The sequence below is a fragment of the Trachinotus anak genome, unplaced genomic scaffold (assembly GCF_046630095.1).
Source record: "Trachinotus anak isolate AG129_WGS33_773 ecotype Australia unplaced genomic scaffold, CSIRO_AGI_Tana_v1 ptg000005l, whole genome shotgun sequence".
In the NCBI taxonomy this organism is placed as follows: domain Eukaryota; kingdom Metazoa; phylum Chordata; class Actinopteri; order Carangiformes; family Carangidae; genus Trachinotus; species Trachinotus anak.
Genome location: NW_027273856.1, coordinates 1,835,463 through 1,889,549, shown reverse-complemented (window position 1 = coordinate 1,889,549; position 54,087 = coordinate 1,835,463). Strand labels below are relative to the sequence as shown.

The window sequence follows — 54,087 nt, the reverse complement described above, 5'->3', positions numbered from 1 at the left end:
AGGACACATGGATCTGGGACAACGGCCGAGGGAGAGCTGGGATATGAGAGTCCCTGTCTCCCATACCTGAACAGGTAGATGTGATGATGAACCTATGGGGCAGAGGCAGGAGAGGCCTGCTGTCACTTTGTCATCACTCACTCACTTTGCTTGCTTTCTGTCCGTGCTGCTGCACTGTGGCTCCTGCTGTGAGGTGACACCCTCAGTGCCAGGCCATACCTGCGCCTTCCTGTTTCTTTTTTTATGCCTTGTTCTGTTTTGGGACCACACAAACCTACTATCATAACTTGAAAGATAACAGTGTGATGTTTTCTTTAAGTAATTTGAAGCTCAGCTATGCACAAACCTGCTGGATCAACGTGAGTACGCTTGGCTTGATTCTTCCAGTCTGTCTTCAGTGTGAAGAGCCATGTTGATTTTTTCACCCCGGCATTTCTGGATGATCAACCTCTCTCTGAATTTATGAATGAGCTGTGGAAATCATCAAGACATCCATGTTTGAACATGGGTCCAGGAAGGAAGGCAAGATGTTGGCATAGCTGTTGAGTTGAAAGCCCTGCTATGCCATCAAATTGTCATCTTTCTCTCCCCTTCGCTGCAAAACCCCTCAAGATATTTTCAAGTTCTCCATAGATATAATTGTGCTTGTTTATACTGAGAAGTGTTCCAGAAAGTTTATTGTCTTTCGTGCTTTGGTTTCACTTTTGCTTGAATATTGGTCATTTTAAATCATTTCCTTGCATGTTTATGTTAAATCCACAGTTCAATACTCTGCCTGTGTGTCCGAAACAAGTGTAGTGTTTGTTACTGGGGCTGTGGGCTAAAGCCCTACAGAGTTAAAATTAAACTAAATACTAACTTGGTATTTTAAAAAGTAAGCGGCCTAAAACATGCATGGTTTAGTAGGTGTGTGCCTTTTTAAAAAAATCATTTCTTAAGATTTGGCTAAATTCAGTTACGGTAATTACAGTTGAATGTCAGAGGAATTATATCATGATGACATGACACCGTCATCATGTTATAAAATGGTCTAAATGAATAGTTCTGAAGAATTGTACATTCACCAATATATGCTGCTGAGTTTTTGTTTTACACGTGCGTGCCACCTTGTTGCCTGATGCAATGCAAAACATTGGCTGTAACACACATGTACACACAGCATAGGCATGTGACATTGTGATATATCAATATGATTATTGATAGTGTTCTTCTTCATTTTAGCCATATTGCCACTCCTATTTTTTTCACAGAATCTTATTTCAGTGCACAAATGTCATATGTTTCTATTAGCATAAAAATGCTCTGTAGCTAACGTCTTATCCAGTGGTGGAAAATAACTGAGTACAATTACTCAACTACTATATTAACTATATTATTACTAATTTTGAGGTACTGAGGTAGTGTATTTCCATTTCATGCTACTTTTTACTCCTCTACATGTCAGAGAGAAATGTTTTCTTTTTAATAGGCCTACACTGCATTAACCTGACATTACATTTTTTTCTTTTTTTCTTGTTTGTACTTTCAATGCTTGAAGTTTAGGATAGTGATTATGTACTTTCATTTTTATGCTTTAGGATTTACATTTCCTTTTTTTTTTTTTGCTTGTTTGTTTGTTTGTTTGTTTGTGTGTGTGTGTGTGTGTGTGTGTGTGTGTGTGTGTGTGTTTGGTGCAACTTTTATTTAAGTTCAGGATATATCCCTTTCCCCTGTAATATGGAATATAGCCACCAATAAATTTGCTTCAAAAGCTTGAAATGAAAGTTCTGTTGTGTGAAATTATTTCCAAAGGCTTATATATTGTATGTGTATACTGTGTGTAGTCTATAGATATGTGGATTTAAAATAAAATGCATTGTGTGTTTATTAATTTTAACATTTTACTCATAAAGCATTTTTTTTCATGAAACAGAACCGTTTCAAAATATAGGCTAAGCTAATTAATTGTGTGTATGCCTCTATATTAGTCTTTTAGTCAAAATCACAATGTATTTAAATGTATTTCATGTGGAATTTATTTATTCATTTATGTCATTGGTTGAAAAAATACTAATAAATAAAAACTACCAATATACCAATACATCATCTTAATACTATGTTCACGTAAGGTTTTTTCAGCAATATAATAATGATTTGAATAGAAATGTAATTTACTATTCTCTAAAATAAATATAAATGTAATATTTTTCATAATAGGATTTTTAATTGTATTTCAAGTTGACGGTTAACTCTTCCGTGAGACCGTAGACTGTTTATGTGCGACGCGACCGACTTGAACACGACGTCGGTCACATGATCAGCGCTCGGCGGTCATGTGACCGTGTGACGCGGTGCGGTCGCTGACCCTCCTCCCGCTCCCCGCTGCCTGACTTCACGCCCGGCGGCGGCGCGGACTCTGTCTTCTGCCGATTTGAAACTCGACACGTCTGGAGGGAAAGGTAAGAGGGCACACTGAAACACGTCCCCTGACGCCGCGCTCTGCGCCCACAGCGTTAGCTTAGCTGCTAGCAGCGCCGCTCACAAGGTAAACAACGTGAGGGCATCCAGCTGAAACCGTGCTCCCTGCTCACTGCGCTCAGCGGCCTGTGATTTCCCACTGCTGTGGCTGGAAAGTTTCACGCTGGTGTAACCCGACGTTTCCTTCTCGTCCCTTCGATGCTGTGCTGTGAAGTCGTGGCTGGAGACACTCGCCTAAGACTTGGCAGGTGACAGAGGAAGGAGCAACATTGTATGTGAGTGAATTTATCCAGGAGAGGGCCTCGCTGAGGTTCACAGTGTCCTGGTCAAGATAGACTTACAGACTTACTAAACATCCATGTGCAGTGAATTAGATCAAATACATAGCTGTAGATTATTTTGGACACTGGATGCACTTTGATGCTGTCTTTATGTGCAGTGAACCCAACCTACACCTGTATAACTGTTATTTCCACACACCTGTTGACATGACTGCATCACATCATTTCTGCAGATTTGTCAGCTGCACTCTCACGCTGCCGTACTCCTGTCCCACCACATCTCAGAGGTGCTGGACTCAGATCTGGTGACTGGGATTAAATATGTGCCAAAGGTGTTTGAAAATTGAACACAAGGTGAACAGGATTGTCTGTGTTTGACAGAGATGAACAGTGAAAACTTCACCCTGAGTGAGAAGATCGTGTCGCCCTCCTACATTCGACAGGGCTCTCAGGCGCGTCGTAGCCATGAGCAGCTCATCAGACACTTACTGGAGCAGGTAAAGTCAACTGCTGACGTCAGGTTTCCTCATGGTCGCTGCAGACACATGCACATTTCTCATTATGTGTGTGTTGCAGGGAAAGTGTCCAGAGGAAGGATGGAGTGAGAGCACCATAGAGCTCTTCCTGAATGAGCTGGCTGTGATGGACAGCAATAACTTCCTTGGCAACTGTGGAGTCGGGGAGAGGGAAGGCCGGGTGGCGTCCAGCCTTGTGGCACGACGACATTACAGGTTCAAGTTTGATATCAGCTTAATTATATTTGGCTTAAAAATATGTGTTTAAACCTGACAAACATTTGCTGTTGTAAATCTATATTTTAGTACTTTATAAGCCATCCCACATTAGAGCTCGGCAAGCACTGAATTTAGAGATTGATATTTGAGATACATTAACAATTATTAAAATATTATATTTTGTTATGAAAGAAATGTAACCAAAATTGAAGTTTACAAAAAAAAAAAAAGATTAACTCAAGGGCCACTTACTAGCATTTTCTTGAGTTGTCACTGTGTCTGAGGATGGAGTTTGCTGTTTCCACATCTGAGATAGCGAAGATGTCATCACTGAAGTTCTTTATTTACTGAAGGTGACTTTATAGCTGTGTTTCAGTTCAGGGGCTGCATCCTTTGAAGGATGTGGTCAACGAAGTGTCGACCGCGAAAGCCAAACTGAAATGATCCCTGGCTGCTGTTTCATTTGAGAAGTCCGCCATATTCTCGTTTTGAAAAGCGATTCCATAGTGATTCATCACCAGCATGCGATGAATCTTTGGATAAGCTGGGCCACAAATGATCCACTCGTTTAATTTAATTGAATCCTTTGTTGCCTGGGAAAAGAAGAACGCACTTGTTGGCTGCATCAGAAGGAGCTGTGGGAGAGTCTTGTCATGTCGCTGCAACATAATCGGTCTTCAATTGCATACTTTGAAGGACGCAGCCCCTGAACTGAGCCATTTCCATGACAACTGAACAAACTCCAACCTGCTGAAAGCTCCAGAAAAAAAAGCTAGTAAGTTGACCTTTGTAGTTGGATGGAAAAAAAAGCTTGTCAAATCACAGTGGAGGACACACTATACACAGGAATGGTGTTTCGGTGCTCCCTCAAATATTAAAGTGGTAAGCACTGATTGTTTAATGGTCCCTGTTGTGACATTCAGCTGTTTTTATGTAGGTTGATCCATGGTATAGGTCGGTCAGGTGACATCGCTGCTATTCAGCCCAAAGCTGCAGGGTCCAGTCTGCTTAACAAGCTGACCAACTCAGTCGTGCTGGACATCCTAAAGCTTGCAGGTGTGTATGTCTTATCAGCCAAACAAAGAGTGTTAAACTGTGCGAGAACATTTCATATCAGTGCTAAATGTGAACTGTGGAAGAAAGATTAGAAATCCTGAAGCACTGCAGTGATTTAATATTGCACTTCCAGAGAGTTGGAGAATTTAAAAGAGACAAAAAATTAAAGATTAAAAGAAAAAATAATACAGGATCCTACATTTCCCACAAAATTGTTCATTAGACCCTTCCTGTCTCCTAAAGACTGCGTCTTTCAAACCTCACATCCATCTCCAGTTTTGAAATGTGTGGTGTAAATCGGGGAAAAACAAATAAGCATGTTGTGTTTCTTCTGGGTCACAGGTGTGCGGAGTGTGGCGAGCTGCTTTGTAGTTCCCATGGCAACAGGAATGAGCTTGACTCTGTGCTTCCTGACCCTTCGCCATCGCAGGCCCAAGGCCCGCTACATCATTTGGCCTCGCATCGACCAGAAGTCCTGTTTCAAAGCCATGATCACAGCAGGTGATATGACTTTAATACCCAGTGTCACGTTGCCCTTATGTCCTGTTCACACACTAGATTGATGTTTGAAATATGGCAGCAGATAGAAATTCAGTATCGTTGGGAGAATTAAAAAAAAAAAAAAAAAAATCTGAAATGGTGAAAACACACCTGGAGGCCTTCGCTGTCTCTTGCTCATGTTTGACTGTTTCATCAGGCTTTGAACCGGTGGTGGTGGAGAATGTTCTTGAAGGTGATGAGCTGCGGACGGACTTAGAGGCAGTCGAGCGCAAGATAGAGGAGCTCGGAGCTGAAAACATCCTGTGTGTTCATTCAACAACGTCCTGCTTTGCCCCGCGAGTCCCTGACAGGTCATTTAAGCTTTCATTCATGCTCTTAAGCTCTTCTAGATGTCACAATAGACAGGAAATGATTTTAGATGACTCACAGGTGTCCTTTCTTTTCAAAGAATGTAAGCTTTTTAATTTGGCCATTTCTAAAAGTCCATTATCTTCTCTTGCAGGCTTGAGGAGCTGGCCACTCTGTGTGCCAAATATAACGTTCCACACATAGTAAACAATGCATACGGCGTACAGTCGTCCAAATGCATGCACCTCATACAACAGGTATGTACCACTCATCCCCAATCCATCTCTCTCTGTCTTTTTGAAGCAGTAGAGTACCTGTGCTTGTTGTCACATGTAAGCTTATACAGCAGGTTGAACTGGAGCTCACCTCTGAATACAGATAGCTCATGCATAAGCACCTTCACTGTCATCAAATGCACTTTACTCACTGGCGACAGGTCAGTGAAATCTTTGTCCAACTCTCTCTGACCAGGGGGCTCGTGTTGGAAGAATCGATGCCTTTGTGCAGAGCTTGGACAAGAACTTTATGGTTCCAGTAGGTGGCGCCATAATCGCAGGTTTTGATGAGTCCTTCATACAGGAGATAAGTAAGATGTACCCAGGTGAGCGGATGTGTTTTTGTTTTTTTTTGCTTGGTTTTTTGTCTATATATAGATTTTATATATAAAATCTGTCTTTACTGGTGTATCACTGGGCTTCACTGTGTTTAGGGCACTGATTTATCTTTATTTGACAATGTTAAATTTTTAATCAGTAAAATGTGATAATTTTGAAGGTATAAACCCAAGTAATTAAGTTAATTGAGAACAATTAAGTATGATAACAGTATTATCAATACTGAAATATTATTTCTCACCTATTATAATTTTTTTTAATTTTCTATACTGCTCAGTATTACTGCATCAGTGTTTAATTTTGTCTTAACACAAAGCACCTGTGCTGTTGTATAGATTATAGTCTAAAATGAGGAAAATTAGGACGTAAAGATGAAGCTGGCAATATTCTGTATTTCAGTTACTGTCAAAACATCTCATGAAAAAGTAGCTGCCAGTACTCTCTGACTTCCCGTCTGTTGCTCTCGGCACCAAAGCCCAATAAACTACAGTGCTCATTATTGGTCTTATTGGAGGAACATGTCACACAGTGCAGCACTGTAGTTCTATGATATGATTTAATATGTTTTTGGACAACAGTGGGGCTCAGTGGCACAAAGGAATACACTATATCAGACTTAGGCTTTGATGACCATGCCAAAAAATAAAGAATAGCATCAGAATTGTCCTCCAAATCAAGACCTGGAGAAGTATCTGCTCAAAGAGTAAGAGTTAACAAAACTCAGAATCTGATGCCAGCTTTTCATTCTTGACTTGAGTATTGAAATTCAATATCCACACCTAATTTTCACCCATGACTACACAGTTAATTTATCTTATTTTTTTAATTATTATTTATTATTTAAAATCTATAATTGGGTTTTACACATCACAGACTCAGCCTAGTTTTATGTAACTGCTTCAAAAAGTCACTTCTTGGCCTCCTGTGTCCAGGTCGAGCTTCAGCCTCACCCTCCCTTGACGTCCTCATCACCCTTCTCACTCTGGGAGCCAGCGGCTATAAGAAACTCCTGTCAGAAAGAAAGGTGAGAACATGCACACATCACTTCATAAGGCTATATATAGTCAGACACATACTTGACGTAGTGTGTGATATCTGCTGGATGCTCACAGATGGTCTGATTAGAACAACGCTGCGGCAGTGTCAGTCATGCATTAGAATCGTTCTGTGTGTGCTGTGTCAACACCTTTCCCCCTGAAGATGGCAGAGCACAGCTTATATAAGTTGGATTGAATTGCAGGATCACATGTTATGACTATGTGTGTGTGTGTGTGTGTGTGTATATGGAGCTTTGCTTCACCTGCAGTCTGCCTCAAGAGCAGTGAGACTTTCAGCTTGAACAAGCAGTGAGCTTTGTAGAGGGAGGAGTATGCTATAGCAAGATAAAATTGATCCAGAAGTTTCAGAAAACAGCCCCTGGTGGCTCCCTGCTTTAAAGCAGAGTTGCTCACAATGCAGCATCCCCCTCTTTAAATGGGAGGCACTGCACCATTCTCACACCTCCAAGCTGCGGTGCCATAATTGTACTCTAAATGTACTGGACTGTATCTGATTCTAGTGAAGCTCAGACTCAAAAATAAGTGACTTTTCTTTTTAAGAAGCTGGAGAAGATACTTTTTTACAAATAAACTAAAATGGAAACGTATAGGAATCACAAATTTGCCTCTACCTGCAGTGCTCATATCTAAAAATGACACTCTTACGAGACGGCATACAATACCCAAAATGCTGTGAGTGTAAAATTGATTCCAAAGCAGAAATATACATGTAGGAAAGTCCTCTGGCCTCTCACATGACCCGACGGCATCAAGGCTTATTGATTTCTCCTGGTCCACATTATGCATAATTAATGTAAAGGACCTGTTTTTCCATGGTGTGTTGGGAAGTGAGTGATTTCCTCACGGCCCTCCTGGGGTCAAAAGCTTTAAATAATTCAAACATTTCATCTGCGGAGGTTCATTTACACCCTCATGGAAGCATTTTCAAAAATGTCTAGATGTTGAAAGGAGCCAGCAGATGATGTGTGTTTTTTGGTACACACACCCACTTATTGTCTGCAGAGCCGTAGCCATGCACACTCTCCACCACAAGCGCCCCTCCTCTAAGGATAATAAGGTCGTCCATTGTTATTAGAGAACAACGGACACTTAGAGACACTTGACATCATTGAAAGGCTGTCTGTGTTTGATTCGTGACAGAGAAAATATTTTCCTTCTTGATGCTTTCAAATTAGGAAAGTATGAGTCAGCAGAGTACGCTGACACACACACACGCACCCAGTGTTGCAGAGAGTAGATCCTTTTAATGTGCGACGCTTCACTGGGGAATCTGGCGCCAGTAGCCAGCAACAAAAACACTGCAATTTGTTGTTGTACAGCTTCCCCCTCCCAGCCAGGTCTGTGTTCATAACTCCATCGTCTTTGTTCAGCCTTCCACACACTGCTTTGATACTCTGAGCTAAACACACTTTGTCAGCATATTTCAAACGTGTGGATGCTAAAATCTTTGGTTAAAAGCATGTGTTCATCCTCTCCTGCCTCTCTAATTGATCCTGGAGGTGGATGTGTGATGTGAGCACAGATCCTGGCCACAGATGCAGAGGAAGTTGAAACAGCTTTTGCTGAAGTTTTGGAGGGAAACACACGCACAGGCAGGCAGGGGAAGGGAGGGGGTTTGGACACGGACCGGCCCGCTTGTGGGCAGATTTGCTTTATTAGCGATAAAACCAAGGCTGCCGCTGCTAAAATAAGGCTGTGACAGTGTGTGAAAGGAGCATTGTGCTACTATTTATAGTTCTTTTGTATGGCCCTTGCCCCCTCTTGTTCTGTCTCCTCATGTTTTTTTTTTCTGTCTGCTTGGCTTGCAGGAGATTTATTTGTTCCTGGCTCAGGAGCTGAAGAGTCTGGCCTCTGCACACGGGGAGCGATTGCTTCACACCCCGCATAACCCCATTTCCCTGGGTAAGCTCACTGCACTGGTTACACTCGATAGTTTGTCCATAGATGTAGATTTATTGTGGGTTTCTTTGAGTAGCGAAGGCTATATTACTTTAAATGCACAGTATGTAATTTTCTGCTGCTAGGGTCAAAACAATAAAAGATGAAATTTAGTGACATCATGAAGTAGTGTGGGATCATGGGAATTGTTGTCTGCACCACCATTCCTATCACTGTCAGCTTCTCCTGCTTAGGTTTCCTTCAGTGTTGATCATACCAGGAGCTGAATTATCTGTCTACTCCTCTGAAACAAATGGACCATGTGATTAAAACCTATAAAAACACAGAATAAAGCTGTTTCACCTTAAAAATCTTTGTCTGATGCTGCTTAGTGGACACAGGATGTCTTGGAGAGGCTGTGAGCTGAACGTTTGCTCAGCTTGTTTCTCTGATAACTTAAAAGCTAAAATCCTTCATCTGGGTAAAATACATAGTTTAAAAACGACCGAGATTTAAAAAGTGTATCAAAATGTGGCTTCAAACTGGATAAAAGTCAATGGCAGACAACCACACAGGCAACCACGCTTGCAACCACGATGCTGACACATGTCCTAAGTGGATATGATGCAATTGACAGACGATGAAATGAAACAGACTGTTACCCTGGTTAAAATGAATGGAATGGTGGAAAAGCTACATATTATACCTATTTAGTGGAATAACTGTGTGTGTGTTGGGTGTGGCATTGCTTTCTTCTAGCCATGTCTCTGGATGGTCTCCAGGCTGAGAGCGACAAGGCAGTGACTCAGCTGGGCTCCATGTTGTTCACCCGCCAAGTGTCAGGAGCCAGGTATGGAAACTTTAAAAGGGCATAGCCGCGATCTACATTCAGGGGTGTAGAGGTGTGTGTGTGCGTATGCGTGTGTGTTGAGGGCAGGGACGAAGCTTGGAAAGACTCGTACTGAGATGATGTATCACTAAAGTCCAAATCAGGTTTTTTAGAAGGGGATGAGCCGTGTGTTGCCAAATAAAATGGTCAGTGGAAATCAGCAATCAGGCAGATGGATCTGCTGAATATGGTGGAGCAGGAACTACTTTAGATGATTAGACAGCCCATCCTATCAGGGCTGCCTCCTAATTTAACAGGATTTTTCCATTAGAGCGATGTTGCCTCCACAACAGGCACAAACTCTAATGCAGCACTGACAGCCATGTTCCATCGCTCCCAGCTAGTGTTTTGTTCTTAGCAGTAGGGAGGAGGATTTATCAATTCTTCACTGTTACCTTCTGCTTCAGTCACTCATGGCTGCATAAAGTCAGAATTTCAAGTTGGCGGTGATTTGTTTCTCTGTTTTTCCCTTCAGTAGTTTTTGACCAAGCGAAGGAGCCCATCTAAATATTTTAAATATCCAGAATAAATGATTTATTTGGGTCATTCTGTCATGATTGTTTGGTGTTGTTCAGATTTGAGTGCACTCATGGCTCAATTGCATAATAAAAGCATCAAAGAAATAGCCTCCGCACCTCCACCTCCCTCTTGCTTTCTTCCAAATGAGCAGTTTTCCAAGGTCGGCGAGTAGCGCCTGCTCGAGTCTTTTATCCTTGTATCTCAGCAGCATATGAAATGAGAGTCACTGACTTCTAAAGTTTATGCTTCAATGACTCACATTAATCTTTATATTTACACTCTCATTAAGTTAAGTATCCTCAGTGCTAGCTGTGAATACTGTGAGAGGGAGCTGGCTTTTCCTCACATCAGCTGTAAGATATTCTCTTATCCAGAAAAACAGATTAACAGAGATCTCCATCTGTACCAGAATAGTCTCTCACAAAGTCCTAATAGCTAGCCAGTAATTGATTTCACATTAAAGTGAGTCTAAACTTTGCTGACAGTGGTGAAACCCTGCCAGATTTCAGAGGCAGAGGTATTGCAGAGTTTGACGCTTTGGAACCAACTACACTTTAAAAGTTTACTAGTTTTCACCTTAAATCCACCTCTGAAACGCTTCAGAGTCGCAGTATGTTGATAATGCAGCACTGCCTCGGGTCTCTTGTCTCTGCTTCTTAAAAACTGGCACGTTTAAGAAGGAATTTACTTTGCTGAATGAAGCCTTCCTTCCTTTCCTTGCTTCCTCCCTAGAAGCTAACTTTCTTTGTAAGGATCTTAGAAACTTTGACTTTGACTTAATTAATATATGGTTTTAATGTCTTTGGCAAAACTGTCACATGCTAAATGTCAGTGGTTATCTGGCCAGATCAGATGCCACCAAGGCAGCCAAGAAGGAGCTACATGAAAGAAACTGGCTCCTTAAAGCTGCTGTCATCAGTAATTAATACTGACTAATACTTGACTGTGTCTTTGAGGTCATTGTTTGGGGTTTTTTTCGGCCCACAACTGTTTTGGTTCACTCTCGCTGCTCCTACTCTGTCTGTTTTTCTAGCAGCTATTTTCAGCAAAAAAAAATAAAATAAAATAAATAAATCAGATAAAACAACTGTGCGCTACGTGGCCTGCCCCAAACAACAGACACACAAAGTCAGCTGGTGAACACAGTGGAGCATTTAGCAGCTAAAGAGCCAGATATGTTAAGTAGTTTGATAGTTTGCTAAGAAGTTACCATATCAACTTAAAAGATGATGATGTGTCGGTGATGTGTTGATGTGTTGTTTTCGAGGCCCATAAGTTGCAAAAAAAATCAGTTACTGTAGGTTTAATTTTACACATTCAATATATAGTATCTGTAATACAATATACATTGTATTGCAACATTTACAGTAGCATCTTCTGCGTAAATGAGAACAGATCATCTATGAGAAGTCTGGTTACCGTAAACTGCTATGAACAGCCAGAGTCGTGGGTGATGGGGGCTGCTTATACTGAAAGTGATTTTTTGAGTTAAACAGTAAGTTTGCTAATGCTTAGTTTTGCATTGTTATATGAATAAATAATAAAAATGTTATGGTCTTTTGATTTCCCAGGTGAATATTCCTTCAACCACATCTTTTCATTCATTGAATAACCATACTTATTTGTCAAGTGACTTGCAAGGTTGTAAAAAAAAAAAAAGAAAAAAGTAAATTCCAGTTCTAAAAATAATGAATTCTTGTTGTTTCCTGACAGGTTGAATAATTAACAAACTACATCAGTCTTGTTTTTCATCCATGTTTCTAGGGTAATACCACTGGGCAAGGAGCAGACCATAAGCAGCCACACATTCCGTGGCTTTATGTCGCACTCTGAGGCATACCCCTGCCCCTACCTCAACGCTGCCTCAGCTGTGGGCATCGCTCGAGAAGATGTTACACTGTGCATCAAACGGCTCGATAAGTGCCTCAAGACTCTGAAGAAAGAGTTAAATGTGGCTAAAAGTAGTTCCCCAGTGCCTCCATCGAGCCAGGAGGACACCGCAGGAGAATGACGACTAAAATAAGAACATTTCAACAGCCAAAAGTACACAAAGAGATTTCTTCTTAGTTTGAGCCCTCTGCTGCCTGCGCTTCCTTCTTACCTGACTTGAACTGGGTGTGTGTGTTTTGAATGGCCCTTGCTGATGGATTATCAATCCAGATGCTGTATTAAGGTCAAAGACACGAGCTCACCTCCGACAGCTGGCAGTGAAACTGTGTGCAGGTGTTCATTACAAACAAAAATGACACAAACTGATGTCACTGATTAATTCCCTCCTCTGTGAAGGTGTGCTCATCAGCAGATATTGTGAGGATGTAATCTGCACACAAATGCATCTCGGGAGCATACGGTTATGTGCCACTGAACTAAAGTTAGACAAAAGCATCTGCAAAGATGTCAGAAATGCTTTAATTTATATTTAATTTATATTTTGGACTAGATTATTAGATAATCTTTGGAATAGATTATGGATCTATCATTTAAAATGGTCTTTACTTCATGTGTGTCATGAGTCTAAATTAAAGCCATCTAAAGCCTCCACATTACAGTTATTGAATGGAATATTCTATAAAGCCCTTCAGTTTGAAATGAACTGAGATGCCTCTTTTTTTCTGTGCTAATGGAAAACAGTCTGTGCATACTTTATCTGTGTTCTGTTTTGGGAATGCATTAAGCTTTACCAACTGCAGTATGTTGTTCTGTGTCTTCTGCTGTGTATTGTAATGTGATACAAATGCCGTTCAGCCATTAACTCCATCTGAACCATGTGTATTGGATTAGCCTGTTTATTTTCAGGCTTGGTAACGGATAGCAAGTAACAGACAATCAATGAAGTACACCAAACATAGATCTCTATTTTATTGAGTGAAGGAAATATTTACTATCAGTCTAAGTAAGAGTCTATACTGTATGTAACATTAACAGTTTAAGAGATATGTTAAACTGTATTTAACAACAGGGGAATCAATCTTTAATCAAGTCTCTTCTGTTTTTTGGGGGGTTTTTTTCATCTTCTGTCTTATTCCCGCTGCTCTCCAGTCTCAGTCATTAGGAAGCAGGGAAGGTAGTGCCCTGAGGCACAAAAATAGACTCCTACTAAAGCCTCTCTGACTGATGACTAATCTATATTTCGATACTGCACTGTCCAAGCTCCTCCTGTGCCCCCCCCCCCCCCCCCCCTTCATCTGCTGCGTATTATCAAGGCTGATTGCTCTTTGAAAAGCGTGGGACATGTGAAGTAGATGCCGCTGTGTGTTTTGGAGTTGAAACAGTAATGTATCGGTCAGAACTGGAAGTACGGACACTCACGTCGCTGCATCTGTGCAGGGCCCGTGTGTGCTTGGGTGTAGCAGTGTGCACAATCAGCACATGTTGGTTTTTCAAATGCAATTAGTCATGCAGGTTGGAATATATGTGTAGCAATAGCAACAGCACAGCCAATCCGCCCAGCAGCCTCTGGAAGTGGGCTGGAGTCAGATAGATAAGGGTGCTGTATCAGCACACTTTGACTGTTCCCAAGCTGCACTGAGCCATTAACAGAAGATAATAGAAAAACACTGTGCACTGTGACAGAGCTGGTACAGTGCAGCTTTCTGAAAAGCAGAGGTGGATTTCATTAAAGAGCTGTTTTCTTAATGTTGGTTTCCTGAGAGGAGGCAAATGTTGCACCTCATCAGCTTCAGTCAGAATTAAGAAATAATCTGCTCTGTGTGAAACGGTACATTTGCTTCGCAGGAACAAATGTGGCTCCCTCTTTAAAATGCAGAAATATCTTTCTGTCTCTTCTCTCTCCATTCCCTCTCACCAGTTTTTGTATTTTCACCTCTTTTGCTGATGTAGCAGAGATGCTGTGAGGATAGAGAGCCAGGCCCACTTTTCTGTGCTGGACAGTTTTAAAGGACCCCTATCTATCGATCAAGTCTGCTGCAGTGTGTAAATCAGAAAATGGTTACCACTGAGAAACTTACACAGGACATCTCATTGTCTTTGTTTATGCAATCAAGCAATCAGTTTGATAGTGTTTTCTTAATGTTTTAATGGTTAAAGATTCTTGTTTTGTTTACCTTCACCACTCCTCGCCTAAATAGACTGCCTTCAAAAATATTCCCCCTGAATCTGCACTCCATACACTCAATCATAAGTTGAAGTACCCCAGGGATGCTGCTGCCTGACAGATGGCCCTTCACTGCTGGCTCTCAGCAGCTGCCAGGTAAAGTTCAGTGATGATTGAGTACCAATGTGGTGGCACAAACAGGGCCACAAATGAGCAGCCTAGTAAATGATCACAGTTTACCGAACTACCAACATGGATTACCAGACTGGAACCAGTAAGGACCAACCTACTGCCAAGATCCAGGCAGCAAAGTTGCCCCCACTTAATTATATTGACGGGCCTAGCATAAATCTGGATCCGTATTTTACAAACATGAGAATTACAGTTAAATGCTCCAATTTACTAGCAGAAAAATGTCTTTGCTGGGTGTTAACAATAAACGACTTACTCCTGTTTTACAGCAAAGCAACTTTGAACCACGCTGCAGCAGAACAGCCAATGAGATACAAGAACCTAACCTGCCTGTGAGGCATGTAAGGTCATTTTATTTGGATGAAATCTTTAAGATCTCCAATAGCAATTAACACATCCAATTAACAACAAATGAAAATATTTATAAAATATAAATTGGTGATTAGGGATGAAAGAATAGAAAATTGTCTGAAATACAAACAGAATGAAAACTAAACTTGAGAATTCAGCACCACATTGACAAGATGTATGGAAGCAATCACTGCCAGCTTTATTCCTGATGTTTGACACCCTGTTAAATGCCAATGAATACAATAAAAAGAGAGTTTATTCAGACGTGATAAAAACGGTTGAAAATGATCTTGTCAAAACCAAAACCAAGAAGACATGAAACAAAAGTTTGTCGCTGAATATGTCTAAATTTCAACTTGAAGCAGTTTGATAAATGCGGCCCTCTGCCTCAGGCTGATGGGGATGTCCTGTGGATATGGACTCCGTGTGTAGCCACACAGAAGGCCTCTGTTCAGTTTGACAGATCCAGCAGCTGAGCAGCTCTGCGCGGACCAGCACTGAGGCGCTGTCCGTGGTGCTGCAGCTCTGCGCCCTGGGGGCTCCGGTGTGGAGGAGGGGTTCAGGACTGTACAGCTGACTGTGTGTGAAAATGACCCGTGTAACAATAGACCATGTCTCAAACTGTTTGCCTGGAGTCGAGGGACTTTGACATAATGTGTTTGATCATGAATCTTTTAGACAAACCCATACTGTGAAACCTTTTAAGAAAAGACATATATATATTTCTAATTGTGACAATTATTGGCAACAAAATGCACATGCATATATAACTGAGATCATTCCAGTTTTATTTTTCAAATCTACATGCGGTACATCTGCTGGTATATTAAACTGCATGTGGATAAATGCCGCCTGTGTTCGTTTGCATGCTTTGACGCGCTTCTTTGAACGCAACATTAAGTGCATATGAAAGGTACATGTCTGCAGATCCGCTGTGGCTGCTTCAGGACGCCTTGCTTTTTGCCATGTACGGTTTTGGGTCGTTTGAACCAACAGTTAGACTGGAGCTGGAGCTCTGGCTTAATAAATAATGAAAGTGGACGGAGGGGAGCTGCAGCTGATTTGCTGATGTCAGGGAGCCAGTGCAGCATTTCATGGTGCAGGGTGGAAACGCGCGGTGCCATCTGCCTCGATCGGTGCTCTCAGAGAACCTCACACATGCGAGCCCGGCAAGGAAGATGCTGCCAACTGTCAAGATCTGGGCATTGCTGTCTGTGTCGCTGTGCTGCCTGTCTCAGCCGGCTCATCTGAAGAAGGGTTTCCGATGTCCTTCAACATGCAGCTGCTCCAAGGAGTCTATCATTTGCGTCGGGTCCTCCTATGTCCCAAGGATCAACCCAAACGAAATCAATTCTTTGTGAGTAGCCTCCCCATGTGATCTTTTCACGAAACATATACTTCAAGGATGATCTTTTTTGAGTAAAATGCTGCAGTATAGGCTTGTGGAGTTTGGATCCAGCCGTCCCCGGCTGTATTTTGTAATGTACACCATCTTAATAAGAGCTGAGGTTGAAAGGCGATGCAGTCCTGCCTTCTCCAGTTCATCACTTCTCAGCACGTTATTTGCTTTGGTGGCTTCATGTTCATCGTTTCTGCTTCTCCCTTTCAGGAGTATCGTCAACGGGACTTTCTCTGAGGTCAGAGAGGCTATGTTTGCTCACATGCCATCTCTCCAGCTCCTGTAAGAACACTTCAGCTGCCTCTCGTTTCCTCTCTATGATAAGGATCCATGGGCCCAACCTTATGGCAAAAGCTCCTGTCAAGACAAAAATATGGGGACACTTCGGTTTCAAAACTTATTTCAAATTGGTTACTTTAGAAGCCTAAATATACCATTCAGTGTGGGTGTTTCGGTTGGAAAATGCATCAGACTGTGTACAGCCTAATAATCATAGATCTGACCATATACAGCTGCAATACACACAAGAAAACACTCAGGCGTGTATGCTATTGAAGCACACATGTCCTGTGACTAACTTTCTGCTGTAATATTGCTACAGTAATGCACCTTATAAGTCTGTTTAGTGCAGGGAGGGCTTTTCAAACAGTTGGACACCTGCAAATAATGAAAATCAAGTCTTGAGCCTACAGTGCAGTCCCATACCCACTGTACTTAACAGAGGCTGTCAGTCTGCTTTGTTACTTCACTAGTGATAGCTGGGTTGTCAGCACAAACAAAGGCGTGGCAGATATAGATCCCTTAACCAAAGTGATGGCACACATGATGCATTACATCTTATTTGGTCAGTGCAGTTGCTATTACAAATTAGTGTTTTGTTTTGTTAAATTGTTTTTGTATTTATTTATTTATTATTATTTGTATTTTTTATTTTTTGTTGGCTTCATACTGTTCCCTATGATGAAATTTACTATTTTCAGGAGATAAGAGTCTTTTGCATGTGTTACATCTTGATATATAGTGGCATGTGTCAATTATATATAACATTATAATTATCTGTTTTTCTGGTTATTTAATTATCTGGTTCTGGTTAATTATCTGGTTTTCTTGTTTGTGTGTCACTGTTTTTTAATGTGTTTTGCATTTGTTGGGTAAGAAGTGTTTTTGTTGACATTTCTTAGATCTACTAACAATGTGCTGACATGGTGATAGAGGTCGAAGGAGAAATTATTTGGTATAGTTACAATGTGTCCAGTCTTGATTTTACGTGTGTCAGCATTAATAACTAGGAGTTGACTTTATTTGGAGTTGGCTGTCTTTTACCTACTGATTTGATGGTGTTGTTGTGAAACAAGCTAAATCACAATGTGAGAAATTTCATCACATCTTCATTATTCATTACAGGCTTTTGAATTCTAACTCTCTGACAACTATAAGGGATGATGCATTCTCAGGCCTTCCACATCTGGAATACCTGTAAGTTCTTGTACCTTTTTTGAAATTAATTTGATGCAAAGACATTCAGTGAATTAGTATTGTAACTACCAATGTTGGATACATATGTGTGTGTATGCAAATAAGTAATCATCTGTAGCTGGGTAAAACTGCCCCCTTTAACATAACAGTCTGCTAGGAATGTTGTTATGGGCATGAGTTTATGTGGTTGGATGTTGGTCTCTTAGAGTCGACTGTACGCCCTCTAGTGGGTTTATTTTTTCTCCCCAGTAAAGAATCTTCAGTCATTTGTCCCCATCAAATTTCTAGAAAACATATTACATATCTGTATCAGTAAAGATACCGATGTATTCATCACGGTTTATTACAATCCCCCAGGCCTGATTGAAATGCAATTTTACAATAGTTTTAATGAAAATGATGTAACCTATTCATTACCAGAGTATTTAGTACAATTTTTAGTCTAAACCTACCCAAAGCTCACCAGAATCGGTATCATTTCCATTAAAGTCTAAATGTTTCTTCCAGAGACTTGAATACCACTGGAATGGATGGGTGACATGATCACTTTCTCTCCCTATTGTCAGGAACAGGTGCTGATTGTGTTTAGTATGTGTATGACTACTTTTGTCATGTGTTTTGAGAGGGAACCAAAGATTGGCGACAAGCAACATTTTTGAAAACTTAATTATAATATCCCAACAACATTGTCAGTTGTATGCAGTTAGTTCTTTGGTGCATTATTTTAATTGATACACAAGCTGCAGATGTGACATACTCCAGACTGATCACAAAATTCACAGTATTTTCTTTTTATCTTCCACAGGTTCATTGAGAGCAATAAGATAGAGACTGCATCCAAATATGCCTTCAGAGGACTCAGGGACTTGACTCACTTGTATGTTGCAAAGACTTTTTAATGGAGTAAAACTAATAATTTGCTTAAACTGATTTTTAATGTAGAGTAATTGTGACACTAAAGAAGTGATGCTAAATAGTTCAATTTTATTAAGACTACAGGTAACAACATTAAACATTTATGGAGAAATACAGATGATAAAGTTTTTATGTTAGTTACCCAGATATTTCTGCACATTATATGTAAATCTTGTTTTCACCCATTTACTTGAAACTTATCTATAATAATTATCTTACATGGGTAGTTTTTGTTGTATTGATTTACGGCTGCTGTTTTTAGGTCTTTGGCAAACAACAACATTAAAGCCTTGCCCAGGGACCTCTTCAGTGACCTGGACTCACTGATAGAGCTGTAAGTCTGTCACTCAGTTAAGTGAGATGCATAGACTAACATCCTTTATTGCCTCAAGAATTTGTCCTGTGTGCAATGTAAATTTTCTTTCTCCTCTTTTTATTCTTCTTCACTTCTACCTTGTATACTTTGTTTCTCAGCAATGACATACAGTTCTCCCCTTCTGCAGGGACCTGCGAGGCAATGCCTTTGAGTGTGACTGCCGTGCCAAGTGGCTGATGACGTGGCTGAAGAGCACCAATGCCACAGTGTCGGATGTCATGTGTGTTGGACCAGAGGACATGAAGGACAAGCGTTTAAATGATATGACCAGCCTGCACAATGAGTGCATCTCAACGGGTGAGAAACACTTGAGCCAGCTGGCCTTGTCTCTAGTCTAACTGGCAACAGTATCATCCAATTTACCCCTGACTTACATCTTACACAAGTATGCATCTACAGAAGGGGCAGAAGTGTTGTTTTCTCTGTTTATCCTTTTAATGTTGCCAATTTTACTTTTAAGAGCTTGTTAATTTGCGGGAAAATCTTATTTGGGATGTCCCTTTTGACAGATTTTGTTCTCCATCAATCTGTGGCATCCGAGTCTCTCTCTGTTGACACATTCAGTTATAAGAATGATGTCTACGTGGCTATTGCTGCTCCCAGCATTGAGAGCTGTATGGTTTTCCAATGGGACCACATAGAAATGAACTTCAGGACTTATGATAACATCACAGGTATGACAATGTCTTCACAGACTGTCTCAGAATACCCTAGTTGAGTTTTACACTCATGTTACCAGCCTAATTTATTTCATTTTCACTGCCTTTTAGGTCAGTCCATTGTGGGGTGCAAGTCAGTTGTCATCCAGGACCAGGTGTTTGTCATCGTGGCTCAGCTCTTTGGTGGTTCCCACATCTACAGGTTTGATGAGGACCAAAGCAGGTTCAGCAAGTTCCAGGACATTGAGGTGTCCAAGATCTCCAAGCCCAATGACATTGAAGCTTTCCAGATTGGATCTGACTGGTTTTTTGTGATTGCTGACAGCTCAAAAGCAGGCCTGTCCACCCTCTACAAATGGAACGATAAAGGCTTTTATTCGTACCAGTCACTGCATGAGTGGTACCGTGACACAGATGCAGAGTTCTTGGACTTGGATGGGAAGGCCCACCTTATCTTGGCAAGCCGCTCCCAGGTACCTGTGATCTACCAGTGGAGCAGGAACAACCAAAAGTTTGTCCTGCAGGGTGAGATCCCCAACATGGAGGATGTAGTAGCTTTGAAGCACTTCCGGATCAGGGGGGAGCTCTACCTGGCTATGACACGCTATATTGGAGACTCCAAACTTTTACGTTGGGGTGCCAAACAGTTTGCAGAGATCCAGGCCTTACCGTCACGAGGCTCCATGATTCTGCAGCCATTCTTTTTCAAAGAACGTTACTACCTGGCCCTGGGAAGTGATTTCACCTTCTCACAGATCTACCTGTGGGATGATGACAAGAAACTCTTTGATCGTTTCAAGGAGGTGTACATCCAGGCACCACGCTCCTTCACTGTGGTTTCCACTGACCGCAGGGACTTCATCTTTGCCTCTAGCTTCAAGGGAAACACACAGATCTTTGAGCACATCATCATCGACTTGAGCTTGTGAGGGTCTGTGCCTTATTGCCCCTCCCACAATCGAACGTCTTCCACTAAAAAGATACATTTGTGAAGTGAAAAGAACAAACCAGAACAGAGTTTTTTAACTAGTAAATGGCAATCCATCCATAGTTTTCTGTCACAAATAAGACCTGGGCCAAGATTCATTATGTTTCATTTGAATATCTCAAGGTGTCTTGACTATTTCTCAATGGCCTTGCCCTATTACCCATCCTCACAGACTTTCAAAGATACTAGTATTTTAGAAAGCCTAAGGGAGGGAGTATGTAGGGCTGGAAATTATACAAAATAGCTGGTATCATCCTGAATCCAGCTATCCATTCGTAAGGGTGGAAAAAAATGTAACATAATTTGTTCAATTTGGGTGTATAGATTTCGGTTTAATATCCCCCACGTTAATGGTTTTATACCCAAAACAATGAACCGGGACCTGAAAGAAATACCATATTACAAGTTTTGTTTTGTTCTCATTTGGGGCAACTGAGGATGTAACAAGGTTGGTTGCCACTTACCTCATGTCCTCATACCCTGTGATAATATACAGGATGTTGCCTTCTGGGTTCTTATGGACCCACAGTGCCTCCCTCTGGCCGTGATAAGGTATCACATCCCCTTGCTTTTTTTCTTACAGGGAATGTCTTGAAAGCACAAACCTTTAATTATTAAAGCTGAGATTTCAGTCCTTAGAGTGTAGTTGTTTAGTGGAAAATGTTACTGTAGGTGCTATATATTATATTGCATACAGTAAAAAATAGAAGTGGTTCTTTTAGAGATGAACTATTTGGGACTGGATATATCTAATGCCTTCTTACAGAGATGTATATGAATAGAAAATCCCTGGTTAGAAAACCTTAGATACCTTTTAGTTCAGAGATACTTTAAGTGGCAAATTAGATAGAAGCTCTTTTTTATCCATTTAGTGGAAAAGGACCTGTGTTTAGGTGATGTCAGGGAAATTAAATCTACTTACATGTTTGAAAAGATAACCACAGTTATTGGACTACTGACAGAATTTAACTTTTGTTTTATGCTATCACTAAAAAAGGCTCCTCACAGCTGAAGTCAGTGGCCTCAAATAAATAAATTTGATAGAGGACATAATTTGTCCAAAAATGAAGGAAACACAATTTATGTAAATATATCCACAACAAGACTTTTTCAATCTTTCTGTTATTTGAAAATGCTGAATGTTGACTCACAAGCTACAAAATGTACATAAAATAAAGACGTCAATGCCACTACCTGTTTGTCACACAAAAATCCAAACAGATCTTTGCACTTACTTAAAAAAAAGTTACCGCAGCTTGCAAGAGCATGACATTCAAAAAAGGGTGTTTGCCAAATTCCTTTTAAATGAACCTAACAAACTCAGAAGTCTAAAAGGGCTTCTACTTATTAAGTGAATGGTTGCATATATATATATATAAAAAAAAAAACCATAATGGAATATGCAAGCTTTACAACATGCAGATTCTTTTCTATGATTTTGTTTTAAGCATATTGAATGTTATTCTCAAGATATACTGTAGGTTTAATCAGTTGTGTATCAAAATAAATGTGTAAAAATATCATTGTGAGATGTGTTTTATCATGTATTGATCATTAAGTTTATGAAACAATATTAATATTAAAGTTAATTTTCTCCCGACATGTTATGCTGAACGTATATGAATATGAATGATAATATGCATTTTATTTTACTTCCAAAATACCAAAGTACATCATTGGATCTTAAAGCTGCACTAATCAACATTTTTATATGAACAATTTGTCAGATGAGTATGAATAATGTGAAATGGATCTGTCATATTTACAAACCCGGGAGGGTGTATTTATTGTTATTATTATTATTATTATTATTATAAATGTCATTTCCATTTAAGCACCTTGAAATCAACCAAGCAAAGAGCAAATTATAATCCACTTGGTTACTATGCTAGACCAAGGCCGATGTCAAAAAACAAAACCAGACTTCAGAGAAAAAAGAATCAAATACACAGTGAATGATCCAGATCTGCCCCAAAATTGAAGGGGTTCAGTGCAAATCAGTTGAGTACTTTTTTGTCAATCCTGCTGACAAACAAATGGACATGGGTGGAAACATAACTTCCTTGGTGGAGATAATAATATAATAACGAATCAAATACATCCTAGACTTTTACATAGAATTTGTGAACCTCTATTAATGTACTATCCCTAGTGATAAGTTAGTTTGATTTTAGTGTCTCTATAAGAAGCATACTTTATATCTTGATAGCTAATGTTCTGCATCTTTTAAGGAAATATTAACTATGAAGGTAAATAAAGATTTTTTTTTTTTTTTTTTTACCTTGAAACAAAGTTGGTAGTACCCATTTTCAGTCCTTTCAGGCTACATACAGCCCCAACAACCTTCACCAATGAGGAAGGGAAGCCTGAGATGCAAAACTGAAGGCAGAAAAGCTTTCTGCTTGTTAAGATGGCTGTAAGCATGGTAATAACAGAATGCTCTCAGATGAGGGTGTCAACATTTTTATCAAGTCAGATTGTGTAGTCAGACTTTGTGGCGGGTCACTCAGAGAACAGTGTGTGTAGTGACTTTAAGAAGAAAAGGAAGGGGAGGGCTCTTCCACTCACTTCCTGGAGTACAGAACATAGCCTTTTGTTGTAAATGGGAGGAGCAAGAAAGAGCTAGAGAGAGATAGACAGACAAAGAGAGAAAGAAACAGGAACAGGAATAGTACAGTATGTTAAGTTTTGATAGATGTGATTCATACTACAGGGGACACTCCACTTCGACACTGTAAGTTAATTTCCCTAGATTTCTTCCAATATTCGCCTTAAAAGTGAATTGTAAAATATATCTTCTTATGGTTATTTGTAGTCAACATAATGAACTGACAAACACAAGATTTCATTCTTGTACCGACTACAACCAGTGTAATTTATTATTTATTGCGTTTTACAGTTGAAAATTCAATGTTGAATTCTTGTTAGGTCTTATGTCAAAGTCTGTCCGTCCTTCGAAGAATGTTTCCCTCCCCAGCCTTGGTTGGGTGATAATAGGGGTAACACAAATACTGTTTGGGGTTATAGATAAGGTCACTTTAGGGTTAAGTGGAAACATATCAACAGGGAAACACACATACAACACCTGTCTGAATGAGGAAGTTCAAAGTCTCAGCAGTGAGGCACATCTAAACTACAGCTTAGCCTGTTTCCTGACTATTCTCAGTAGGCTAAATCTATTTTGCAAGTTGAAGTAAATTTTGCACATATGCTAGCACAGAGCACACAGTTTGTAGCCATGATGGTTTCTGGTGTATGTAATCTCAGTTTTGAATTATCCATCAAAATACAACAGAGATAATTGTAATTATGTTTAAGCTTCACAAAGCAAAAGCAAAACGAACTTTTACCCTCAAATATGAAACTTGAAAATAAAATACAACGATATTCAGATCACTTTGTTGTAGACTTCGTTTTAAAAGCTCTCTGAAGCCACTACAGTGGCATGCAATAGTTTGGGCTCCCTTGCTGAAAATGTCTGTTACTGTGAATAGTTAAGTGAACTGATGACCAAAAGGCATACAGTTAAAGATGACACATTTCTTTTCAGCATTTTATGCGGGGTTTGGGTATTATTTTTGTTTTGCACAATTGTAGAGTGAAAAAAGGAAAGGAACACCATGCAAAATTTTGGGCACCCCAATACATTTGAGTTCTCAGGTAACTTTTACCAAGTTTCCAGACCTTAATTAGTTTATTGAGCTATGGCTTTTTCACATTCATCGCTAGGAAAGGCCAGGTGATGCAGATTTCACAGCTGTATAAATTCTCTGACTCATCAAACTTGTCCCTAAAATCAACAACTATGGGCTCCTCTAAGCAACTCCCTCGCATTCTGAAAAATAAAATAATTGATTCTCACAAAGCAGGAAAAGGCTACAAGAAGATGGCAAAGTGTTTCACGTATCTGTTTCCTCAGTTTGTAATGTTACTAAGAAATGACAGTTAAAAGGAACAGTGAAGGTCAAGGTGAGGTCTTGAAGACCAAGAAAACTTTCTGAAAGAACTGCTCGTTGGATTGCTAGAAAGACCAATAAAAACCCCCATTTGACTGCAAAAGATCTTCAGGAAGATTTAGCAGATGGCAGAGTGGTGCTGCACTGTTCAACTGTGCAGCGACAGCTGAACAAATAAGAGCTTCATGGCAGAGTCAGCAGAAGAAAATCTTTCCTGCATCCCAGCCACAAAATTCAGCGTCTGAAGTTTGCAAATGAACATATAAAAAAATCTGATGCATTTTGGAAACAAGTCCTGTGAACTGATGATGTCCAAATAGAATTTTTTGGCCACAATGTGCAAAGGTATGTGTGGAAAAAAAAAAGGGTGCCGAATTCCAGGAAAAGAACACACTGGATCGATCATGCTTTGGGCTTGTGTTGCAGCCAGTGGCACAGGGAACATTTCATTGTTAGGGGGAAAAATGGATTTGAATAAATATCAGCAAATTCTGGAAGCAAACATCATACCATCTTTAAAAATATTGAAGTTAAAAAGAGAATGGGTCCTACAACAAGATAATAATCCAAAACACACCTCAAAATCTACAATGGAATCCCTCAAGAGGAGCAAGCTGAAGGTTTTCCTATGGCCCTCACAGTCCCCCGACCTAAACATCACTGAAAATCTGTGAATAGATCTCAAAAGAGCAATGCATGCAAGATGGCACAAGAATCTTGCAGAATTAGAAGCCTTTCGCAAGGATGAATTGGTGAAAATACCCCAAGTAAGAACTGAAGGACTCTTAGCTGGCTACAAAAAGCATTTCCAAGCTGTGATACTTGTCAAAGTGGGTGTTGCTAAGTACTGACCACATGGGGTGCCCAAACTTTTACTTCAGGCCCTTTTCATTTTGTTGCTATTTTGTACCTGTAAATGATGGAAATAAAAATGTAATCTTGCCAAAAATATGAAAGAAATGTGTCATCCTTACCGTTATGCCTTTTGATGATCAGTTCATCATCTGCTCACTTAACTATTCACGGTAACAGACATTTTAAGCAAGGGAGCCCAAACTTTTGCATGCCACTGTATATACATAATGAACATTTAATCTAAAATTCTAATAATAGCTTTTTGGCTGTTTTTCTAAAGTGTACAATGGCATCAAATGTTGTAACAATGATATCATTTTGTCTTCCCACAGGTAATCTGAAACAAAAAATGAATGTTTTCACACAGTTCCAACTGACAGTCCAACCAATAGAAACACATCCTATAATACAGTGTATAACTGACAAAAACCTCAAGAAACTAAAAAAATCACTGACGGACAGTGACATTCATAAAGTCTTCCCATGCAGAAAGTGCAATGATTATATCACCCTACTGATTGCTGCTGTTGTAAATCACAAGGAAGATATTTGTACTTACCTTCTACATCAGGGCGTGGACCCAAATGCTGCTTCCCAAAATTTCTTGACACCTTTGCATTTTGTCTCAATATCAAAAGCACCACCTACATTTGTCAGGAAACTGCTTGAAGCAAAAGCTAATCCTAATGGATGTGCCCTGCAGCCATTCACACCACTGCAAATTGCTGCCATCAATAACAGGGATGATGTCATGAAAGAGCTCCTGTCTGCAGGTGCAAAGGTAACATTGTTACCTGCTACTTATCCTGAGCATATGATTCACAATAGAAAAATAGCTCAGATGATTCAGGACTTGGCATCCAAGGGACATAAACTATGCTCCGAAATCAGATATATTCTGGAGATGGAAATCGCTGTGCGAGAAAAACAAGCTGAAGAAGTGTTCAGAACATTTGACAGTCACATGTTGCAGGAGGATCCTCAGTCCCACCTGACCATGATTGAAATACTCTTTAATGTCACTGGACAAGATAAAGAAAAATACCGCAAGGCAAGTATGAAATGGCTGAAAGACACTGAAAATGTGAACTCCTACATTGACGGGGTAGTGAGTCGCTTTCCAAACATTCCCAAGGAGAATGTAAAACTCGCAATTGATAGTTTACATGCACTTTTCTGCACAATGAAGGAGATACCAAATGAGCACGCACTAGCTGTAATCCCCCAACTACTGGAACAACTTGGCAGAAAAGAGAGACCTGATATTTGGGAAGCTGTGCAGCAAACACTCTATGTGATAACACAGAAAACTAAAGGCACAAATGAATGGGATCACAGTTTTATTGAGAAGTTATGCAACATAATTGCTCCTTTTGTGAAAGATCAATACTCCTCTGACATTAGAATCTACACATATGGCATATTTGCAAACTTGCTTTCAGTAAAACATGCTGTTAACATCTTGACATCAGCGGGGATAACATCATTGCCTGAGGACATACTGACATCTGCAGATATGAAAATGAATGACAAGCTCAAAGAAGTGCTCAGACGATTGAAAAATCACTTCAGCAAACCAAATGAAGAATGTGAGGATGGTACAGTCTCACATGAATCCAAGAAAAAGAAGAAAAAGAAAAAGAAAAAAAGGAAGAAGTCAGGACAGCACGAAGACCCAAATGGTGAAGTTTGCAGTACTTCAACTGATCCAGCAGCAGCTCCTGTTGTAGAATCAACTTCAAGTGTAAAGCCGTCTCACTTAAATCAAACTAAATCAGCAGTAACACAAACATGGCCACCAGTCAGCAGGAGGTGGAGGGAGAAATTAGAGAAACTTCTGAGCACTGATGAAAGTAAACTCACCAGAATTAAGAGCATCATTTATGTAAATGATGCAGATTTCCGCATAGCGAAGGGAAGTGATGGTACTGAAGTCTTCTTGGGGCTGAGAGATGATGGCACTGAAGTTGCAATCAAGAGAATGTCTAAAAGCAACTATCAAGTGCTGAAGAATGAAGAAGGACTTCTACGACTTCCAGAGCTTGATCACCCTTTTATTGTACGATACATTGACTTTGCAGAGGACGACAACTTTGGATATCTTTGTCTTCAACTCTGTGAATACACCTTGGAAGAATATATCAGAAAAACTGATGACAGTCTGCTGATGAAGGAACTTGTCAGGGAGGTTCTTGAAAGTTTAAGTGTGCTTCATTGTCAAAATCCTCCAATTCTTCACCGGGATCTCAAACCACAAAATGTTTTGATTGGTAAGACAAGTTAGAAATATACTGAAATAATGTAATGCATTGTCTTAATTTCAGAAAAAAAAGCAACACTATCTTTAAAAAAAAGCAACAATATTCGAATTTGTAATTATCATGCATCATTTTTTTTTCATGTGATTTTTCCTGCAGATGTTAGAGAGAGGGCAAGATTAGCTGATTTTGGGATAAGCAGACGTTTACTCAAAGGCCAAACAACCTTGCGCACTGCCAGCGCAGGAACAAAATGCTGGATGGCCAGGGAGACTTTAGCAGGAGAAACCAACATACCATACAAGTCGAGCACCGATATACAGGTCTGTTTTTCAGCTACACAACCTTAGTTGATGACTTTGTGAAAAATACTTCCTTAACTGCTAATATGTTCTGTAAATTCTTCAGGTGGCAGGGATGCTGATCTATTACATCCTGTCTGGAGGACACCATCCATTCGGTGATAAACCCTATGAGTATGAGTACCACATTCATGAAGGGAGGTACACCTTGGACTATGTTCAAGACGTGGTGGCAAAGGATCTCATCGAGTGGATGATTGATAAAGAACCAAAGAACAGACCTAAAGTGGAACAATGCTTGAGTCATCCCTTCTTCTGGACCTGTGAAAGGTGAGGCTGATTGACTGAGAGATTGACTGTTAGATTGATTCCAGTTAACCCACATTACACTTCATCCTCTGCAAACCATGAATGTATTCTTTGCCGGTCCATTCAGGAGATCTTGATATAGACAGGATAAGTGAAAACTTGGATTTCAGTGAAAGCCAGAAATGATAAACCCCTGTTGGCATTTGAGGTCAGTTCAGGAGAATTAGCAAGATAAGTAGGATTCACTCTCTGAAAACCATGAATGCTGTTATTACATCCTGTTGTTACATAGATATGTCTTAATTAAGGTTGTGAGCTAAAAGCCACAGAGTAAATCACACGATATGACAGGGTAAGGGTATCTTCCAAGGCTGGGTTGATAATTACTAGTGTTGTAGTGAGTTGCTGATGCTCGCTTAAACTATCATAAACTGTGCTATTAGCCAGAACGAACTCCTACACATTAGAACTGCAAGTGCTGAACAAGTTTTTTTGTAACTTAAGCTGTGACTCCACATAATATTGTAGTTAAAGCAGCCATTGGCTTCATGAAATAAAATCTATTCCTTAAACTAGACTGTTACACTTTTGCTCTTGTGTTTCACAAATGCATGCCTATTCAGCTATTAAGCCTATTAAGCTATGAATAGCAAAACATCAATTTTCATTTCGAACACAATTTTTAAGTAGCACATATATTTTGGGGTTTTTTTTTTAGTTTTTTCTCTCTCTTTTTTTTTGGCAATTCATTTAGGCTAACTTAAACTTTTTTTCAGGAGAGTAGACTACTTGCGAAGGATTGGCAACAGGGCGGAGGTGGCAAAGTATCGAAACGCTGACCAGGATCTAATTTGTTCACTGGGAAAATGTGCTGCGGATGAATCCTTCAAACAGTGGAAAACTAAGGTGAGTATGACATAACTACTGTAACATCTGTGTTCCTAAACACGTCTTCAGATCTAATTATTTTTGGTGTTGCAGTTTCCACCAGAGTTGATCCAGAAGATGGACAGCAAGAAGAAACCCTATACTGAAAACACACTGGGATTACTGCGCTTCATACGCAACCTCCATGAGCATTAGTGAGTGAAACTGAAATGTGACACAGGGCCTTAAAATATAAATGCTAGACTGAAGCAATAATTATACACTTTTCTTTTTTGAGAGTGTTGTGTGATTGAACCTTTTAATACAACAACGTACATCTTTAATATTTTGCATACTGAACATTTTTTCACATAAAATTACATTCCACTGTTTGCTGATGCTATCAATATGGAATTTTTTTTTTTTTACAATTACTTTAGCAAGAGGCAATATGGAGGCAATTAGAAAAGTTTCCGTTTTGTTTGCAGTTCCGAGGATGCAGCCCAAGTTGATGATGTGACGACAATATTTCCTGATCTCTTTGGATGTGTTTACAAGTTTGCCAAAAGCCAAGGTTGGAATTCGGAGCCTCCTCTGCAGGAAATGTTTCGAAAACAAGACAACACCACCAGCTTTGTAATACCGTCCCCAAAGTGTAAGGAGCACCTTGGTGTCCCAGTTCAAGAGTCTCAACCCAGTGACTTGAAGTAAAGATGGTTTCAAAAAGTATAAAGGACTTCAAAAATGACTTGAGAGTCTTACAAGCAGTCACGGGAAAAAAGCAATGTAGTAGACTAATGTAATAGTTATTATCATATCCCACAGCAAGACTTAAGTAATACTGTGCCTAAAGACTGCACTAGAAATCATTATTGCAAGACTAGGAAGTTCAAAAAGGTTTTGTACATATATTGTAAATAGTCACCTTTTTCCAACGCGAACAGTAAGTCACTAACATATAAGTAAGTATTGTACTTTTATTTTGCCACATTAACTGATGATGGGGCTTTACATCATACTGTAAATAGTCATTGTTATAGCCATGAGGGAAATAGTGGAACAAAGTCCAGGTCCCCAACATGGAAGGGCCCTGAAAAAGCCTACAATTAAAAGTTCATTTGGCTGAATAAATAGTTTGGCAGACTATTCATATTATCTAAAACAATATTAGAGCCTGTCAGGCCCTGTCCTCCTCTGAAAGGTGCACATGGTTTAGTCCACTCTTGCAGTGGGGTGGACAAAACATACCATACATTACAGCAATAGGATTTAAGTTTGGACTTAGAACCATAACCAGAGGTTTATCTTCCTGTCCAGAGCTTCCTGTGTTATTTATCAACTTACCAAGTGCAGGAAAGGGTGTAGCTTCGGATTAAGAAGTGTTGGGAGGAAAGTGATGGTTGATGGTTGGAACCAAAGAACAGACCTAAAGTGAGTCATCCCTTCTTCTGGACCTGTGAAAGGTGAGGAAGAAATGCTGATTGACTGATACACTGATAACAGTTAAAATATTGTCAATGGATTTTTTAAATTTTCCGTGGGATGGTCCAGAGTGAAATTTACTTGACTGAATGGCACCAAATGTGGTGGAAATATTCATGGTTCCCAGACAATAAATCTGAACAGCTGGTGATCCTAACCCCAGGGTGAAATTTGTTCAGTCACATTTTGCCTGCTATTATCGCCTCACATGCTCAACATGTAATACACTGCTAATACTAATGCAGATGTTGAACAGGTACGTTTAACTAAATGTGTTTGCACTTAAAGGGCTCAATGTGTACATACATATAATTTTATGGTTTGCATGTTAGAAAGCTGTGTATGTAAACTGAACTCATATACTTGTTGAAACAAGAATAATAGTTTTCGTCACAGGTAATTTCTAGTAGATAATTTTCAAGAAAGTTATTTGAATTTTTGCAAAATAAAAATAAAATTTAGCTGCTCTATTGAATAGAGGCTGGGACACACATAAGAAAAGATAATAAGGGAAGACCCTGCATTTTCATATACATTACAAAGCAATGCATTTAATTCATTGATTGTATATAAATAGTTTTAATTATGTATATTTATCTAATAATACATTAAATGTCCATGCATTAAGTTATTTCCATGTATATTTTTATGTTACTTCTAGTTACCCATTAACTATTTTCGTCCCTAAATCACTAATATGCCTTGTTTTATTCATAATATCTTCATGTCCATTAGTGGTAGAGACCTCAAATATTGGTTCAAAATTACTTAATTAATATGTGAGTGCAAAGATGGGTTTATAATACCCTCAATTCCAGTCACGTTTAGGAATTTTGCACTTTCTTTTTCCAAATCTAGGGCCCTATAGAAATATAAATTTAATCTAAAGCAATATTCAAGCCTCTCAGGGACCCTCTCCCCCTCTGATAGGTGCCCATGGTTGAGTCCGCTCTTGCAGTCAGCAGCTTGTGGCCTTCATGAGGGTCATGACCATGACCTTGTGTGGGTAGCCTTTTTCACAGAATAACTTCATGCTGTTTCCTGCATCACTCTGGGGCGTTACTTAAACCTAACATATGGACTGCGGGCAGCTCAACTCCAACCTATTTGAACATGAGAGTGACGTTACATGAGAGGTGTGTCGACCCTGCTTTTCCGGTGTCATGTCAAAAAAGAAGAGAAAAGCCGAAGATGCTGCTGAGTGCGGAAAGAAGAGAGGAGCCATTGACAAGCTGACACTCAGCTGCTTCTTTACAGACAGTAACATGGACCCTGAGTGAGCTGAAAAGTTGAGAAGAGGGCTCCTCCATACTCTCAGGACATCGTGCTGCCTTGACGTTTAGATGTGTAAGTTATATATTTTTTCTAACTTTCCAAGTCTACAGAGCTGATTAAGTTCACTTGCTAGTTGCAAGCCTGAATACGGGAACTTTATAGGACAAACTTTCAAATAAGTCACGCTAATTATTTTTTAATGTGTCGGGAAAACAGTAGTGTCATATATGTGCGGGTGGATGTGATTTATGACAGACATCCATAATGGGTGTGTGCATGTCGATTTTAAACTTTACTGGTGTAAGGTGTGGTTACACTTGGGAAAGTTCAGCTCCACAGTCTCTGGACATGAACTGTCACCTGGTGCACAGCTTGCCGAGCGTTTTAAATATGGTGGCCTCAGTGTTGCTTATTCACTGCGCCTTTAAAAACGAGATGTTCGCCTGTAGTGCAGCAAGATGTTGATGGGATGTTCATGTTGTAACTTGTGAAGTGCTGCCTTAACTGTGTAAAGCGTCTGGAATTAACTTAAAGGGAGCTGCTTGCGATTTGAGTGGTTTTTTTTGTTTTTGTTTTGTTTTTACATTAAATGCGGAAACATGACGTCACAAATTTGTCTAGAAGTGAGAAGTTTATTCCCCCCCCCCCCCCCCCCCCCCCCCCACACACACACATTGTTATTTAAATGTTGTTTTTGTTGTGTTCTTAGATCCATTGGTAAAGATGAAAAAAAAAAACTCCTTAGCTTTCATTAGAAACATGAGCATGTGGGACCACATCCAGTTTCTTTCATTGCGACCTGGCACCAGGCCATTTTACGTTACGATGTGTAAATGAAACAGAAACTTAGATTAGAGATTTTGTAGACTGATACCGATACTGATGTGTAAGGGTTGAAAAAATGTGGTAATTATATTTTGGCCAATATAGCATATGGACTGACACTGATCATAAACGTTGAAAATATTTTTTTTTTTTGCTGAGGACCCCCTACCCCTCCCATTGATCCCCTCCGTACAGGACATGTTTCTGTTATAAAAAATAAAAGTGCTCTTGAATCAGAAAACTATGTGATATTTCTTTTAGCACTTTTGTATGAAATACAACTAAATTATTAGACACCAGCAATTGTTATTAACGGGTTTATCAGCTAAAAAACTGTGACTGTAAAGGAATATACATAGCCTGGGTATTTCTCGGCTGCCTTTTCCTGTTAATTATAAGCAGACGTAAATGTAGAATGTCTTCATTTATCAAGATAAACGCATGTTTAAAGTGTTTTCAGTGCATAGATATTTATGAAAGAACAAAACACCTCCTGACTAGTTAGATAGCATTCCTTGTCTTCATGATGATGATTAAGATAAGATAAGATAAGATAAGATAAGATTCAATCTCATGAATGGTGGCCATATATATTGGTCCGATTGATAGTAAGAAGTTTTGTATGGCATCTAACAGTAACCTCATGTTTTTGTCTTCCCATAGATACTCTGAAGCAGTGAATTGAATATCATCCTGCAGTCATGTCACAAACAGCACATATATTGCAATGTATCAGTGAGAACAACCTGCAGGAGCTGAAGAATTTACTGAGCAATAATGGCTTAAATGAAGTTTACACATGTGAAGAGCTGGGAGATTCTGTGACCCCACTGATTGCTGCTGTTGTCAAGTGCAAGGAAGAGATTTGTGCTTTCCTACTGACAGAGGGCGCAGACCCAAACAAAGTGTCAGAAAAAAACTTAACACCTTTGCATTATGTCTCATTGTCTAAAGCTCCTCTTGCGTTTGTGAAAAGACTACTAGAAGGAAAAGCTAATCCAAATGGACGCTCTCAACACCCACTGACACCACTGCAATGTGCTGCCATCAATGACAGGGGGGATGTCATGAAAGAGCTCCTATCTGCTGATGCATTGGTAACATTGTTACCAGCTACTCACCCTGAACATACCAGTCACAATAAAAAGATTGTTGAGATGTTCGATAACCTTACACCTAAAGTAGATGAATTGTGCTCCAAACTAAAAGAGTTTTTGCATGTGGAAATTGCTGCCCGAGAGAAAATATCTGAAGAAGAGAATGAAACCTTTGACGGTAACTTGCTACAGGAGCATCCTCAGACCCATCTGACTGTGATGGAAACACTTTTACCAGGGCCAGATGATGGAAAATGCTGCCAGCATATTATCAAATGGCTGAGGGACCCTGGCTTTCTCAACTTCTACATTGCACGGGCAGTGAGTCGCTTTCCAAAGATTCCTCAGGAGCATGTGCACCTGGCAATTATTACTTTACGTTGTCTTTTCTGCACAATGGAAGAAATACCAAGTGAGCAAGCACTACGTATAATCCCCCAACTACTGGAACGACTCTGCACAGAAGCGAGACCTGATATGCTGTTAGAAGTTCAGAAAACACTCTATGTGATAACACAGAAAACTAAAGGCACAAATGAATGGGATCACAGTTTTATTGAGAAGTTATGCAACATAATTGCTCCTTTTGTGAAAGATCAATACTCCTCTGACATTAGAATCTACACATATGGCATATTTGCAAACTTGCTTTCAGTAAAACATGCTGTTAACATCTTTCCATCAGTGGGGATAACATCATTGCCTGAGGACATACTGACATCTGCAGATATGAAAATGAATGACAAGCTCAAAGAAGCGCTCAGACGATTGAAAAATCACTTCAGCAAACCAAATGAAGAATGTGAGGATGGTACAGTCTCACATGAATCCAGGAAAAAGAAGAAAAAGAAAAAGAAAAAAAGGAAGAAGTCAGGACAGCAAAAAGACCAAAATGAAGTTTCTAGTACTTCAGCTGATCCAGCAGCAGCTCCTGTTGTGAAATCACAACAACAATCAGCAGTAACACTAACATGGCTACCAGTCAGCAGGAGGTGGAGGGAGAAATTAAAGAAGGTTGTGAGCACCGATGAACGTAAACTCACCAGAATTAAGAACATCATTTATGTAAATGATGCAGATTTCCGCATAGCGAAGGGAAGTGATGGTACTGAAGTCTTCTTGGGGCTGAGAGATGATGGCACTGAAGTTGCAATCAAGAGAATGTCTAAAAGCAACTATCAAGTGCTGAAGAATGAAGAAGGACTTCTACGACTTCCAGAGCTCGATGATGCTTGTATTGTGCGATACACTTACTTTGCAGAGGACGACAACTTTGGATATCTTTGTCTTCAACTCTGTGAATACACCTTGGAAGAATATATCAGACAAAATCATCACAGTCTGCAGACAGAGATACTTGTCGAGGAGGTTCTTGAAAGTTTAAGTGTGCTTCATTGTCAAAATCCTCCAATTCTTCACCGGGATCTCAAACCACAAAATGTTTTGATTGGTAAGAGAAGTAAAAATTATAAACATGTAATTCACTAAATGAAATCAACGTATACATAAATATTAGAATTTATGTTGTTCAATATATAGAGATTTTTAAAATCTATCTACACCATTTATCTTGCAGATGTGACTGGAAGAGCAAAATTAGCTGATTTTGGCATAAGTAGACGTCTGCCTGATGACCAAACAACTTATTATACAGGCTGTGCAGGAGCAAGAGGTTGGATGGCCAAGGAGACTTTATCAGAACAAAATGTCGTAGGATACAAGCCAAGCACTGATATACAGGTTAATTTCCTCAGTTTTTTCCAAATTTTCTAGACGATTAGGTGAAAAATCACTCAATTAAACTGCTATGCTAACTTTTAAGGTGGCGGGGATGCTGATTTATTACATCTTCTCTGGAGGACACCATCCATTTGGTGACAATCCTTTTGAACGTGAAAGCAACATTTTAAAAGGGACGTACACTTTGGACCAAGTTCAAGATGTGGTGGCAAAGGATCTCATCGAATGGATGATTAATAAAGAACCAAAGAACAGACCTACAGTGCATGAATGCTTGAGCCATCCCTTCTTCTGGCCCAAGACAAGGTAGAATCTCTTTTTCTGTTGTTTTATCGCTGTGGAGCTAGTATAGCGCTAACAAGATTTGAAAGCCATGTAACAGGGCTTGTAAAAATCAAATGCTGTGATTACTTTTTCTTCAGTTGCTGTTATTTCTCAATTTCTGTGCATGTCTGCGCCACAATTTTCTGTCCATATGACAAAAACGTCAGGTTTGTATTTTGTCAAGAATCCCCCCTAAATGTACAATCTTTTTTCAGCAAAGTGGAATACTTGAGAAGGGTTGGAAACAGGAACGAGGTGGAAAACTGTCGAAAAGCTGGGCAGGAATTAATTTCTTCATTGGAAAGCTGTGCTGGGAATGCATCCTACAGTCAGTGGAAAAAAAAGGTGATTTCCACTTTACATTCTAATTCTTTAGTCTTTATTTGAAACCCCACATTGTTTTACATTCCTGAAGTCTACTTTATCACAAAGAATAATAATAACAAAGTAATGTTTGTGTTCTAGTTTCCAGCAGAGTTGGTCAAGAAGATGGAGGAGAAGAGAAAAGCCTACCCTGAAAACATACTGGGATTAATTCGCTTCATACGAATCCTCCGTGAGCACTAGTAAGTTAAACTGAGTTAAAAATGGTGAACGGTCTTCAAAGGTCACATAACAGCAAAAGACATGGTGTAATTGCTTGCTTATGAAAATGCAACCATATTGAGTTTTTAATTACAATAAAACCTCCTTCTGAGCACACACACACACACATAAACACAGCCCCATTCACCTTCATTGTTTTGAGGTTACAAAAGTGTTAAAATATGTTCTGAAGACTTTGACATTTTGGCAAGTCCTAGTCTTTGGAACATAGAAGTTTTCAAGAATCCAAGGATTTTTTTTCTAATGATCATATTCACTTCATGTATTCCCCAGTATTTTACTGATTAGTTGGTGGCCAGTGTCTACTCCTTTACTTTGTTCCCTTTTTGCTGCTGCTGTCACAACAATTATTACTAGAAATAATAACATTATTCTTATCTGTTTTTTTAATGTCCATCAATGGATAATTGTAACTTTTTAAGGTGTCTAAAAAGTCTTAAAACAGACGAAAAAGATCACTATTTGGTTAAACTAGTTACAACTAGTAGACATAAGAACTGATAAGGGATTGCAACTAACTGTCTTGGATTTTCTTTGTAATATAATTTTATTTCTCTGTTTGCAGTGCCGAGGATGCAGCCAAAGTTGATGTGATGTCACTGTTTCCTGAACTTTTTGGATGTGTTTATATATTCTGCAAAAGCCGCGGGTGGAATTCAGAGGATCTGCTGAAGGAAATGGTCACAACAGAAGAGACAAGTGGTGCCACGAGAGATGTAATGCCACCCAAAAACCAAGAGGAACATCTTAACCTCTCAGTTCAAGAATCTCAATGCAGTTTTACTCAACCAAGTGGAAACTGACAAAAGGCTCACCACTGCAGCTCTTCAAGTTAACATGGTACTTACTAAGTGGAAGTGTGGATTTGAATGATCTGAATGGTGGCTACTGAGCATGATTCTTATTAGGGTTTCCTTACAAATGTAGGATAGGAAAAGCATTTGGTTTCCCATAGACCTCTGTCTTCTATGAGCACACAAACCCCAGATTCAGATTTGTTTTCAAATGAATCTGCCCCATTCACAAAGACTATTAAAGAGGCTTGGGAAAAATATCTTTGGGTTAGGGTTAGGGTTAAATCAAATTGAGACACCAGTCGTTTGAAATAAAGTGATTCCTCTATTGAATTACAATCAATATTTAAATCAGTGCATCCTTAATGTGCTAAACATAAGTATAATGGGGGCTCTCTAGGTTACAAGCTTTGTATTAAACTTCAAAAGTTCTGCTTGGAGGTGTTGCAGTAGTATTCTCATTTATTATCCAGAAATCTGAGCAGTCCTAGCTTGTTCATCAATATGAGCAGATTGTCATGTCATCATATTATAGTAATTCAGTATGATATGGTAATACACAAAAAATTAATTTGAATGCTTTTGGAACTATAGTATCACCATAGCTTAAACAATGTCTGTATGAACTAACTGCTGTGGGCCTTTATTCAACTTTTTCCATTTGATGCAATTCACCACTGGCTTTCAGATTTTGATCAAAGTACCCCTCGATTTTTGTTAAACTTTTGTTCTTATTGATCGTGCCATGTGCCAAGTTAGAAGAGCATTCAGCTGAATGTTAAAGTACTTATCTAAAGGAATCAGTGTAAATTAAAATGGCTACTTTTTTGAATAATTGTTTACTGTGGAGAGAGCTATCTCATTTCTCTTTTCTGTCTTTACAAATGAGCTTCCATTCTTCTTACCAGATGTGTATATGCCAAAGATTAGATAATGTACTCTTTGTAATGTCATGTACTTTATGATTGAAATTTTAAACTTTTTTTATTATTGTAGTTTTAGTATAGTGATAATGTTTATGAAAAAAATTCTGACTTATTACCCTTGAATTGTTTTCACAGTTTTATAGGTTAAATTTTAATCATAAAGTGTCTCACTCATCATGATGAGAATTGTATATAATAACTGCTTACAGGCAGATAGTTGTAATGTATAGTACTGTTTAAGGGACTTTCTCTTCCTCTTCAATTTTGTATTCATCTATTTTTTAAGATTTTATACTAGACCATGATACCTATAAGGAACTATTCTTTTGTTATTCAGAAAATCAGAGTTTTTCCTGATGGCTGCAGTAGCTGATGAACTATAAACTATAAAATCCTATGTTGGTTTCTTTCACAAACAATGGACCTGGGACAAGTTGTATTTTGGTTTTAGTTTCTTGTGACGCTGACTATCTAAATGGCATTAAAAGATTGCGAAAGGAGTAAAGACTGTTGTTATTCATCCATAATTTCCATATTTACACTTATAAGCTTCTGTAACATGTAGATATAGATAGATAGATATCGATATAGATATAAATCATATTGGGAATAAGTAAATGAAACCAAATTCAGTAATATTAAAACGCTAAAGTAAATGTTAACAGAGCATATTTTGATATAATGTGTAGTGGCTTCTCCAAAATATGCTTTTCTGGCGTTTTTACGGTGAATGGCTTTGTGCTTTTATTGTGAAAGAAACTTCAATTTCTGTTCTGCAAAACAGAAATTGAAGAAAAAAGTGCCCCGGTGCTGTACTTACAAAGGGTGTAAGCTATCCAGTCATTCACATTGAAATGGTTTTACATTTACACAAGAATTATCGCTCAAAAGTCGTTTCCATCAACCATTATTTTATTTTTTATCATTCTACCGGAAGTTATCTTTTCTATCATCCTGCGCGGCTTGACGGGAGAGCCACAAAAAGTGACGTTGCAGGATAAACAAACGGAGTAGGTGTCGGCGAGGCGGCTCGGACGGAGGCTGAGGAGCAGCCCGTGTCCTGACATTGTGAACAACATTTCGGATAATGCAGTCCTCCAAGAGGAGTGAGAGTGACTGGCAGGGGCTCGTCAGCGAGGTGAGTGAGCGGCGAGCCCCGGGAGGAGCCGCTGCGGAGACGGTCTGCTTCTGTGGACGCTCCCCTGCTCCATATGGGACGAGCTCCGGTCATTAGGCTCAATACGCGGATGAGCTCTCAAACATCTTATAGCAAACTCAACTTTTTTTTGTCCTTAGCTGGATGGTGTCCGTACGGATGAGTTGAGCTAGCATGCTGTTCTGTCAGGCCGATAGCGGTGAGCTGCCCACCTCTGAAACACGCATGGTGGTCCAGACCAGATACAACCCACCTGTGGGGCCGCGTCTACAGCTTAATATTCAACCGCGGTGAACATATGAATAGATGTGAATATATTATTTAATATATAAATTACCTGTAATTAGTAGTGTGTAGCCTACCGGTAGAATGTATTTATATATATATATAAAAAAAAAAAAAAAAACAGCTCTTAAATAAATCATCAGTGACTTTCACTATATTAAATTGCAGTGATCATTAATGCAGAGTGACCAACTAGACCTGGTCAGGCAGGGGTATTGAAAAGCTTGATGAGTAAATCAGACATTCAGAGGTTTTTGCTGCCTTGAGGGACTGTTTATTTAACTGTGGTTAATAAGGAACTTCCTCTCTGTGAGTGGAGGACATGACTTACAATCTAATGATGAGAAACTGCTCTTTCTTACATTTGGATGAAGCCTTATGGCTCTATGGCCGAGCATAAGAGCAGTGGTGAAACCATTAGGGTTGATTAGTTGATCAGAAATTAATTGGCAGCTACTTTGATAATCAAATGAAATCAAATTTGATCATGACATTTTATATATTTAGGTTTTGGACCATTGGTCACGGAAACCAAGCAATGTGACGACATTACCTTGGGGTTTTGAAAGCTGTTTTGACCTTTTTGGTATTTTCTGACATTTTTTAAATTGATAAAATAATTGTCAAATGAACTTCTGATGGAAATAATCATAAGATGCAGCTCTAACCAAACCATACTACAAACTTTACGACACAGGACAGTATTCACCTCTGTGAAAGCAGCTGGTGTTTAATTTGGTTATGAGCTGGTCTGACAGCTATCACGGTTTACTCTGTCCCTTCTGCTGTGCCTTATCTGCACTTTAAACACTTGGTTCCAGTGTGTGCTTTTCCACCTGTGGGGAACTGGTCTGGGTTGGTATCATTTGTGCAGTCAGGTAATTTGGCCATTTCCATCCAAGGATAGGGCCTGTAGGAAGTGATCAAGTGAAATTAACACATACAGCCTCAATTAAGCGTCTCCATTATAATGCATCTGACAATCCCTCTGCTCTCTGTTCTGTCCTTGTGTGTGGGGTTCGTGGTAGTTCCTGGTGTGCAAGCGTAAACTGGAGAGTAAGAAAGAGGCCCTGCTCATTCTGTCTAAAGAGCTGGATACCTGTCAGCAGGAAAGAGACCAGTACAAGCTGATGGCCAACCAGCTGAGGGAGCGTCACCAGGGACTCAAGAAGAAGTACAGGGAACTCATTGTGAGCGATGTTTATTTGTCCGTGTTCAAACAGCTGATTCATGCCGATGAATTGAAAGTTATTCAATTTGGAACCTTTTAACAGGATGCATAATGAAATATTTAATTTGATAGTTGAACCTTATCCTAGTTCTGTAATTCTTTTAATGTTTCAGGATGGTGATCCATCTTTGCCGCCAGAAAAACGCAATCAGGTAAGTTCCTGATTTCTTATTTGCATTAGTGTGAAAAATGTTTCACATTAAATACAGGATCTCAATGGACTAACAACCTCATAATACTAAACAAATACAGGTCACATGGTGACTTAGTGACACTGAGTAGGACAACAGCTTTTTCATGGAGACATGAAGAGTAATTTCACAGTAAAAACATGCTCACAATGGTTCAACACACACTCTTGACCAAATATTTTTTTATCTGGAGAAAGGTTAGGGCACACTACCTTTATACTTTTATACATGGTATAAAATGTGATTCTTGTTAACTAGTTGCAGAAATAAATAATAAGGAGAAATCAGCCATTGCCAAAAAATAATTAAGTGTATTTTTGCTCAGCCTGATGCTCTATCTTTATCCTCACAGTCTGTTCATCCTGAAAACATATTTAGTACTAGGGGCTGAATGTGTTTGGTGCACAATTGTTCCTAAATGTATGTTATTTCTTTGAGCTGAAGAAGAAGGGAGATGTAGCCCAATTGAGTGTTTTCTGGTGTGTATGCACTCTCTCTGTGATGAATCAAACGGTCTCTGCCCATGTAGGTCTTCTATATCTTTCTCCTTCTCTGTCCATTCATTGTGTTTTCTCGTCTTCTCCTCAGGTGAACCTGGCTCAGCTGCTGAGAGACTCGAGGGAGCGAGCGAAAAAGCTCGCTGAGGAGGTGAGGGAGCTGACTCAGAGGCTTGCAGAGGCCCAGGGGGATAACAAGGTGAGGTTACCAGTGGCACCACACACATAAACTTCGATGCACTTTAAGTACCACTCATTTCACCTCGCCCCTCACTTAGTCTAGTGCCTGCATCGATGTGTTTGAGAGAAACGGTGAACGTAACTTGTTGTTTTTTGTTTTTTTTTCCTCTACAGCTTCTGAGAATGACCATTACTCGACAGAGGCTGGGGGATGAGGAGGTGGGGGTGCGCCACTTCCCTGCCCATGAACGTGAGGATCTGGTTCGCCAGTTAGAGAGAGCAGGGCTCCAGGTCAGAAACATTTGCTGTGCTAAATGTTGCTCACTGGTCAAACCCAAACTTTGTGACTGGAATCACATGTGAACAGATTTACACAGATATGAAGCAGGACTCCTCACTTTCTCTCGGTTGGAAATACTCTCACCCTAGTGTCATTCTCTTCTCTTACAAACACACGGTGCTGTGCAGACTGCCTGTATGAGGCTGATTATGTTTGCTTTTCTTGAGGTGTTGTATTGGACTGTGTTAAATTGATGAAACAGTACTTTCCCCTCCTTTAAACCTGCTGTTGAGGGGTTCTTGAGCAAGCCACAGGATTTCTATCTGCTGTGGTGGAACCACTCAGTTGGAAGCAGTTGAGGAGTTGGGAGCTCCTAAGTTGCTGAATGCTGAAAACAGTGTATGCACTCTCAGCAAACTCTGTTTAAGTAAACAAAGCTGTAAAATATCGGTCACTTTAACCTTTCAACGGCCTCTCTTACGAGCACTTTTTACCTGATTGGCTTTTTCTAGATGGAGGAGATGGAGCACAACATGAAGGCTCTGACAGACGAGCTGCAGGACGTGAAGGCTGAGCGCAGTGTGTTCAGGGAGAAGGCCGACCGACTCAACGTGGAGCTCAACCACATTTTGGGCAACCGTGAGGCTCGCATCATTGATGTGGACGCTCTCTGCATGGAAAACAGGTGAGTGGGAAACAAACGTAGATATCCAGACGGAGCCACTGTCATTTGTCCACTTGTAGTTCTCCATCTCGCCAGCTTCTAGAGAAACAATTTTTTCTGCCAGCTGCAGAATGAAAATCTAACCATGGTATAAAATTCCAAAGAAATTTTACAGCCACTTTCTTATTCTTTTATGTTTTTTTTAATTCATTTATGTTATTTCGTATTCTGTATTTTACACATGTTGCTTCAGGTTACGAGAAATAGTGCACTACCTGGGTTTGTACTGTTTGAGCCTTGAGGCCACACATGGATTTCATACCTATTATGTCACTGAGCTCTGATTGACCCAACAATAATCATTTTACAGAAATGTTACACTCTAAATCGCTTACTAAATAATAAGCTAACAAAATGTATGCATTGTTAAGTTATATGAGTTTGCCCATGCAAAGTTACCTATATACATGTACTTTTTGGTGACATTAAGCAAGAAAGGGGAATCATTTTTTGAGCTTTACTAATATTAGAAACTAATAATTAGAGCTCATAAGTCATAGTAGTGTTTTAGTGTAATCATTTTTTAAACCATTAACACTGCAATTGATTTTCTTCTGCCCCTAAAAGGTTGATGGTTGAAAAGGTCATGGAGGGCAGTATGTACTAACACTAAAACACTGTGTAAATATTTCAGGTCTGATCTTATTGCCACAGTTTTCCATGTTTCATAGTCAAAATATTCATGAGTCTGTGATCTTCATCTACAAACGAGGAGTATCTACTATGTTTTGCACGTAATCTGCATTCTCATCTCATCAAGCTTGTCATATGTGCTTTGACTCCTCTGATTGTGAATTTAATCGTTGTCACTGTAGGTATTTGCATGAGCGTTTCAGCCAACTGCAAGAGGAGGTGAATCTGCTAAAATCAAACATCATGAAGTACAAGGTACAGATGGCACGTCACTATTAAAAAATAATTGTAAAATTTAAAGCTAATTTTTTTTTTAGGCTTATGAATCCTGACAAAATCCACATGGTTTCACTAAATTTGTATCCTTAAGAGGAAAAGAGGTTGCTTTTATTTAAAATGTTCATCAAACATGGCAGGGCCAGCTTTAGTCTTTTGTTTTTCCCTCCCCACAGACAGCTCTTGAGAGGAGGAAAAACTCCAGCACATATGGGAAATCAAACAGCAGTCCCCTCACTGGAGTCCTCTCAGCCAAACAAGGTGAAAACACAAACGCTTCAGCTCACTTTGAATTCTCTTTGAAAACTCTGATAGATGCCAGAGCAGCGGATCTGAAAACTGTACAAATAGTTTCCATCACCTCTGTTTCAGAGTACGTCAGTTAGTGTTTGATCAGATAAACTCTGCAACTGATTCTTCCTTTAGTTTAACAAATCACTGTCTTAAAACACCTTTGTTTCCAGCCGCAAATCATTGCATTATTTAATGAAACTGTTTTTTGCCAATCCTTCAAGCCACCGCCTGGGCACCAGCTGGGTTACTAATTGTATTCTGAGCGGTAGAGAGCACCACTGGCAGGGAAATGAGCCTGCCATGATGACTGACAGTTGCTGGCAGAAGCAGCACAGTGGGCTCTGGAGTTAAAGTTAGAGTGTCACCTAGTAGACAGCTGTTTCTAACTCTCTGTCTCTGCCTCGCTCTTGTCATGCTGTTCTCCCCATCTCTCTTTTATCTATTTTTTAGATTTTGTAAAAGTTGTGTTGGTGCATTATTGGCAGGCTCTGAAGTTAATACCCAGCATACGCTCAGTATGTGAGGCCACGTTTTCACCGCACACATCTGGCTTCCAATAAAAATGGCTTTCTCCCTCATTTGTATCCTCTTCTCCCTCTATTAACTTCCCACCTCTCTCTCTTTTATGTGCTTGTATTTTTCTTCTGCCCACTCTCCTCCCCCTCTCCTTTTTAGTCCAGGAGATGCTCCTGGAAGAGCAGGGCTGCAGCCTGCCAGCCACACCTCAGTCCATCTCCGACCTCAAGTCCCTTGCCACGGCTCTGCTGGAGACCATCCATGAGAAGAATCTGGTCATCCAGCACCAGAGGCACACCAACAGGTACTGAGGCACATTATAATGATGTTGGAGGAGGCCTCGCCTGCTCCTCTGCTGACTGCATACTCATTCGGGTCATCCTTTAAATTCAACAACCTTACACACTTATGATGTTTGCCTGCCTGTTCTTAAAATCCTCCTCCACCTCCAAGGCAAACACTCCACACACACACACACACACTATTCATCAGTCCCAAGTCACCTGACCCTTCCTACTCGGTCTGCAGGATCCTCGGAAACAGAGTTGCAGACTTGGAAAGAAAGCTGAAGACCTTGGAGGTTTCAGGACTGTGGAGCCTTCCAGGTGGGTTTCAAGTCCAAGTGTTAAAACCTCCTTTTTAAAAAGAAACGCCACACATTGCAGTCTCCTTATTGAAGTCTTGAAACGATCGCTCCATAATTCAATTTAACATGGAGCTCAATCCAGTTAATAAACAATTACAGAGTAATAACAGTAATTTGACTGTCGTTCAGAGCTTATGAAAGTATGAAACAAACAACTGGTGAGTCATTTTAATTCATTCTCTCTTAATGAGCTGTATTTCAGCAGCACAGCAATTTGTCATGGATACAAATTACTGTGCTTTGTGTTTAAAATAATCATATTTGTCAATCACCTTCCAATTATGTACATTTTTTTTTATAACCCAGCTTGTAAACTGATTTTAAAGAAAATGGAAATGCAACAAAGTCAGGAAGAGTTATAGCTGTGGTATGTAATGAAATGTCCATCAAGCATCAGTCTCAGTCTCTGTGTGTGTAAGCACTCTTAGAGGCTCTGTTTCAATATTCCTGCATATTCTTCCACCAGATTGGTACTTAACACAAGAACCTGCAATCATACCACACCATTAGCAAACATGGCCATGTGACTGTGTGTGTGTGTGTGACTGTGTGTGTGACTGTGTGTGTGAGTGAGAGAGGGATTTTGCCTATCGTAGGTTAAATGAAAAAAAAAAAAAAGAAACAAACTTGCAGTTGACTCATGAAAAACAGGCCACAATTTCTCTTCCTTTTTATAATTAATAATTTGTTTTAAAAAATTTTAGAAGAAAATGTTTTTCCCAACATTACACTTCTCATAAGTTGCTCTTGAATAATAACCAAGAATCGTTTATGTATTTGTTGTAGCTGGCCAGCTTTAAATGTACCTCACTTCTTCTCTGTTTTTAATCTAAATACATTAATGAGGTTTTATGTTCATAACTGTGTTTTTCTCTCTTCTCTCGCTACGTCTCAGGCTTGACCTACCGTGTATCTGTGGGAATTGGGAGTATGTATTCCTTCTGCCCCACTTAGCCCATCCATGCCCTCCGCTATGTCATGCCAGGACTAATCTGGGCAGACGCCCAGAAAGCATGTCACCTCATGCCCACCGTTTGCAATGTGTCGACTCCATTGACCACCCGCTCATGTGTCCGCTCATGACACCGCTGAATGAGCCAGGCTACCTGAATATCACACGCTGGTCCTTTTGGTCCAGTGGATCGGTCGTAGATTTTACACCCAGGGGAAAAAATATATATATATATATTTTTTGAATGTTGAGGCTGGGAATGTTTAAAGGTCAGGAGAGATCTTTTTAAAGCAGCACACTCCTGTTTTGTTTGTCCATTTTAAAATGCGTTCAGATTCTCACTGGCAACAATTTGAATCATAAATCATAAATATAAAAAAAAAAAAAGACATATCTGTCATATACTACACTGATTTATATTGCAGACTGTCAGAGAAAGGAGAAATTGATTGTATTCTTATTTTTCTAGTTATTGTAGATAAACCAAATTTAATAAGAGTGAATGTGGAAATAAAAAGTGAATTATGCTCTCAAATCTCTTATATGTGAGGCAGTGAATTTATAACCCAAATATTAGTATTCAAAGTCACAATTACATATACAACGCCTACTTTGTTTTTTACACCCACATTCATGCATTTATATGGGCCTGTGAAAGACATACTTTGATGTACACTGTATCTGTAACAGCCGTCACATTTTGCTAAGAGACACAGCTGCCAACTGTTCCCCTCCTTTAAACAACTCCCCCGCCATCCTCAGGGAAACCAAACTAAAATATAAAAATGAACACTCTCCTTCCAAATTCAACCAGGAGACAGGAGTCCGCCTAGAAAATAGTTCCCTCTTGTCCCCACTGGAGGGAGATGTTGTGCCGTGTATGAGCCGGACCGAGAGGTGGAGGGGCTGCGGCTGGATGGAGGTGCCCTGTCATGAGACCGTCATTCTCACTGCCATAAAACTGACAAGCATCCATTACTGAAAATGATTGCCCACATTACAAACACATTTAGGGGAATGTGCCGTTATTAGGGAATTTGTAGGCGAGGGCCCAGAGTGCCTGACGACCACGCTGTCCACCACAGTTAGGGAGACAGAGATATCGAGAGAGATGTGAGTGTCTGTGGCCTTGATGTGATAGGAAGTTGGGCTGATGGATATTAAAGGCAAACAGGATAGGATAGAGGGCCTTGGCTGCCTACCTGAGGCTCGGAGAACACTAGAGGTGACTACATTGTCTCCGGGTGAGAGAGAGCGAAAAACAATAACAATCACATTGATGCAGTGAGTCAGATAAAGTTGTGATTGATAGATCCCTCCAGTCCACCCTCCAGTCCACCCCACCCCCAGTGCTGAGTAAGTGCAAGCTGAGACGTAGCACTGTGTCCATCAGATATTGAAAAGATAGAGGTGGATGCAGAGTACACCTGTACAGCGGTGTTTTGGGTCATTGACGTACTAGTCTCATCTTTTTGTCTCCATGTTTGTGATGTAGAGTTTATGATCTGGTATATTGGGGTGTCATGTCAAACAGAGAGGTCTGTCATCTTTGCGGGATGTGTGTGAGAGAGTTGTGAGATGGTTTGAAGACTGGTCAAGTCATTGGTGCTTCCTGCCTGCTGTGCTGCCGGCCTCTGGGAAAAACACTGCTACGCTCAGTCTGGGTCTTGCTCTGCATTCCTAATAACCAACTTACTTATTATTGGCTTTAAAAGACAGTCTCCAGAACTCCCCTCAGGCCCCTCTCTCAAAACTTGAAAACTGGGTTTGGATGCAGTGGCATAGTCTGGACGCTACAGACCAGTTACCTGAGCTTAATGAAGGAGATACCTGCTTCGAGACTCTTTTGTCTTTAGACAGCTGTAGCATGTTACTACAACATTTAGGATTCCTCAAAAAACAGAAACAGCCGTGGGCAAAGTTAGAGTTTGTGTAGGGGAAATCATGCTAGATCGATATATCATGATATCACAGACACATCAACTGTCTCACTTGTATGGAGATTTTTCTTTACAGTTGATACAACTGATAGATATCTGGTTGCACTGGGTCGTTGTGGGCAGTGTTGTAGGTTAATGAGTATAACTGCCTATGGCTTTATTTTATTATTGTCCATATTATTGTAATGTTAATGTATTGGATTAAAAACTTCTAGTCATCTAGTAATTTCTCTATAACCAGTTTCTACATTGAATTTTCATAATAGAAATAGTCATTTTTTAGGGTATTCTTCCATGGCATCCTGCTCTGTGAAACTAGCTAAATGCTAATCTCAGCATGGCAGCATGCTCACAGTGGCAATGCTAACATGATGATGTGATGTTTAAACAAAGATGGTGAATCTGGTGGAGTATTATCATGCTAACATTTGCTAATTAGCACAAACGCAAAGTACAGCTGAGGCTGATGGGAATATCATTATATTTGCAGATGTCTTATCATAAACCAAAGCGTTAGAAGACTAATTGAAATTTTGACCTGGGATCTACAAAGTTATCATTCATCCTGAGAGGAGAGGGGGGGCATGAATGTTTGTACCAAATTTAAGGGCAGTCCATCTAGTAGATGCTGAGACATTTCAAAGTCACAAATGGCAGTGAACACAAAATGACTACACCAGGCAACACTTGTTACTTGATTTGCTCTTTGGTATTTATTTAACTTTATCCACTGCTACCTACTCATTTGCACTAGTGTATGTTGTACAAGTTGCATGTTTCAAGGTGTGTTTTGTTATGCAGATTGTATGTATTTTTGTTTTACTTTCTTTAGGAGAAGTCAAAGACAAATTTTCCAATGAGGTGGACAATAAAGTCAATCAGTCAATTTCAACCTCATGGTGGTGCTAGAGGAAAAGTCAGAGGAACCCCAAAGTCCGGAGGATTTATTCTCTTGGGACCATGAATATATCTGTACAAAGTTTCATGGCAATCCATCAAACCGTTGTTGAGATATTTGAGTCTGAACCAAAGTGGTGGACTGACAGACAGAGATTGTCATCTGCAAGAGCCATGCTGCTACAAAACCCTACCAAGGTTTGTTTTAAAGACGTGATTGAAATCATCGTCTCTGTAAAAGAAGCAAAGGAACTTTTTACATAGCAAACAACTTTGTTGCTTCTCCTGACACCCCTATTTGTAGAAGCCTCACCATCCAAACAGCCCCTACCCTGCTGTCTCATTCACTGTTCCCACGTCAGTGTAAACACTGAGCATCCATAACAGTATGGACTGCATTCATAACAATATGGTCTCCGTTCACCATTCATGATTCTCACGCATCGTGTCACCCAGTCATCCATTTTCTCATTCTTCTGTTTGTTTTTGTGCCTCACACATGGATGATCAGAGAAACAGGCCGGGCTCTGCCTGCTCGCAGGGTTTCTCTGAGGCACAGGCTGATGTGCACGCTTACAGATTTACATGCGTCTGTGCATATAGTTTTGTGTATGTATTTGTGATGTCTGGTTTGTAGTGCACAGTCTCCTATGAGTAGCATATGGTGTCAGCCTAAGAGGCATGCAGCCATCACTAATGAAGACAGATGACAGGGAACTGAAGCCACTTCCTGTAAGCGCTGCAGTGCATACATGTGTTTGTATGCTATGCGAAAGCACCGTCATCGCAGCATCATGTGTGCTTGGATGAGCTCCATGCTATCCTAACATGCCGAAAGCATTGAAAAAACTTTTACTTTGTGTTTTTATTGTCATTTGGAAGTGAAAGTAACGGCGACTGTATGTTCTGGGGTGGTGGTCTTACAGGGACGCGGGACAGTATCACACTGAATGACAACCTTCAACCAGAACTTCATCCAACACGTGCCACATCTCAGCCAAACAAGCAGCCCAGAGTGCAGCCACCCAAAGGTGAGTGTGTAATTGTGTGTAGCTGGCTTCTCCTCCCATTGATAAGAGCACCCACTGCTAACGGCATAAACACTGTAATTAGCCACTACGTGCTAAACACTCCTTGCTCTCTTCCATGTTTAACCCAAGTCCTTTCCCTTCCCGCCTCCACTCCTCTCTGCTTCTCATTGGTGCAAGCTGCCCAAATGCCATGGCATTTTGGAAATGTGAAGCAAATTCTCACCCGCTGACATTCAGAAACTTCTGCCATCTTCTCTTTGAAAGGGGATGGGGGATGGGTTGGGGGGGAGGGGGGGACTGGCATCCATAAATATGGATGCCAGTTCAAGTAATGTTGCTTTCTTCCTGCATGTTTTTGCGTGTGTGTGTATGTGTGGGAAAAGGTAACTGGGACTCTGTGTGCAGTCTTTAACCTTTTTGCCTCCACATCCACAAATATGGGTCAGTAATCATCAAAGTGAGAGCATATTTTGGCAGAAAGAAGCAGAACTAAGCTGTTGCTGTTGCTGAGATGCGGGGCGTCACACTTGTCTTGTGTCCCGTTGTCTGGGGCACTGCTGCTATATTTAGCCTGTTGCCATGGAAGCAATACAGTCACATAAGTAATTGAAATAACTTTCTACATTGACACAGTGGCATAGCCCCAAAAGAAGAAAGGTTTTCTTATGTTTTCCTCCGAATTTTCTTTTTCATTCTATCACATGGTCATTTTATTAAAAAGAATTTCAGGCTTGAAAAGACAACCTGAATGATGAAGGGAGAGACCATAGCCCACTGTCCTGAGAATCAACAGGCAAAGGGCTTTTTCTACCGACGGCATCTTTCCTGCTGCTTATATATTAGCATCTTAGGGTATCTTCATCATACAACACACAGTACAGCAACACATAGTATGTGCTAAATTAGACATCCTAGTGCACAAGACACATACCACATCACTGCAAAGTCTGATTATGTTTCCTGTCACTTTTCTCTGTCAGCTCATATAATATCAATTAGCTTACTGTAATGTTAATATGCTGCTGTTTTTAACTGTTTTTAATATGTATTTTTTTTCTCTTTTAAAATGCATTGTAAACTTTAAAAGTTTGAAATATTCTGCCATTCAGAAAATTAATTGCAACAATTTTAATTGTCACTTTGTTGTTTTATCAACCAGTTTTATCATTAATCAACCAAAAATTCCAATTATTTGCTGGTTCCAGTTTCTCAAATATAATGGTTTACTGCCTTTCTCTCTGTGATATTATTGTAAATGAAATACATTTGGGTTTTCAGCTATTGTTCTGACAATATCAGCAATTTGAAGATGTCAGCTTAAGCTCTGGGAAATTGTGGTGTGCTTTTTTCACTGTTTCCTGATGTTTTATCAGCAGAATGATTAATCAGAAATATAATCAATAGATTAATAATCAATAATGACCATAGTCATTAACTGCAGCCCTAAAGAGTGGCTGCCATAAACATAATACAAAGTTAGATTGTTGGTGTTGTTACAAGATAATATAAATTACAAAACACACATTTGTTTTTGGTAGGAATTCATGCTAATGTTGCCAGCTAACAAAAAGCACAGTGATATATTAAAATATATATATATATATATATATATATATATATATATTAGTATATATTTATAGAGTAAAAGTACTTGTTTTCTGATGACCACAGATCAAGTGAGTAATTAAAATGACCAGTTGTCTCATCTCCCATCTCCCAGCTGTGTCAGACAACAGGGGTTCACATGAATCACCGTGGGAATGCCACACGGCTGGCAGCGACCTCGGCACAGATGGCGTCAGAAGGGAAGACGCACCTGCGCTGCTCAACAGTCTGGAGCCTCTAGCAGGGGTGGAGACGAACGGGATTGACAGGAGAGGGGGAGAAATAGTGACCCTGAGCGAAGATGGAACCGCCTTAGAGCTGGAGGAGGGGCGGAGTCCGGTGGAAGAGGCGGGGCATGAGGTAGAAGGGGTTGAAGATGAAGAACTAGGTTCCACGGTGGAGGAAGGAGAAGAGGCGGCCCTGGCACTGGATGTGCTGCCCACTGAATCAGACTTTCCGTGGCTTACAAATAAACAAGTCTCTGTCGATCATTCAGAGGTGGGCCACCAGCCCTGCGAAACCCAGGACAGTGAGTCCAGTAATGTACCTGAACATGTAGAAACCTCTGTATCAGTTCCAGAGCACCAGGGCACAGAGGTGTCGAGTACAGGGGCGAGTGCACAGAGCGACACCTGTCATGGTGACAACGTGGCATGATCTGAAGTCACAGAAAGCAGTTTATTAAAATCCTTGTCCGTGTCGTTCTTATTGATGATTGCATTAATCATCCCTAGTTGCATTCTCACAACATAGCCACCGCTCACCATCTCCCTGTTCCGGGTGACAGCTCTGTTTTAGTCAATAAAACACAGAGAAAACACTCTCACACTTTCACTTTTCATCCGCCGTTGACAGAGCCGGAGGTGCATTTGTATCTAGACAGGCTTGTTACTGCAAAGGAACAGACAATCTTGAAATCAATGGAGTTGCAAACTTCATGCCCTACAGGAAGAATGTAGCTTTGAAAATAACAAATATGGCAGCCCTCAACTCCAGGTCCCCACATTCCCTTCCTCTTTTCCCCTGCGATAAAATAATCCCAATTGTTTGCTTTCTTCCTCTTCCTAGAGGATACCAATAAAGTGTTGAGCGCTGCATTTCTCTCATAGGGGATCCAAACTGGCTCACCAAAACTTGTAATGACTGTGTTGTAGTAATGTGTAAATGAATAATATTGATATAAGAGATTCTATTGATGTCTGTTCATCTGTATGGGTGAATCTTACCAATCGTTCAGTTATTCTTTTGAATCATTTGGAAGTTGATATTCGGTTGAGACTACATGTGCCTTATATGTGGACATATTTATAAATATAAATGCGGTATTGTTGGTTGTTTTGTTTTCTTCTTTCCAGCAAGGGTAATCGAACTGACACAGACATGTCAGATAAGTAAGCAATTACTGTAATACATGATGGGCAGAGACAAAATATCTGATTTGTCTAGTGCACTGAATCCCAACCAGGGCTCGCCTGCTTGTTCCACAGGGCGCACTTGGAGAGACTGTGGAGCCATTAATAAATAAATGGTTGAAATAATTAAAGCTAAAAGTAAAGTGTAAGTGATTCAGCTTATGCCACCCAAAGTGGCAGTCGTACAAATGCAAACTTGACCAATCTGTCAATTTTATGAGAACATAATATAAAACAATATTCACCTTTATAGATATTTAATAGATGTTAAATAACATCCAGTTTAAAATCATTTCAAAGATTTGGTCAATAAAAGCGTATGTCTGACAAAAAAAGGATGGGAAACCACTGATTGAGTGACATTGAAAGTTTAACAGATGTTTTTATCAGCTCCTTCCTTAAGCTAGAAACCACACATGAAGGAGTTTTATCTGATCCAAACTTCACTTCTGTCACAGAAGCTGACTTTGTGAGCTGGGTGTAATATTTGTTTGAGCTCTCACACACAAATGTGGATTTTTTTGATGGTAATGATCTGAACCAGAAAATGAGGCCAAATCCGCAGAAAATCACTCTGACTAATTTCTAAGTGTTCACAAGGTTGGTCTCTCATTAATTCTAAATGCGGCAGCCTCGGTCTTTTGATTGTTTTACAGATTAGAGCAGCTTAGCTTGATTCTCTTCCTTCCAGCTTTGGAAGAGCATTGTTCCAGCATCACAAATCTACAACGAATTGTCACAGGAATATTCAAACTCATCTTAAAATGCTAACTCCAACACAGTGAGCACTGCAGTACAAGTTAAAAAAAAAAAAACAAAGTTATAAAAACCAAAAGTTTTTTCAGCGCTGTGGAATGGATGCACAGACACACCCGTTTTGTCTCACAGCCAAAGTCCAGAACCCACTGTGTATTGAGAATCAGTGGTGAGGCCTACTCTTCCTGCATGCAGGTGACAGCTGGCCTCTCCAGGCAAACACA

General features: G+C 39.9%; 4 protein-coding genes across 8 annotated transcripts; all 4 read left to right on the top strand.

Annotated features, from left to right (window-relative positions):
* Positions 1-2,297: 2,297 nt before the first annotated feature.
* On the top strand, positions 2,298-12,924 carry sepsecs (Sep (O-phosphoserine) tRNA:Sec (selenocysteine) tRNA synthase). 3 transcript variants are annotated; one of them, XM_071477638.1, is made up of 14 exons: positions 2,298-2,438; positions 2,672-2,732; positions 2,972-3,025; positions 3,120-3,235; positions 3,315-3,469; positions 4,410-4,528; positions 4,871-5,029; positions 5,226-5,379; positions 5,532-5,634; positions 5,849-5,978; positions 6,924-7,015; positions 8,858-8,951; positions 9,687-9,777; positions 12,100-12,483. In XM_071477638.1, exons 4-14 carry the CDS (start codon positions 3,122-3,124, stop codon positions 12,344-12,346), a joined length of 1,458 nt encoding a protein of 485 aa, XP_071333739.1. In that variant the 5' UTR covers positions 2,298-2,438; positions 2,672-2,732; positions 2,972-3,025; positions 3,120-3,121; the 3' UTR covers positions 12,347-12,483. The 3 variants fall into 3 exon arrangements, with proteins under 3 accessions (XP_071333739.1, XP_071333738.1, XP_071333740.1); XM_071477637.1 differs by lacking the exon at positions 2,972-3,025; XM_071477639.1 differs by lacking the exons at positions 2,672-2,732; positions 2,972-3,025 and having other exon boundaries at positions 2,313-2,438; positions 12,100-12,924.
* Positions 12,925-15,901: 2,977 nt separating this feature from the next.
* lgi2a (leucine-rich repeat LGI family, member 2a) lies at positions 15,902-22,274 on the top strand. The gene is made up of 8 exons (XM_071477635.1): positions 15,902-16,289; positions 16,542-16,613; positions 17,736-17,807; positions 18,613-18,684; positions 18,985-19,056; positions 19,226-19,395; positions 19,608-19,772; positions 19,869-22,274. The coding sequence occupies exons 1-8, from the start codon at positions 16,027-16,029 to the stop codon at positions 20,684-20,686; spliced, it is 1,704 nt and encodes a 567-aa protein (XP_071333736.1). The 5' UTR covers positions 15,902-16,026; the 3' UTR covers positions 20,687-22,274.
* Positions 22,275-23,325: 1,051 nt separating this feature from the next.
* Positions 23,326-38,866, top strand: LOC139621295 (uncharacterized). Its single transcript, XM_071477634.1, has 13 exons — positions 23,326-23,479; positions 25,889-27,826; positions 27,974-28,137; positions 28,223-28,446; positions 29,202-29,331; positions 29,407-29,507; positions 29,781-32,121; positions 33,538-35,421; positions 35,548-35,711; positions 35,794-36,017; positions 36,251-36,380; positions 36,501-36,601; positions 37,207-38,866. The coding sequence occupies exons 2-7, from the start codon at positions 25,906-25,908 to the stop codon at positions 30,001-30,003; spliced, it is 2,763 nt and encodes a 920-aa protein (XP_071333735.1). The 5' UTR covers positions 23,326-23,479; positions 25,889-25,905; the 3' UTR covers positions 30,004-32,121; positions 33,538-35,421; positions 35,548-35,711; positions 35,794-36,017; positions 36,251-36,380; positions 36,501-36,601; positions 37,207-38,866.
* A 453-nt stretch (positions 38,867-39,319) lies between these two features.
* On the top strand, positions 39,320-53,016 carry ccdc149a (coiled-coil domain containing 149a). 3 transcript variants are annotated; one of them, XM_071477631.1, is made up of 13 exons: positions 39,320-39,499; positions 40,831-40,992; positions 41,147-41,185; positions 41,813-41,920; positions 42,076-42,192; positions 42,694-42,866; positions 43,721-43,793; positions 43,991-44,075; positions 44,784-44,928; positions 45,153-45,229; positions 46,166-46,198; positions 49,986-50,090; positions 51,811-53,016. In XM_071477631.1, the coding sequence occupies exons 1-13, from the start codon at positions 39,449-39,451 to the stop codon at positions 52,350-52,352; spliced, it is 1,710 nt and encodes a 569-aa protein (XP_071333732.1). In that variant the 5' UTR covers positions 39,320-39,448; the 3' UTR covers positions 52,353-53,016. The 3 variants fall into 3 exon arrangements, with proteins under 3 accessions (XP_071333732.1, XP_071333733.1, XP_071333734.1); XM_071477633.1 differs by lacking the exon at positions 39,320-39,499 and adding an exon at positions 39,692-39,825 and having other exon boundaries at positions 51,811-52,492; XM_071477632.1 differs by lacking the exon at positions 46,166-46,198.
* Positions 53,017-54,087: the final 1,071 nt, after the last annotated feature.

What these genes read in the sequence shown, in the direction of transcription:
- sepsecs (XM_071477639.1), top strand. Translation starts at nt 3,122, where the DNA reads ATGAACAGTGAAAACTTCACCCTGAGTGAGAAGATCGTGTCGCCCTCC. An exon ending in CAAAGCCATGATCACAGCAG is followed by an intron (nt 5,030 to 5,225) that starts GTGATATGACTT and finishes CTGTTTCATCAG; the next exon opens with GCTTTGAACCGGTGGTGGTG. An exon ending in AACTCCTGTCAGAAAGAAAG is followed by an intron (nt 7,016 to 8,857) that starts GTGAGAACATGC and finishes CTTGGCTTGCAG; the next exon opens with GAGATTTATTTGTTCCTGGC.
- LOC139621295 (XM_071477634.1), top strand. Translation starts at nt 25,906, where the DNA reads ATGAATGTTTTCACACAGTTCCAACTGACAGTCCAACCAATAGAAACA. An exon ending in ACCACAAAATGTTTTGATTG is followed by an intron (nt 27,827 to 27,973) that starts GTAAGACAAGTT and finishes TTTTTCCTGCAG; the next exon opens with ATGTTAGAGAGAGGGCAAGA. An exon ending in CGCAACCTCCATGAGCATTA is followed by an intron (nt 29,508 to 29,780) that starts GTGAGTGAAACT and finishes TTTTGTTTGCAG; the next exon opens with TTCCGAGGATGCAGCCCAAG.
- lgi2a (XM_071477635.1), top strand. Translation starts at nt 16,027, where the DNA reads ATGGTGCAGGGTGGAAACGCGCGGTGCCATCTGCCTCGATCGGTGCTC. An exon ending in ATGCCATCTCTCCAGCTCCT is followed by an intron (nt 16,614 to 17,735) that starts GTAAGAACACTT and finishes TATTCATTACAG; the next exon opens with GCTTTTGAATTCTAACTCTC. An exon ending in CTTCCACATCTGGAATACCT is followed by an intron (nt 17,808 to 18,612) that starts GTAAGTTCTTGT and finishes TATCTTCCACAG; the next exon opens with GTTCATTGAGAGCAATAAGA.
- ccdc149a (XM_071477631.1), top strand. Translation starts at nt 39,449, where the DNA reads ATGCAGTCCTCCAAGAGGAGTGAGAGTGACTGGCAGGGGCTCGTCAGC. An exon ending in TGTATCTGTGGGAATTGGGA is followed by an intron (nt 46,199 to 49,985) that starts GTATGTATTCCT and finishes GTGGTCTTACAG; the next exon opens with GGACGCGGGACAGTATCACA. An exon ending in CAGAGTGCAGCCACCCAAAG is followed by an intron (nt 50,091 to 51,810) that starts GTGAGTGTGTAA and finishes CCCATCTCCCAG; the next exon opens with CTGTGTCAGACAACAGGGGT.